General features: G+C 54.1%; 2 protein-coding genes across 2 annotated transcripts; both read right to left on the bottom strand.

Annotated features, from left to right (window-relative positions):
- Positions 1-4,987: 4,987 nt before the first annotated feature.
- LOC119094542 (RNA helicase aquarius) lies at positions 4,988-34,122 on the bottom strand. The gene is made up of 27 exons (XM_037217636.1): positions 34,045-34,122; positions 31,921-32,020; positions 31,418-31,524; positions 30,764-30,920; positions 28,933-29,130; positions 28,410-28,587; positions 27,622-27,800; positions 27,211-27,324; positions 24,792-25,007; positions 24,135-24,348; positions 22,916-23,043; positions 21,700-21,856; positions 17,567-17,784; positions 16,860-17,029; positions 15,945-16,085; positions 15,251-15,382; positions 14,522-14,812; positions 11,985-12,174; positions 11,085-11,209; positions 10,267-10,527; positions 9,491-9,658; positions 8,294-8,465; positions 7,772-7,942; positions 6,969-7,166; positions 6,449-6,625; positions 5,548-5,632; positions 4,988-5,001 (listed from the first exon to the last, which is right to left on the bottom strand). The coding sequence occupies exons 2-27, from the start codon at positions 31,990-31,992 to the stop codon at positions 4,988-4,990; spliced, it is 4,233 nt and encodes a 1,410-aa protein (XP_037073531.1). The 5' UTR covers positions 31,993-32,020; positions 34,045-34,122.
- A 7,440-nt stretch (positions 34,123-41,562) lies between these two features.
- LOC119094626 (transmembrane channel-like protein 7) lies at positions 41,563-50,432 on the bottom strand. The gene is made up of 6 exons (XM_037217734.1): positions 50,397-50,432; positions 49,736-49,764; positions 47,485-47,679; positions 45,686-45,802; positions 45,029-45,126; positions 41,563-44,776 (listed from the first exon to the last, which is right to left on the bottom strand). The coding sequence occupies exons 3-6, from the start codon at positions 47,669-47,671 to the stop codon at positions 42,788-42,790; spliced, it is 2,391 nt and encodes a 796-aa protein (XP_037073629.1). The 5' UTR covers positions 47,672-47,679; positions 49,736-49,764; positions 50,397-50,432; the 3' UTR covers positions 41,563-42,787.
- Between the last annotated feature and the right edge of the window lie 14,628 nt (positions 50,433-65,060).

Below are 65,060 nucleotides of genomic sequence, written 5' to 3'. Positions count from 1 at the left end.
GAATGCGCAGAGTAGAGCAAGCAGGCGCCATGCATTTTTGCTTTTCACCACAAAATACATTTCATCAAGCTCCAAAGAATCATACAAATAACTTCATTTACAAAGAATGACGCTTGGCCCGTTTGCCTTTGGTTAGCATTATCCCAACTACCACACGTCACAAACATCGCCAGCCTCCGACCGCACCACCAACCAGGCCCGCCGCGCGCCCGTCCCGCCCGTGCAGGCCCACCGGGCCGGCGCCGCCGACCGACCTTGTCGAGGGTCGGGGCGGCGACGGGTAAGCGCGCGCGGCAGACGGTGCCCGGCCAGCTGCACTTTGATGACCGCTTGCCGATGACCACATCGCTGCTGGTGGTAACGCGGACGTCTCCGGACCGTAGCTGGGCGGCCCAGACGGCGGCCAGCACGACCCTGTGCAGCAGACTGGGCAGCTCGCGCTCCGGCGCCGGTCGCGTCTCGACGGCGCCGCCGGCCAGCGGGCTCGCAGTCGGGTACGCACCCGGCACGGCGCGTTGGTGTGGCGGCCGGCCGGCGCCGCCGACCGGCCGTGGCATGGCGTGTCACACTCCTGTGTCTGGGCGCTGCTCTGGTCGCTGTAGCCGCTGTCCGGCGCCTGCGAGACAACATTCACTGTGGTCAGTGCTGACTGGGCAACAGCCACTGTTGGCTGTGGCGATCAGATAACAATCGCTGCGGCCGCCAGGGGCGTGGGAGCGACCAACAATAGTCACTGTAGTTACCTGCAGGAGCATGGCAGCGAGAGCAAACGACTACCACTAGTACCAACATCCGCCACGGAAATCCCTGGGGCCAACGCCGACCAGAAGCCATGTTTCAAATCGGTGCCCCGGGAGTGACCAGACGGCGGATGGCGTGGTCTGCGTTGCCATGACAACAGTCGCTGGCAGCCGTCGTCTGGTGCCAATCAGTGACCAAACGTCTGATAAGCCGTTCGGTCTGCCGCAGCGCGTCACCACCAGCGAACACCGGCATTGGACGTTGAACTCTGCACGTCCCATGGTACACACACTGTCTGATTGCCAATTGGTGACCGGGCGCCCGCGACGCATTCGCGGCGGCGTTTAATTCCCCTGGCAGCAGTGCCAGAACAGTGATGTCCGGGACACTGGTGGCCCGGACGAAAACGGACAACAGCGCCCAGGACAAGTAGCTGGGATGGAATACCCAGGACAACAGTGCCTGGGATAGCAGTGACTGGGACAACAGTGACTGGGAAAGCAAGGCCTATGACAACAGAGCCTGGGAAAGCAGTGACTGGGACAGCAAGGCCTAGGACAACAGTGCCTGGGACAACAGTGACTGGGACAGCTGCAGCGTCCTGACCAGCAATACCAGTCCATCAGTGCCCAGGTGGGCAGTGCGCACCTGACCAAGGCCGTTGTGGACGGGCACGGCGTCGCTGACGGTGGAGACCGGGTCAGAGTCGGGCTGCGAAGGGACCGGCCAGTCCGGCTGGCCAGCCTCCTCCTCTTCACAGGCCGACCAGCTGCCGGCCTCATCCAGTAGGTTGTTGATGCTGATCTCGTCGGCGAATGGGCCGCGACCGACGGCCGCGTCCTCTGACGACTCAGAGTACCAGCTGTGCAGCCGCTGCGGCGCCCGGCATACCGGCAGCGCCCGCTGCTGTGCCACACACGGTGATGAACGTGAGAGTGGCAAGCAGGGCTCTCCAGGGCACGCATGTCACTGTCAGCAGCTGGTGCCAGCTCAGACATATACCACAGGCTGAGAGAGCACCAGGAAAGCTAACCACACAGGTAAAAATGCAGCTGCAGGGGAAAACAAGTCTGTTCTCAGGACACAATGCTGACAGTGCTGACAAACTGACCAAGCTGAACATCATTAGCAACTGAAACCTGAAAGTGGTGCTGGCTTTTCCTATCTGGCTTTGACCCAGGCAGTTCAGGTAGCAGATGTGCTTGCTTGCTATTTCACACACAAATATGTACAAGCAAACTTCTATATGTGATGGTCAAATGCATGTATACATGGCTCCACTGATTGCCTAGAGAACACTTATGAACCCACATTACCTGTGAGGACTCATCTGGCACCTGTTCATCAATGTATGGGAAGGTCCATCATACTGTGCATGCAGCTCCATTCTTCAGAAACATCTGGAACATTGAGAACATGTTGTCCATGCTTTCAATTGTGCAGTGATACATGTCAAGGACAAATCAATCCAAACACATTTTTGGCATCCCCAGGCAGGCCACATTGTATGTCTTAGTATGTTGTTTTTGTCTTTGTTTTCTAGATCTAGTGTGTTTTTCATGGTCATGACCAAAAACTCACCATGATGACTTTCCCTGATGACCTTTGTGAGACCTTTATGAGCCTAGCATGTTTTTTCATGGTTATGACCAAAACTCACTTGATGGAAATATATCACACAAATCATAACACAAATTTCCAGTATGCCAACCATCCTGCCACTATGCAAAAGCCACCCTATTTTCCAAACTCAACAAATTGCAGAAGGAAGATGATTGTGCTACATGCATTAGCAAAAAATCAGATGAAAGTGAATAAAAGTGAATTATTTCATTAAATGCTGGTAGTGAAGTTCCAAGTGAAAAGCTGACCATACTGACAAGATACATGGTTACATATATTGTATAATATGTATATTATATATATATATATATATAGATATATCTATATATATATCAAAATTTGACTTTTGTTTACCTTCAGCAGTTTGGTTTCATCACTTGGTTCCAGTTTTGTCAACAGCACATTCAAAATGCATCAATTATGTAACTGAGACAGGGCAATTAAAAACATATTTGAAGGCAAAATGCCTACTTTTATGAACAAAATATTTCAATCAGGAGCATAGAGATGACCACACATGTAACTTCAATACTAAAACCACACACTCCTTCCCTGCTTACCCATGGTGGAATGGGTGGATTCAACTAACTGTGACACTCACTATTTCTCCTGGCTGAGATGGCTTACTGTGAGACACAGCACCACTCAAAGTCAGATAATGCTGGAGAGCACAGACATTGCCCATCCGTGCAGAATATAAACATTTTGCCATGAAGTTCAGTACTTGAACAATGCTTTCCCAACTCCATGGTGGGGCCATTGTAACAAGCCCAACCCAAGGCAGGCTCAATTCCTCGGAACTAATTTATCAAAATGCTTGGAATAAATTTAGAACTTAAAATTAGCTTTGGATAACAAATATTCATAAAAATGCTCACATCTGATTACTGCTTTACCTATCCTAAAAACAATAAATGATAACATCCACTACATTATTCACATAGCAGTAGCAGAGGTGAGACTTTACTTCTGCTATTGTTTCGATAGCAGATTTTGATACCTGCCGAAATATCAATCCAACTATATCTACATTCTCCGGGTTTTTCTTTGAGGAATAAGGCTATTACTATCGTCGTAACTATGTCACCTTGTACTTCTCGCACTGCAGCAGAAAACATGATCATATTGCCATCTCCGGGACACCCTAATGCAGATGCCACCTGAAACTCACGTAACACATCCCCCTTAGACTCAGCCTGGATAGAAGAAACGCCGCGATTCCCACAGTACCGCCCACGGTATCTGCCGAAAGTGACGTGCACGGCCCAGCCTCTCCCGCCCCCCCAACACAACGCGACGCGCCTTCACGGCAAGGTGTGTTCGGTAACTACGTTCGTCAGTCTAGCACGTCCGTCAATCTAGCAGCAGATTGATGTCCAGTTGCCAGTTAGATATTCCCGGGGCCGTCACCGATCGCCCTCAAATTTGTTGTGCATTGATCTTTCCGACGCGCTGGTTCCGAAAATCACCGTCTTTGGGGTGGGATCTTGCGTAATTCTGAGTTAGAAGGCGCGTAACATCGCCAGATCGACGTTTGCAGGGTGTTTCGATTGCCCCAAATTTGGTGTACAGGGACTCCTTTACACGCTGATTCGAAAATCGCCTGTCTTTGGGGTTGGATTCCGGTGGTAACTTCCGAGTTATACGGCGCGTAACACCCCAGTTGGATTACTGCGGGGCGTCTCGAACTCGGAAGTTGCGTAAATCGGAAGTTGCGCGAAATCCCACCCCTAAGACTGTGATTTTCAGAATCAGCTTGTTCAGAAGGCCCTGCACACCAAATTTGGAGGCAATCGAGACACCCCGCAATATCCAACTGGGGTGTTACGCGCCTTGTAACTCGGAAGTTGCGCAAAATCCCACCCCAAACAGTGATTTTCGGAATCAGCGTTTCGAGAAGGTCGACGGACGTTCGGCAACTACAGAACGCCAGGGAAAGTACGTAACGTCATCTGACGTAAATGATTGTCATTGAGTTGACGCATACTGAGCGGTGCCGGCGAGACACACGGGTTTAGTGTCCTGTCTTTTCCACTTCTGCTACGTTCAATACAACACTGGAATCCATGCAGTCACGTTAAATAACTCTTCTGCGGGCCAATGCGAATCCTCTATTCTCCCTCGGCGGCCTACAGGCACTTCCAAGTGGAAAACTACTTCCGGCTGTAGGCCCGGCGAGAACTACGCTAAGCCAGCTCATGCATTACGGTGCAAAATCAAGGAGAGGGTATTTTAGAAGTCACGTTACGTTAAGCTGGCTCATTTTGTCCAGATAGATCATGGCAAGTAGAGTAAACCACAGCGGTGGATACCTTAATTTCACCACCACACAGCACGCATTCAGTACCTTTGAACAATTGAACCTCCTCACCGGCCCTTCCGCCAAACTCCTCAGGTGCTGCGAGTCCTGTGCATGGTGTCCGTGACAGCGGTGGCCCTAACGAGTTGATTCTGAATTCACGACATATATCACATGAACCGTACCGTATATTCAAAAGAGCGTCCGCGCAACAGCGACCGACTTTTTCTTCTTTTCGACGGACTATATCCAGAAGCGGGGAGGGGGGGGGGGGGGTGAATTACCTCCGGCCACTTTCGGCTTGTCATGCCAAAAAAGTTGCGCTTAACCGTCTGATGCTGATGGCGCGAGGTAAGAGAGGGATTAATTGACGTTAGGCTACGTTAACCTGTCCTAGAAGACTTTAGCAAGAAGAGTCTGCGTCTATCTAATCCGGATAATCCCGCGCTTTTCTGGTAAATCATGCAGAAAACTTTTTAAATTGAACAATGCAATGCTACGAAGTGTAAATATTCAAAGAGGAAAGCGAGCAAACAGAGATATGCAAGAAGAGAATGGAGATTGAGCGAAAGACTATCGGGATTTGTGTAATCGTTGAGCGGTTATCTTGGTCTTCAGGACGCACGGCCGTTGCTGTTCCAGACAAAAGGACACGACTGGTGGAGCCGTTTATTACAAATCATGTCGATGAACGCGCGGGGCGGATGATACTGCGATGCGGTGGCACTGCCGGGTGCGGCCACACCTCCGCCTTCGCCCGGTCACATCCAGGCCGGCCCGGCCGTGACGTCACACGCCGGCTGGCTGGTCGGCGGCGGCGCCTCCGTCTTCACCGACTTCCATGGCCTGGTGGCCGGCCGCCGCGGACGGTGCCTCGTCGTCGCTGCTGTCCCGGTCGCCGCCCGGGTGCTGGGGTACGTGTCGGTCCGGCGCCGCCGCCCGGCCCGCCGCGCCCGGCGAGCGCCACGCCTGGCGACGGACACGGCCTCGTTAGGACGACGACCGACCAGGGCCAGGCCGGTCCGTCCCGTCCATCGGTCACGTGCGCGCCCGACCAGGGCCAGGCCGGTCCGTCCCGTCCATCGGTCACGTGCGCGCCCGACCAGGGCCAGGGCCGGTCCGTCCCGTCCATCGGTCACGTGCGCGCCCGACCAGGGCCAGGCCGGTCCCGTCCCGTCCATCGGTCACGTGCGCCGGCGCGCACGTACGGCACGACATGCCGTCACTGTTTCCAAGCACGTTTACTACCAATGGTTCGCAGGAGCCAGCCGCTGGCCCTCCCATGCCCTTCATGCTACGTGCAGTCTGGCCACTCCTCACGGCGATCATTCGAGAGAGATCACGCGGGCACACGCCGTCGCACTCCCTCTCCATCCTCTGAACTCCCCCGGTGCCTGTCCCCTCAGACTCCACACACCCTCACATCTCCTTGTAGCCCCGACCTGCTGCTGATGATTCACATCCCCACGCCTCCCAGTATTCATGACTCTGACACGCTATTTCCCCCTTGAGAAGTCCACACCCTCCTACACCTGTAAGTAGTCTTGACCCGCTACTGTTGTGTCACGGGGAGTCGTCTACACGCCCACCTGCGCCTCCAGGCACCCCTGACGTGCTGCTATCCTCCTGAGCTGAGGAGTCGATACCTTCCCACGTCCACCAGTACCCCTGACCCGTTGATATCCCCCTGAGGAGTCGATACTCTCCCACGTCCACCAGTACCCCCTGAGTCGCTGCTATCCCCTGAAAGGTCGATACCCTCCCACGTCCGCCAGAAACCCTGACCTGTTGCTGCGCCTCTCCAGAGCCCATGCGTTGCATGTAGAGGTCATACACGAACTGCGCCATGTGGGGCATGTCGGTGGCGACGAAGGGCGGCGACTGCAGCGAAGCGTCCACCGGCCGCACCGTCGGGTACCGCTCAGCCGGACACAGCTGCAGCTGGGCCGGACGCTCGGCCAGCTGCGCATGCACACATGGTCAGACAGCACACTGCAGAAGGCGCAGCGTCCGGAGCAAAGAATACACTGCTTGCTAGCTTACAAGTTGTGCCAATGTAAATACTGAACTTGATATCCAATGCCTTTGTTTGCCAATGCAAGTTGTCTCAGCTGAGCTCACTAACGTCTTTCACGGCCCATGCTCGCGACAGCTGCAAACATATGCTTGCCGGCAAATACCCTCGTCATAGCGAGCGCTACCACCTGTTCGCGAGACGAAACCGTCGGTTAGAGCTCGGCTGGAACTGACAGCCCGCGACCCCCCTCCCCCCCCCCGTCCCTCTATAGGAGCGGGCGGAGCTCACCAGACTGAAGGCCGGAGTCAGCTCGAAGCAGTTCTGGAAGAGCGCCAGTCGGGCGAACACGTAGAGGCCGAGTCGGGCGCGCGACATGGCCACCACCAGCCGGCGCACGTCTCGCAGGTGGCCCACCGCCTTGGTGCGCACCAGCGACAGCAGGATGTAGTCGTTCTGCTGGCCCTGGTACTTGTCCACAGTGTCCACCTACGTGGCGAACACGCGGCCTGCGTCAGCTCGAACGAGCGGGCCACACCGCCGACGCGCAGACGGCCGCGGAAGGCGGGAGGGCCACGCGCCAACAACCGCGGAAGGGACAAGCGCCGATAGCCTCACAGGCGGGAGAGAGGAGCGCAGACGGCCGCGGAAGGCGGGAGAGAGGAGCGCAGACGGCCGCGAAAGGCGGGGGGGGGGGGGGGCGCGCGCCAACAACCGCGGAAGGGACAAGCACCGGTAGCCTCGGAGGCGGGAGAGAGGCGCGCAGACAGCCGCGGACGAGGCAGGTCGGCCCAACCGTCCACGTGGATCTTCACATAGAAAGCCTTTTTGGCTAAAACATTTATGAGCATGTCATGGAAGAAGAAATTTGCTGCCCGAATGATGAAACGTCACTGAAATCATGAAACTCTGAGATCGACGAGCGGCAAATTGTCACAATAAATGCGTGATTGTACCAAAATCTCACGCAGGATGATGCATTGCAAACGAGTGCATTATTACGCACAATCGCACGGCACACGCAAGCCCCACATTTCGGAGGTACAACCGTTGTTACGGTAATAATAATGCTCTGTCAACGGGACGATCGTCACCTTGCAGGGCTGGCCCATGACGGGGTTGTTGGCGCAGCGCTGGTTGATGACGTCACGGATCAGCATCTTCTGGCCGTTGTAGGTGGTCAAGATGGAGATCTTGTCGGCCGGGTAGCCCAGCAGGCGCATGTACATGTACACGGCCACCACATACTCGGCCTCGGCCAGGTTCTGTCGACGGCCGACAAGATGGCGGCGTCAGAACGGTGGCCGTGACGTCACCGACCACAGACGTGACCGGGTGGAGGGCGACCGGATGGTGAGCCGAGCCAGGCGTGCGCGGGTCAGGTACCCCTCCCCCTCCACACACACGCAGACAGAGCAGCACGCGCAGGGGCGGGCAGCGAGGGTCGCCGCGCATGTCCGGTAGCCATCGCAGTACCCCACATCCATACAGAGCCAACAGACAGCACGGGACGCCGGCCGACGCCGCTCCGCCGCGCTGGCCGTCCGTGGCGCGGTATCCCCCACGCCGAGCTGGGAGGGAGCGCGCGACGCCCGACCCCACACCAGCAGCCGCACCTGGAAGAAGTACGGGTTGGGCTCGCTCTCGCCCACGCCGTTGAAGTCGTCCACGTTGACCACCTGGTAGTCGAAGCGGAAGCCGGCGTTGGCGCGCTGGTATTCGGCCCGTTGCTGGACGTGCGGCAGGTCGCCCAGCACCGTGTACCGCCACTTGTAGAGCGCGCAGATGCTGCAACAGGGCGCGACGGTCCCAGGCGGTGACGGCAGAGCAGCGGAGGCAGCGAGGGGGAGGGGGCATCGCCAGGAGATAACGCCACTGATGCTGCAGCCCGTAAATACAATGCCCCACTAATGCCTCTGGCAGTGGGAAACACCATATGAAAGTAAGAGGTGGTCACAGACGTAATCTTCGTGCTTTCAGCGTCACGTGCAGCTGCTAAGCACACACTGCTTGTCAATTCTTCACAAAAACAGAGCTTGGCAGACACACACACACACACACACACACACACACACACACACACACACACACACACACACGCACACACGCACACACGCACACACGCACACACGCACGCACGCACGCACGCACGCACGCACGCACGCACGCACGCACGCACGCACGCACGCACGCACGCACGCACGCACGCACGCACGCACGCACGCACGCACGCACGCACGCACGCACGCACGCACGCACGCACGCACGCACGCACGCACGCACGCACGCAATCGCCCACGCAAACGCACACCAGTGTCAGGTCACAATGGTCACCTCAGCCGCCACCCGGACCCAAGCTGCTGGGTCACGCTGCCGACCGTTCCGCACGAGGCTGACCACGGACCGTTCCGCGCGAGGCTGACCACGGACCGTTTCGTGTGTGGCTGACCACGGACCGTTATGCGCGTGGCTGACCACGGACCGTTCCGTGCGAGGCTGACCACGGACCGTTTCGTGTGTGGCTGACCACGGACCGTTCCGTGCGAGGCTGACCACGGACCGTTCCGCACGAGGCTGACCACGGACCGTTCCGTGCGAGGCTGACCACGGACCGTTCCGCGCGAGGCTGACCATGGACCGTTACGTGCGAGGCTGACCACGGACCGTTCCGCGCGTGGCTGACCACAGACCGTTCCGTGCGAGGCTGACCACGGACTGTTATGTGCGTGGCTGACCACGGACCGTTCCGTGCGAAGCTGACCACGGACCGTTCCGTGCGAGGCTGACCACGGACCGTTCCATGCGAGGCTGACCTGGAGCGGGCGCGACCCTGGGCGTCCAGCTGCACGGTTGGCACGCCCAGCCGCACGAAGCGCGTGAAGAGCGACTGCTCCATGTTGGAGTACTTCTGGAAGGCCATGTTCTTGATGACGGGCGGCAGCTGGTGGTGGTCGCCGATCATGATCCACCGCTTCAGTCGGCTGCCAGACGCGGGTCGGATGTCAGCCGGGCGCCGGCGACCGGCGGCGCGCGCACGGCACGCAAGGCCGGGACGCAGCGGACGGAACGCGGGCAGCAAGGTGGACAGCCCCCCGTTGGAGACGGCTAGCCGCAGGACAGGGGCACATCGGCCGTTGCGGAGCTCAGACTAGTAGCAGTACACCGCACATGCGACTGGGGATACGCGAGGATTGGGACAGACTGGTGGCGGGCAGGACAACATGGTGACAACATGAGACCAGAGAATATGGAGTGACAAAGTCGGGGATCTGCACGCGGCGGAACTGGCTTAACTTACATCATCTTAAATGGACACCTCAATGGTGCTCCCTTTGCAAAGGCGGTCATCACCTGGTAGCTACGAGCACATTGGTTTTAGCTTTACCGCGATCGCAGTGCTGTTGCACAGCTGATCACAATAACGTGATCGGCAAGCAGCCAACTACGAATCTGACAAAGATCCCTTTATCATCGCACACAGCCCCTAATGGAGGCACAATGGACCCAAAGTGACCGAATATATCCCGTTCCGTCCCCGTCCCCCGTCCCCGTCCCCGTCCCCGTCTCCATCCCCGTCCCGTCCGCTCACTTGAAGCCGTCCTGAGGGTTCTGCAGCAGCAGCGGGATGAACGTCTCAATCTCGAGGATCTGCGCCGACTCCTCCATCAGGATGTTGTCGTACTTGAAGCCCAGCTGCACGAGCTCCTTGCGCTTGAGCGCCGCGTGCGTACACGTCATGGCGATCACCTTGACCTCCTTGATGAGCAGATAACGCGAGCGGTCCAGCCCGCTGCGCAACAGCTCGAATGCGCGGAACTCGTCCAGCTGCTCGAATATCTTCCGGATGTACCTGCCAGGCACGACTCCGAGTCATGCCCGCGCGACGGATGGCGCAGGGCAATCCGGCACGGCTTCACCAGCGACTCTGAGTCATGCCCGTGCGACGGGTGGCGCAGAGAACCCGCCACGGCTCGATCGATGACTCTGAGTCATGCCGGTGCGGCAGATGACGCAGGGCACCCGGCACGGCTCGACCGGCGACACACATGCACGCTCGACCCATTGCTATAGCATGTGGAACCTCACGGCGAGCTGAAAACTTAGCCTGCCTCATCACCGAAATCGAATGCCACACAGTAATGAAGGATGTATCATGAGCAAGAGGCGAGCGCTTCAAAACAATGCAGTGGTTTTAGAATATATCTTGGGGATAACTGATTGCGATGCGTAAGTCAACAATACAGACGGAAAGGAAAACCCAATGTCCGAGGCGGACGGCAGGAGTTGTGCTCCTCATCGCAGACATACTAGAACACGGTACGGAAGGCAGCAAGCGAGGGGAGGTCTCCTATCGTAGGTTGGGGCGCACTGGCGGTTCCGCCGCGGCAGCTCGTGTACCAAAGTTACCTGAAGCAGCCCTGGGCGATCTCGAAGTCTTCGTCGAAAGAGTTGCCCTTGAAGACGGGCTGCGGCGCGTCCTCGAAGAACCTTGTGAACGGGAAGTTGTTGCGGATGCTGCTGATGGGCAGACTCTGAGGGTGAGGGTGCTCAGTGAGGGGACCACAGCCGCCGTCACACCCGCCTGCGGTGCGGATGCTGCTGATGGGCAGACTGAGGGTGGGGGTGCTCAGTGAGGGGACCACGGCCGTCGTCACACCCGCCTGCGGTGCGGATGTTGCTGATGGGCAGACTGAGGGTGAGGGTGCTCAGTGAGGGGACCACGGCCGCCGTCACACCCGCCTGCGGTGCGGATGCTGCTGGTGGGCAGACTCTAGGGGTGAGGGTGCTCAGTGAGGGGACCACGGACGTCGTCACACCCGCCTGCCTGGCGCCCAGCTCCGATCCACGGATAGTGAACCATGGGTTGACTTAGGCAGAGAGAAACGCACGCGATGCAAACAAGCGGCATATTTACATTACGTATAGGGGATGTGAGGGATTACGAGATGTCACTGGGTGGATCCGTAGCACCCATGAACTGAGGCCCTTTATTTTGAGACGGTTTTGAGTAAATATTTTTACAAAAGCGTGTTAACATATTCTATTGCCGTCAAAACATATGGCCTAAATACAAATAGACCTGCTTGGAGTACACAAACCATGATTCATGTATTTTTTCGTTTAGGAAAACAGTACCTGTGGAAACGATATTACACCTAACGCACAATCATCATTATCGGTCTTTGCAAGCCCCATAGCGAATCCACGTCGTGCCGCAACCAAAGCAGCGGCGCGGCGTGGCCCCCCCCCCCCCCGCGACGGCGCGGCACGACCCACCTCCCCCTGACACGGCGCGGCGTGACCCACCTCTCCCTGCGACGGCGGCACCAGGCTAAGGAAGCGCTCCCAGCGGCTCAGCACGTGCTGCATGAAGAAGTGCCCGGCCGTCTCGCAGGTGTAGGCGGCATCGCCGACCACCTGCAGACTCTGCTGCAGCCGCTGCACGGCGTCCAGCAGCGCCAGGCGCTGGGACAGCACGTAGTTGACTCGTCCGTACCTGGCCGACACCGCGTACACGTCATGGTTCCAGTTCAACCAAACTGTGCTATTTGCGCAACAATGATGGAAGAATAAGGCATGGATCGGTATTCGGTACCTATGGTCATGCCGATGCACCTCTGCCTCTGCCATCTACCGGCCAACAGCAGTGGCTGTCCGCCCGCCCTGCACCGGTCCCGGCCGGACAAGGCAGGCAGCGCAGCCACTGGTGGGACATGACACCACCAGAACTGTCCGCCCGCCCTGCACCGGTCCCGGCCGAACAAGGCAGGCAGCGCAGCCACTGGTGGGACGTGACACCACCAGAATCGTCTCACCCCAATAATAATAACATTTGGAAGGCGACAGCAACGTTACACACTTCACGGATGCAGTTTTCTATCCAGTTGGGCGGTGAAGGGGGAAGGGGAGGCTTCAGCTTGCTCCAACTTGCTTGCTTGCTTCGGCTCCAGCTTGGGCTCCTGTTCCCCAGCCTTGAAAAAGTAAGCCAAATCCGGGGCCACCCACGTTCTAGCTATTTTACGGATAGGTTGAGCCATTTTCACTGCACCCCTCTCTCTCGAACTCATTTTGCGAATATGCGCCCCTGAGATACTTCATGGGTTGAGAGCAGATTACATCTCAGTAAGTGTTTAACTTGATGGCAACAGGAAATTCTGGGCATTCTGGCAGGATAACAGTGTCTTCCAGTTTAGTAAAAAGTAAAACCCCCATCTGAGCAGATTTGGGAAATACCAAAAGAAGCGAGCTGTTCTTCAATTCTCCAGCTACAGCTGCTTTGAGGCAACTCAAAGCAGTCAAATTTGAAGAAACCTTCGTGATGATCCAATGACATCAAATGGAACCTAACGCATGTCAGAATGCTAAGTTTTGGGCGTTGAGATGAATGCCATTGGCTATTCCACCTCAAAGTACTTTGCGGTTACATTTCTAAGCACTTCTGTTTAGATAACCAAACATATGCCTGGATCCCAAGGATGGATCCAGGATCTCCTGAAGAACAGACATCGGGACATTGGTGTATTACGGCAGAAGTTATTTAAGATGATCATCAGTAGCACGGGACACGAATTTTTCTGCAAAACGGAAGAAAACAGAAAGAGACAATTTGTTGTGACTAAGACATTCATTAAAACATGATCACTTGTAGGTAGCTTAATGGTTTTGTCATACAATCTAGAAACAATTTTGGCTAACCATCCTCCAATGTTTAGTTTAATCAAGTAGTTGGCTTGCTGCTTTATCAGAGAGCGTCCGTCTCAATAGATCCGTTTGCCCCGCTTAATAGGTCAGTTGGTTGGAGCGACTGCCTTCTGATCCGCCCACCCTTGGCGGGGTGGCGCTTCATGCGCCTGGCATTTGCCCTTAATTGGTATTGCCTGCGGCCAGTGGCAGCGCCCGTGGTTACGGTCAGGTGAGTTCATAGGGGACGACCTGACCGAGCACTGCAACACGTTTGAATTGCTCCTCTAAATCCTGACGCTGGCCTGGGATCTTGCGATCGGATGGCGGGGACAGGGCTCACAAAGCCGGCGCCATCTAGCGTTGGCTTTCATCCAAGAAACACATTCATTCAAAAGGTTCAGACTACATCTGGAAAAGTATTTTGCACAGTTTTGTCGTGTTGAAAGCACCCTTTCACAACCCATGCAAGTCGATAGTGTTGCTAAGATTGGACTGCAGATGCGACGTTCCTTCGAGCTGCAGCAAGCAATGGGTGTGCCAGAAATGATATCGTTATGTCGCCGGCAAGCCAAAACATGGGCCTTGACGCAGCCGTCCCCATGCCATGCAAGTTCATTAAGACCAATAGTTGTCTCGGCACGGATCTCAGGGGAAATCATGGGTTCATTCTTTGTACGTCGAATGATTGGCCTTCTGCTGCTGCCTTCTGACTCAGCCCTTAAATACTGGACCGGACGTCATCAACCAACGACTTCCACGAAATTCCAAGCAGGCCTCTCATTACGGCCTACCGTGAAATTGTGTCAGATACTGGGAAACGGTCAAGGCCAGACTGGTCATGAAATAAAAACTGGCGGGGTCCGGCAGCATTCTGGCGACGCGTACCGGCCGCCCGTGGAAGCGTGAACGGCGTGACGCAGCGCGCGTAGCGAGCTGCCCCAGCTATGCGGTGGCTCCGAGCTACAGGACAGCATGAGCAGCGTGACGCAGCGCACCTGAGCTGTCCCAGCCATGCGGTGGCTCCGAGCTACAGGGGGACGAACAGCGGATGCTCACCTCAATGTGCGGAAGGCAAATGGTAAACAGCAGTGAAACTGAGGCCGGTGTCCTACACGGCCTTAACGCCACGCCTCGGGCTCGTGCGCCGCCCGCACACGCACCTGCTGAAGTCCTTCTCGGTCTCGAGCGCCTCCTCGCCGTGGCCCAGTCGCAGCAGGTGGCGCTCGTCCATGTCCAGTGCCATGATCTTCTCGAACAGCTGGTTGAGCGCCTGGTTGCTGTGCGTGACGATGAGCGTACGCTGTTCGGGGAAGTTGTGGTAGATGTTGGAAATGATCTGGACGGCCACGTCCGTCTTGCCGGTGCCGGGCGGGCCGACCACCAGCGTGAGGCCCGGCTGCGTGCCGGCCCGGATCGCCTCCACCTGCGTCGGCGTGAATCGCACCGTGTTCCTGGGCACAGGTCAGGGCAGGACAGGTCAGATCAGGTCATGTCGAGTCAGGACCAAAAAACATGATTCGAACTAATGTGGTCCATTGATCAAAAACCTGGAAATAATTTTAAAAACACACACATACGCGCACACGCACGCGCACACGCACGAGCACAAGCACAAGCACAAGCACAAGCACACGCACGCGCAAACACACACACACAGATACTTACAGACATATATATATATATATATATATATATATATATATATATATATATATAACATATATCGAATGAACCAAGAAGATATTCTTTAAATTATACTGAAACATACTCAGGGAAATAAATAACAAAAACATGCAACGGTAAAACAAAAATGTCCACCGGCGAGCTCAGTACGTAAATTCCGCACCCGTAACGACCAGACCAGATCGGGCAGCCGGCCGGCGCCGTACCGTTTGGGCTGGACGTAGGGGTACGGTCCTCTGTTGGGCATGACGTGCGGCTCGACCAGCACCAGCTTGGAGAGCTCCTCCGGCGCGGCGTCCGGCCGGCTCTTCTTCTCCTCCACACCGACAAACGTCAGCCTGCGGCCGAACGGCGGCCGTCAGCGGAGGGGACAGTCATCATCATCAGTGGACGGGACAGTCATCATCATCAGCGGAGGGGACAGTCATCACCATCAGCGGACGGGACAGTCATCACCATCAGCGGACGGGACAGTCATCATCATCAGCGGAGGGGACAGTCATCACCATCAGCGGACGGGACAGTCATCACCATCAGCGGACGAGACAGTCATCACCATCAGCGGACGGAACAGTCATCACCATCAGCGGACGGAACAGCCATCACCATCAGCCGACGGGACAGTTATCACCATCAGCGGGAGGGACAGTCATCACCATCAGCGGGAGGGACAGTCATCACCATCAGCGGGAGGGACAGTCATCACCATCAGCGGACGGGACAGTCATCACCATCAGCGGACGGGACAGTCATCACCATCAGCGGACGGGACAGTCATCACCATCAGTGGGCGGGACAATCATCACCATCAGCGGACGGTGGCGGTAATGACTGAGCGGGAGCCGACAGAGCGAGACACAGCAGAGCGGGACCGTCAGGGCGGCCGCGGCCGGACCTTACCTGTAGGGCGGCCGTGGCTTGGCGGCGCCGGCACCAGCGCCTTCCTTCAGCTGCACCGTGTGGTGGGGGAAGCTGTGCCGCAGGTGCTCCATGTCCAGGAACGTATCATTCCAGTCCAGCGTGGCGATCTCATCCGGCATTCTGCGGGGCGGATCCGGGGTCAGGGCTCGGCCGGACCGGGGTCACGGCTCGGTTGGACCGGGGTCACGGCTCGGTCGGACCGGGGGTCACGGCTCGGCCGGACGGGGGGTCAGGGCTCGGCCGGACGGGGGGTCAGGGCTCGGCCGGACCGGGGTTCACGGCTCGGCCGCATCGGGAGTCAGGGCTCAGTTGGACAGGGGATCAAAGCTCTACCGGAGCGGGGGTCACGGCTAGGCCGGACCGGGGATCAGGGCTCAGCCGGACCGGGGTCAGGGCTCAGCCGGACCGGGGGTCAGGACTCGGCCGGACCGGGGGTCACGGTTCGGCCGGACCGGGGGTCAGGGCTCAGCCGGACCGGGGTCAGGGCTCCACTGTGGAGGCGGACGCGTTCCGGCCCCAGTCGATCACTGGCAAGCAAAACATTAATGATAAAACTCGACACGGCCAGGCTGTTAGTTTTATTAGACAGATTTACCAAGTACGGGGCACACTCACCAGACGGCACAGCCTGTGGACGACATGACATGCTCTTGCACACGTCAAGCGGGGCACGCCAGATAACACACAAAAGCCCCGGGGAAAAGGAATCCAATATCCACGCTACGCCACTACAGCTTCCATACGCGTTTCATTACGGCTGCCGGTTATCTCCATGCGGCCTGTCGCGGGCCCGACGCCCAGCCAACACCCGGTCCCAGCCGAGGACGCTGCCTCCCCTCCGGCGGGCGGGATGGAGGTGCCCCGGCCCCGTGGACCGGGCCCGACACCACTCACTTGGTGTAGTGGGCAGCGCCCGGGTCTCCGTAGCCAAGCACGATGTCGTGCAGCCAGTCAGGCACCACGCACTCGTTATTCATCAGATCCCGGATCGTCTCCAGCACCGCTTTGAAGTTGTTTTCCTTCGGCTTGCGGCGCATGATAATGTTGAACGTCTCGTACACGTCCTGAGCCAGATATCAGCGGGTTTATATGGGTGACTTCTGCGTTAGCTGGACATCCCGACGAAAGCACTGTTTGAAAACGGCCCGAGGCGGTCTGAAACCGGGCCGGCTGGTGCACAGCAGTGGAACAGACCCTGGCGTGTGGCAGCCGGCCGGCCAACACAAACAGAATGGCAGACCTAACGCGTTTGATGCGTAACGAACGCCGAACTAACTGCAAAACAGAACACACCACTAGTAAAGCCAACGCAGCTTATCAGCTTCGAACAAACCGAACAGCCCTGCACACTTAATCCACCAATCCAATCCAGTCACTCATGCAAAAGTTGCAGATTCACTGACCACGCTTGCAGGCATGCTACGAGCCGTCACATGACTGGCACAAGGGTCTTGCCACCTGATATCAACCGCTGTTTTTTTTGCGTGACATTGGGCGCCTCCGCCGCCCAAGACCGCCCAGCTGACGCCGCTCGAGACCTCGGACGCCTACCCGTACTTAAGACCGTCTAGCTGTCGCCAATCATTACGAGCCTGGCTGACCTCCTTGCCGGCGGCGTTGTTGTCCAGGTCCTGGCGGTACTGGTTGCAGTCGAGCCAGACACGGAACGTGCGCCGGTCTCCCGGCAGCTGGGGGCGCGGGTCGGGCCCCTCCTCGATGACGCGGCCGCTCTCGTCCAGCATGCCTTCCACCTCGCAGCCGCGCACGTACGTGAGCCCCACCTGGGGCACGAACGGCGCCGCCGCGTCGTAGCGGGCACCTGCCGCACCGGGTCACCGTCAATCAGGCGGACAGTATCGGTTAGACGGCATCGGCCCGTCGGGCGGACAACAGTCACGCAGCATCGGTCTGTCAGGCGCAACGCATCGGTCAGACAGCATCGGCCGGTCAGGCAAACAGTATCGGGATCAAGCGGCGCCGGCCGGTCGGGCGGTTAGTGCCGAACGGTCATGTGAATAACCGGCCAGGCGGCCGAGGGGTAACATGGAACTTTGCTATACGTAAGGGAGATTACTGTGGCACAACACGTGACTGCACTCGTGCCGGCAAGCTGTCGACAGGTGGCTGGGTTCAATTGCAGTTAGTGGAGCGAAGACGTCACCAATTATGCTTTGATGCTGCAGCAACAATCGATGGCACCGCGTTGTCAGTGGCATTTCTGTTGTTGTTTATTGGTGTTTTTGGGCGCGCCGACTGCAGTGATCATTTGGCGCCCATAACGAGTCTTGTTTTACCTAACTAATGAACCGTGTAGAGTCCCGAAGTTTATATGTTTAAGGAATAAAAGACTTGTTTAGATCCTAGAAAGCGAGAGTTTTCTCCTAAAATGTCACAGAGCGTCAAGGGCGAGTCACGCTGACCAAAATAACGTCGACGTTCTTCCACGAGCCGCGGACATGATATGAGCACATGACGAACGGTGAGAACAGCACAACATCGATGGCAGATAGGTCTTTCTGCTCCTTGCGACAAATAACCGCGAGTTGCATACGTGTGCCCAATACGTAATCTGCAGAGCACCACCTCTTCTTACCTGACATTGTGGGAACATGATAACCACTGAGCCAGCTTGGGTTTTATTGCTCTGAGCTTATCTTTGTTTGTCCCATCCCAGCAACGCTGTCATTAGTTTTGCAGAAAGGTTTTTATTGCATGGTAATAATCTGTAGCAGGGATAGAAAGAGAACGAACACATGGAGCCAGCGCTGCTCGCCTTGCAGCCGCACCAGCCACCTCGTTGCCGGCGATTCAAACGTGACTGGGGATCCAACACAAGATGGGTTTCTTTCGGGCCTGATTCAGTTGAGTCAGACGTCCTAAAATATCCTGTACAAGGGGATACGATGGATAAAAAGACTTCAGACTAAGAACACTGCTCAAAGAGTTTGTCAAAATCAGATGTGAAGGTTCGTCACTGACTTCAATGAAACACAACGCCTTGGTGATCGCTACCAACTACGATGTGAACACTGACGTTTGTGGAGGCAAAGGAAACGACCGGATGACGCCGCCGCTCACAAACGCACAATCCACACCGCCAGAGGCTTTAGATCCGTCCGTGTAAGTAAGTGTGTAATCGTCACATAACGCCACACGCTCAAGTGCCCTTGATCTCATTATATCTGACAAGACCGCATTATTTTTCATTTCGGCCAAAGACGTATCTATCGATGGCGAGGTCAAACGCCAGGGAGCAGTGGACAGATGATTTATCCGCTTCAACCTTCGAATGGGAATTTCGCTTTCCGCCGCAAGGCTTGCATTCGGAGGCCAAAGGTTACAGCATGTACCCGAGGTACACTGCGACGAAAATCCACAGCAGGCCGTGAAAAACTGCGTTAAATGCCGGACGCGAGGGGAACTGTCGCAGGTGATGTGCGAAGCGCCCCTGTGATTACACGTAAAGCGGTGTGATGGACAGTGTCCAGGATGCGCTTGGTGGACTCACACGCGCTGTCATAAATAAAACATGCGCAGTCCACCTTACAACGTATGATTGAGCGATACAATAGCAAAAGCGTACTTTTATCTGCCCCATACGATGTGCGTGAAACGTACTTTAGTATGTTCAAAAATTTAAAACAGCTTTCGCGTAGCGTTTCAGGATGGACTTGACGGGTTAGTCGGCGGTCAAGGTATACCCAAAGGTATCTAGCTACAGGCTCAGTTGGAATGTGTTGGCCACACAGACGGATAGACATATTGCCGCATTGCCGACTACGACAAAAATGCAGGGCTACAGTCTTGTTGCTAGAAAACCTGAGCCCGTTTATCGTGCCCCACTTCTCGATACGATCCACAGCCAACTGAAGACGCCGCTCCATCGATGAAGCTCTTGCTGCGCTAGTCCAGATGGTAAAATCATCAACAAAAAGGGTACGACCTACAGACTGTGGCAGTTCAACCCCGATGTCGTATCATAACCGTGAACAGTGACACGCTCAGGACACCGCCCTGGGGCACACCATTGACTTGATGGTGCCTCTCAGCGAGCGCGCTCCCAACACGGACACGGAAATAACGGTCAACTCAAAAGTTTTGAAGAAAAGTGCCCATATTGCCGCGTATACCATACCTATATAGCTTGACAAGAATACCATGACGCCATGTGGTATCATGGGCGCCCTCTATGTATAAGAAGACAGCGCCAGTGTGTCGATTTGCCTCAAATCCCTCACGAATCGCAGTGTGAAGAACTAAAAGATTATCCGCCGTGCTGCGATTCTTTCTAAAACCACAGTGCGTTTGTAAAATGACGTGATGCTCCAAAAACCAGGTTAAACGGACATTAAGCATATTCTCCATCAACTTACAGTGCGATGACGTAAGAGAAATGGGTCTATAATGTAAAGGATCTAGCCCACCTTTTCCCGGCTTCAAGAGAGGCACGAGAGTAGCTTCTCGCCAAGAAGCTGGGAATTCACCTCTGGTCCAAAGCGAATTAAAGACCACTAATACGCGAAGCACGCGACGCGGCAGATGTTTAAGCATATCGTTGTGACCAGTGTCCGGGCCTTCTGACACGCTGCGAAGCCTAGCGATCGCCGATTCCAACTCGACCAGCGTGAAAGGGTCATTATATGAATGCAGCTCACTCGTTGAAAAATCCACTGCAGATTGCTCACATCGCATTCTATGCCGCACAACTGTGTGTTTGTGTTACCACTTACGCTGCGTTGGACCAGGGCCCGGGCAACCTCATTCGCAAAATCCAACGGGCGCGTCACAGCCTGGCCATTAACACGCAGCATCGGCAGAGCTATGGGTGAGAACTGACCCGAAATACGCTTGGCTCAGGCCCAAATCTGCGATGTCGGCGTAAATCGGTTTAGCGTGCTCACGTGCGCCCGTCAGGAAGCACGCTTTGCCTCCCTTAGTGCGCCGGGCAAAAGCTCTCGCTTTCTTAAAGGCTATCAGGTTTTCTACACTGCTCCTGGCGTCAAAAGCCCGAAACGCACGCTTACGCACCCGGATGGAGCTCCGACATTCCTCCGTCCACCACGGAACAGGAGTACGTCGCGGAGCGCCAGACGTGCGTGGGATACAACTGTTGGCACACTCTAAAAGTCTGTGAGTAAAACCCTCAATGGAGGGTGGCGCGCTCTCAGGCCCAGTTACAAACGATTCTTAGAGCCGATTCTCGAATTCGCACCGGCCCACTTTCTTAAAATTCCAGCGTTGTGGTCTAAACTCAACGCTCCACCTCTGTTAAACCGGACCCACACTGGGAAGTGGTCACTTCCCATGGGGTCATCTCCGACACTCCACTCGAGATGTTGGACAAGCTGGGGAATAGAGAGGCTTAAGTCTAGCGCTGACGTCTGACCGGATAACATTGTAAAATGTGTACGAGTTCCTGTGTTTAAAATGCAAAGTGAAGCACCGTGGACATAATTTTCACACAGCCTCCCACAAGCAATGGTGACGTCACACCCCGAAGCGGTGTGATGCGCACTATGCCCCGGTCACTTCACAGTTCAACAGCACCACGATACTGTGTAAGCCGGCAGGCGCCGGCTTCGGTCACCAGCGGCCCGGCCACAGCCCACGCCGGCCAAGCCAGAGCCGGCCGCCGCCCCCCATAACGACGCGCCGCCTGAATACTGCAGGCGGAACGGCCACTACCCAGTACCGCCGCGGCTGGCGGTCGGCGCCGTCCCGCTGCGCGTCTCACCGAACGTCAGCTGAGGTCGCACCGTCACCAGGAAGCAGACGTCGTGCTTGCGCAGGCCCTCCCATTCGGCCTTCACCTCGTGGCGTACGCTCAGATTGACCGTGACGTCGGCCCGTACGCGCGCCGGCCGCCGCTCGCCGATGTTGGGCTTAGCCACCTGGCGGTGCGCGCCGAAAACAGCGCTGGCTTTACACGGACCTGACAGCGGGGGCGGGGGAGGGGCTGCAAACGGTACTAGGACAGGAGGAAGGCAGCGGTCCAAAGCAACACAGTCAAGTGAAGTAGTCTTTCTGAAGATCAGTATAAAGCGATGGGAGGGCATTCAAACAAGATGATGACATCCTAAACACACCACCAAAAAACAACAGCAAAAATCAAAGAACCTGCGCACTTGCGGAGTTGTACAGGCTAGCCGAGGCTATGTTGGGGGATAGGGGGAGAGGTGTGTTGCGATCCTCTCCTTCCCCTTCACGGGGATACTGTGGTTACCAGAGACACCGTTACATGGATGAATCAAACGTTCTGATGATACAAATACTTTTTGAAGAAAGCCAAAGGTTGTCATTCTTACACATAGCTCGGTCTCGCTTTCCGGTGTGGTGGGCAGCCCTGAGGGATGCCACTGGTCGGCCCACCCAGCACTCGACTGCTGACCGCCCTCTCGGGGCTCTACTGACGGACTGCAGGGACGTCACACCACAGCCCCAGCTGCAGGGACGTCACACCACATCTCCGGCTGCAGGGACGTCACACCACAGTCCCGACTGCAGGGACGTCACACCACATCTCCGGCTGCAGGGACGTCACACCACAGCCCAGACTGCAGGGACGTCACACCACATCTCCGGCTGCAGGGACGTCACACCACAGTCCCGACTGCAGGGACGTCACACCACATCTCCGGCTGCAGGGACGTCGCACCACAGCCCCAGCTGCAGGGACGTCACGCCACATCTCCGGCTGCAGGGACGTCACACCACAGCCCAGACTGCAGGGACGTCACACCACATCTCCGACTGGAGAGACGACACACCACATCTCCGACTGCAGGCACGTCACACCACAGCCCCGACTGCAGGCACGTCACACCACATCTCCGACTGCAGGCACGTCACACCCCAGCCCCGACTGCAGGCACGCCACGCCACAGTTGGGCTATCCTGTGACGCGGCCCGCCAGTGGCGGGGTCACCAGGTCACCACTCGCGCCCGCTCACCTCCACGATGGCGAAGCTGACGACAGGCTGCGCCATGCGCGCCCAGCCGCCGAACATGGTGTCCCCGATCTCGTCCTTCCATGGCTGGAGCCGCAGCACGATGTCCTCGATGTCCTGCCGTATCTCGTCTGCCGCGGAACCCGGGGGGTCAGGTCAGGTCAGGAGCCCGTGTAGATCACCGCTGACGGTCCGCTGGATGGACAGATTCCTGGACAATCCTAACAAGCTGAGAAGCCAGAGACAAAGGGCCTAGATATATGGTCCAACACTGAAGTGGTACGACCGAGCAAATATCCACATCTCAGTTCACGACAAAGCACCAGTTATGGGAGGGGGAGCTGGACAGCTCATGGGGGTCATCCTTTGACAGAAAACAGTTTTCATAAGTAACGGGCGAAAGGAAAACAGCAAACCATTCACCTTAAAGGAATTATTCATGTGGTCTTGACACGACATCAGTTTAATGACGGCATACCAAATGTCAATGAAATTGCTCTCAGATAGTCATCCCAGGTAACATATACTGCACACAGATGGTCACATCGAACAGGACAATATGTGCCTAGTGAACCGCCAGATGCGATCACTCCGTTGACAGTTTGTACTTTCGGGCCCCCCGACTCGTAAGAGCTCAGTCGTCCAGAGCTCCCCACGGCTGGACCACTCGTTTCATGCAATGTGTTTCTTTTTGTACATAGCTAAGTCACAGCTCTCTGATTCGTCCGAGCCATGCCTGCCCGCCGGACAGACGGCGGGTCTGCGCCACACCCACCGGTCAGACAGCGAGTCTGCACCACACCCGCCGGCCAGACAGCGGGTCTGCGCCACACCCACCGGTCAAACGGCGGGTCTGCGCCACACCCACCGGTCAGACAGCGGGTCTACGCCACACCCGCCGGCCAGACAGCGGGTCTGCGCCACACCCTCCGGCCAGACAATGGGTCTGCACCACACCCGCCGGCCAGACAGCGGGCCTGCGCCACACCCACCGGCCAGACAGCGGGTTTGCGCCACACCCGCCGGCCAGACAGCGGGTCTACGCCACACCCACCAGCCAAACAGTGGGTCTACGCCACATCCACCGGTCAGCCCGGGTCTGCGCCACCCCCGCCGGCCAGGCAGCGTGTCTGCGCCACACCCTCCGGCCAGACGATGGGTCTGCACCACACCTGCCAGCCAGACAGCGGGTCTGCGCCATGCCTGCCAGCCCCTCACTCACATGTTGATTCCAGCCGAAACAGGTTGAAGTTGCGGAGCAGGTAGTCGTGCAGTGTGAGGAACTGCAGATTGAGCTTGGGCAGCGCCAGGCAGCCTTCGCCCGAGAAGTACTCGCTCGGCACCACGTTGCTGTCCCAGATGATGGCCTCGGTCGGGTACAGTGGCATCTCGTTGAGCGCCTGCAGCTGCGAGGTACGCCGCTCGTGGCGGGAGACCTGGCCGTCGGAGGCACCGCCCGATCAGGGGAGAGCACGGCAGGACCGGGGGCGCCCCACAGACCGGGGTCACCGGCACGCCGCGCCCAGACCATGCGACGCTGGCGCTCTGTCACGGACGGTTCACGGCTGATCAGACGCCAGGGAACCAACCATTGCATGAAGGAGCCAACCAGCCGCGAGCACCGAGCCATGCTGCAGATCGTGCTCAATGAGAGCAAAATGCAAAGCGATTAGGATTACTGCTGCGCTGCAACCGGCCTCTTAATTCTGATCTCACTTTGCGTGACGCACCTCACGTCCATAGCTCAAGCGCGTGCGATTTGTGTTTAAGTGCGTTCACGCTCCCTCGTGCCAGTGTCCCCCCTCCCCCTTGTCCTCGACAGCACGCCGTTCCGCCCTTCTGTACACCACTGCGTGTGCGGCAGCGGCGGCACGCTCACCAGCATCTCCAGCAGCAATTCCGTCTCGTACTGTGGCTTCTCGGCGTCCGCCTGGGCCGGCGGGTCGGGCAGCAGCGCCAGGAACGCCGCCACCTCGTGCAGCTGCCGGTTGGTCAGCCCGCCGAACTGTTTGGTCAGCTGCTCGCGCGTGTCCACCGATGCCACGTTGGAGAGACTGAACTGACGCAGCCCCGGGAACTTAGAGAAGGACGCCACCTGGTGGGGGCGACAGGCGGCGGTCAGCTGGAGAAGGACGCCACCTGGTGGGGGCGACAGGCGGCGGTCAGCTGGAGAAGGACGCCACCTGGTGGGGGCGGCACGTGGCGGTCAGCTGGAGAAGGACGCCACCTGGTGGGCGCGGCACGTGGCGGTCAGCTGGAGAAGGACGCCACCTGGTGGGGGCGGCACGTGGCGGTCAGCTAGAGAAGGACGCCACCTGGTGGGGGCGGCACGTGGCGGTCAGCTGGAGAAGGACGCCACCTGGTGGGGGCGGCACGTGGCGGTCAGCTAGAGAAGGACGCCACCTGGTGGGGGCGGCACGTGGCGGTCAGCTGGAGAAGGACGCCACCTGGTGGGGGCGGCACGTGGCGGTCAGCTAGAGAAGGACGCCACCTGGTGGGGGCGGCACGTGGCGGTCAGCTGGAGAAGGACGCCACCTGGTGGGGGCGGCACGTGGCGGTCAGCTAGAGAAGGACGCCACCTGGTGGGGGCGGCACGTGGCGGTCAGCTGGAGAAGGACGCCACCTGGTGGGGGCGGCACGTGGCGGTCAGCTAGAGAAGGACGCCACCTGGTGGGGGCGGCACGTGGCGGTCAGCTAGAGAAGGACGCCACCTGGTGGGGGCGGCACGTGGTGGTCAGCTGGAGAAGGACGCCACCTGGTGGGGGCGGCACGTGGCGGTCAGCTGGAGAAGGACGCCACCTGGTGGGGGCGACACGTGGCGGTCAGCTAGAGAAGGACGCCACCTGGTGGGGGCGGCACGTGGCGGTCAGCTGGAGAAGGACGCCACCTGGTGGGGGCGGCACGTGGCGGTCAGCTGGAGAAGGACGCCACCTGGTGGGGGCGACAGGAGGCGGTCAGCTAGAGAAGGACGCCACCTGGTGGGGGCGGCACGTGGCGGTCAGCTAGAGAAGGACGCCACCTGGTGGGGGCGGCACGTGGCGGTCAGCTAGAGAAGGACGCCACCTGGTGGGGGCGGCACGTGGCGGTCAGCTAGAGAAGGACGCCACCTGGTGGGGGCGGCACGTGGCGGTCAGCTGGAGAAGGACGCCACCTGGTGGGGGCGGCACGTGGCGGTCAGCTGGAGAAGGACGCCACCTGGTGGGGGCGACAGGAGGCGGTCAGCTGGAGAAGGACGCCACCTGGTGGGGGCGACAGGAGGCGGTCAGCTGGAGAAGGACGCCACCTGGTGGGGGCGACAGGAGGCGGTCAGCTGGAGAAGGACGCCACCTGGTGGGGGCGACAGGAGGCGGTCAGCTGGAGAAGGACGCCACCTGGTGGGGGCGACAGGAGGCGGTCAGCTAGAGAAGGACGCCACCTGGTGGGGGCGGCACGTGGCGGTCAGCTGGAGAAGGACGCCACCTGGTGGGGGCGACAGGAGGCGGTCAGCTGGAGAAGGACGCCACCTGGTGGGGGCGACAGGAGGCGGTCAGCTGGAGAAGGACGCCACCTGGTGGGGGCGACACGTGGCGGTCAGCTGGAGAAGGACGCCACCTGGTGGGGGCGGCACGTGGCGGTCAGCTGGAGAAGGACGCCACCTGGTGGGGGCGACAGGAGGCGGTCAGCTGGAGAAGGACGCCACCTGGTGGGGGCGGCACGTGGCGGTCAGCTGGAGAAGGACGCCACCTGGTGGGGGCGGCACGTGGCGGTCAGCTGGAGAAGGACGCCACCTGGTGGGCGCGGCACGTGGCGGTCAGCTGGAGAAGGACGCCACCTGGTGGGGGCGGCACGCGGCGGTCAGCTGGAGAAGGACGCCACCTGGTGGGAGCGGCACGTGGCGGTAAGCGCCACGCCGTGTCACCGACGGCTGGGACGCGGCACGCAAGCCCACAAGGGCCACATTCAATAGCACAGCCAGACACGCAATCAACAAGCACGCCTGCAAACATCGCCGCATCTGAAGCAACCGTCCACTCATGTGTTCTGAATGATTGTAGGTAACATCTCGCACGCCCAGGGATAGTACAAGGAACTAACTATATTAATGACAGATAATTAACTTCAATACCTCTGACAACAGAAACTATTGGATCGGTTCGGATCGGTAGCCGGTGCTTGGTCGCACCTGACCAGCATAGACTGTGACCTTGCACGGCCCCATCTCAGCGCCGATGAGGAAACAAAGCCGCTGCCGCCCGGTTGATCTAGAGCAGCCCCGAGCTTCCGGCTCGCCTGGAGGCGGCGGCGGGGGCGGCGCTCACCTGCAGGGAAGTGATGCGGCTGTAGTGGAGCTGCATCATGTCGCGGTCCGACAGCGGGTCGCCCGTCTGATCGTTGATCTCGAACCGGGAGTAGAACGCCAGCATGTCCAGCAGCTGAAACCACGGGTGACGGACGCTCAACCATCGCGACAGCCTAACGCTACCACACTCACCATACGCTGCTAAACGCCATCAAATCTAGCATACACATACTGGGCTCCCATCACTTCAGTGGGGTTTAGGTTCACCAGCTATGGTTCCTAGTCAATTCAGGTAACGACACACACATACACAATTAATGACGTCAGGTAAGGTAAGCGCAATCTCGCAGACGTGCCGTTCCCAAACGGCGGCCCTGCTCTGAGCCCGGCGGGCCGAGCCGCCCTGCCTGGGCCCGAGGCGGCGACCCACCTGCACGAACAGCTTGCCCTCCTCGCGCTCGGCCAGGCCCGACAGCCGGCAGCGCACCACTAGGTGCGCGTCGTCCAGCAGCGTGTTGAAGAAGCGGCGCGTTGGCAACAATGCCTCCAGGTCGATCATCAGCTGCACCATTTGTTCGCAGTAGGCCACGCGCCGCCGGTCCACGTAGCCTGCCGCCGGCGGTCCAGGTCAGCGCTGACGTTACTCGGCCGGTATAGACACACAGCCACGTCATGTCACGGGCGGGATCTGTTCTCCGTCATTCGGCCCGTACAGACACACAGCCACGTCATGTCACGGGCGGGATCTGTTCTCCGTCATTCGGCCCGTACAGACACACAGCCACGTCATGCCACGGGCGGGATCTGTTCTTCAGTCCTTCGCTCTGACGTTTTCCACTCCTATTGATGTCAGCTGCCACACCATGCTAGTTTGAGAACTAACGCGATTTCGGGTGACAGCTGTCGCCTGCAATGACGCATGCAATTTGAGGCGTATATAGTGAATGCGACATATTTTTAACACTTTCAGAATCCCCACTTTTCACCTGCGCGTCCCGACCCCACAATATTTGAGCTGCGCAGTTGCGGAGCCTTAACCTCAGATACAACTCTGTCCAAACACGAAGGCCCACAATGTGTGACAGCGCAAGCGGAGCGACCAATCGCGCGCCATTTCCGTGCTGCGGCTGTCTTCGCGTCACGTGAGCCGCTGTCGTAAAGCGCTCAAACCTTCGTGGTGCACTGGAAGCTGCTGTGTTTGCCCAGGGCCCGACATACCTTCGTCGGGCGTACTCTCCAATATCTTCAGAAACTTCTGGATCAGATTGTACAGAAACCTCCGCTGAAAGTCCAGCTTGGTCTTCTCCTTTTCGTCCAGCTGGGCATCCTTCTTCTGGAGGATTTTCCAGAACTTCCTCCATTTGGGGATGCGCCGCAGTTCGGCCTCGCGCCGCTTCTGCAAAACGGTGCGCATATTGAACACCAAAGCAAATGGGACAATATCCATGCTTGCTATATGGCGGAGACGCGCGGCATCATCTGTTCCTTACCCGCACGTGCACCACATAAGAACACGCTGCTCCGAGTTTCGACCCAAATGGAACCCATGGTAGTTGGGATAAGGCTGTTAGGCTGGGAATTGGTAACACAAGGCCAACTCTGTTCTACAGTGCAACCAAACCATGAGCATACACCACTTCTTTCACAATCGACACCCGACCGAACACGGCACCGGCTCTGCGGCCGGCCGGTTCTGCGTGAACGCGGCGCCTGGCGTGCCCGCTGGAGCAGTGATACACACCTCGAGCAGGCAAATCCACATGGGCAGCGAGACGAGCCGCTGCACCTGGGCGCGCACCAGCTCCACCTCCATGCTGTTGAAGCAGTAGTCGAGGAAGACCAGCAGCGCCGTCATCTCCCGGAACGACACGCGCTCCAGACAGGTGGTGGTTACTTGGTGGAAGAACTCGGCGAAGTGCTGCGGCGCCTTGACAAACGGCTGCCAGAGCGGACCGAGCGGGGTCAAACGGCGATCTGGGCTCGCAGAGCTGACGAACTCCGCGTCGATCACACCATCGTGACACCACAGCCTTTCATTGAGATCACAGTTCGCTGAAACGGCACACTCCATCAAGACAGCAGGCTTGCGTCAAGTGTCACCGTACAACTTTGTCATGTACGAAAAACCAACTGTGACTCAAGACACGGTTTTGCCTGATTTTCCATGTTGGAAAAACAATGAAATACCGAGTCACGAGTTCGTTAGACACCATCACAGAGCCATGCGTACTGACGCACCGCCAAAACCTGTTGCAGCCACCCCCTGCATCCGCGCTGCCACGACGCCCGTGGTCAGCACGGTAGCGCCCAGCCCCGGCCTCGCTCTACGTCTTTCTGCAGCCCTCAGCTTTGCCCTCCGTCAGCAGCCCCAGCCTCGCCCCCCGTCTGCAGCCCCAGCCTCGTCCTCCGTCTGCAGCTTCCAGCCTCGCCCTCCGTCTGCAGCTCCCAGCCTCGCCCTCTGTCTGCAGCTCCCAGCCTCGCCCTCTGTCTGCAGCTCCCAGCCCCGCCCTCTGTCAGCAGCCCCACCCCAGCCTCACCCTCCGTCAGCAGCCCCCAGCCTCGCCCTCTGTCTGCAGCCCCCTGCCTCACCCTCCGTCTGCAGCCCCCAGCCTCGCTCTCCGTCTGTCTGTCTGCAGCTCCCAGCCTCGCCCTCCGTCTGCAGCTCCCAGCCTCGCCTTCTGTCAGCAGCCCCCTGCCTCACCCTCTGTCTGCAGCTCCCAGCCTCACCCTCTGTCTGCAGCTCCCAGCCTCACCCTCTGTCTGCAGCTCCCAGCCTCACCCTCCGTCTGCAGCTCCCAGCCTCACCCTCTGTCTGCAGCTCCCAGCCTCACCCTCCGTATGCAGCTCCCTGCCTCACCCTCCGTCTGCAGCTCCCAGCCTCGCCCTCCGTCTGCAGCTCCCAGCCTCGCCCTATGTCTGCAGCCCCCAGCCTCGCCCTCCGTCTGTCTGTCTGCAGCCCCCAGCCTCGCCCGATGTCTGCAGCCCCCAGCCTCGCCCTCTGTCCGCAGCTCCCAGCCTCGCCCTCTGTCTGCAGCTCCCAGCCTCACCCTCCGTCTGCAGCTCCCTGCCTCACCCTCCGTCTGCAGCTCCCAGCCTCGCCCTCCGTCTGCAGCTCCCTGCCTCACCCTCCGTCTGCAGCTCCCAGCCTCGCCCTCCGTCTGCAGCCCCCAGCCTCGCCCTATGTCTGCAGCCCCCAGCCTCGCCCTATGTCTGCAGCTCCCAGCCTCGCCCTCCGTCTGCAGCTCCCTGCCTCACCCTCCGTCTGCAGCTCCCAGCCTCGCCCTCCGTCTGCAGCCCCCAGCCTCGCCCTATGTCTGCAGCCCCCAGCCTCGCCCTATGTCTGCAGCCCCCAGCCTCGCCCTCTGTCTGCAGCCCCCAGCCTCGCCCTCCGTCTGCAGCTCCCTGCCTCACCCTCCGTCTGCAGCTCCCTGCCTCACCCTCCGTCTGCAGTTCCCAGCCTCGCCCTCTGTCTGCAGCTCCCTGCCTCGCCCTCCGTCTGCAGTTCCCAGCCTCGCCCTCTGTCAGCAGCCCCCTGCCTCACCCTCCGTCAGCTGCGCGGCACATTCACTCACGTGCCAGGCGGGGACGCGCTCGCGGACCTTCTCGTTGACGGTGACCACGATCGACATGAGGTGAGCGTGCGTGGCCAGGCGCGGCTGGTAGTTGGGCCACAGGTAGTTCTCCAAGTACTGCGAGAACTCGAGCAGCATGACACGGCGTACGGCGAAACTGCGGGCGGCCATGACACAGATTAGAGGTGTATCAGCTCCAATGAGGCCGAACACCGTGGAACACTGCGGCGACGACGTTTCCTATTTTCTTTATATGAAAGCAGTCGCGATGATTTCTTTCTCGAAATCCGATGACAGAAATAAACTGGGCTCAGGCCGACGGCAAATACCGCTAGTCGCCAGCCAGCAGTATACTGCTTACTTGACGGCATATTCCCGCATAGTACACAGGGTGGAAATAACATGGGTTTAAACTGTCGGACACCAGCTGAGAACCGGTAACGTAAGCTAAAAACACATGAACTAAAAACGCATGTGCACAAGACAAAAGAAAATGATAAGACAGATAAATGGATGGAAGTAAGCATACCATGGAATAAGTAAGAGAAAGTGAGAGATCCAGGACAGGACAGTAAAAAACAAAACAAAACAAAAACCAAACCAAACCAAACAACACAAAACAAGAGAAGGACACAGACAGCAGGCATTACTCACTTTGAGCCAATGAGCTCCTGCTGGTAGATTTCTTCAATGATAGCTGGGTTGAACGGAGCCTGCTGACCCACGCTGATAATGTATGGGGACCAGTATTGATTGGCCAGCTGTGAAAGTTATTGATGCATCTTCAGGTCCCATCCTGCACCAATGAACTCAAGAAATGGGTTCAGCTACAGCAACAGAGGAGTAAGCCAAACTAATATTTTAGGACAATTCTCAAAAGAAACTGGCATGAAGTCTGGAAGCCAACAATGACCAGAGAGGTTCAACCAAACATACTGAGCATCTACACTTGTCACACCTGGTGATGCCAAACATGTTTGACATCATCAGCAGAACCTGCTGACCACTTGCAATCAAGCATACACAGAGTTGTGAAATGAAGCTACCCATGCAAGGCAGAGTGTGATGCGGACATGGCATTTGAACACATATTGGCACAAGCTGTAGCCACAGAGGAGGCTGCTTCAAAAGTTGTGTGTTCCTTGTGTGGTACTAACCTGTGTGACACGGTCTGCATTGATCTGCTGCACTGTGGGTGCCGCCCCCTTGCTCCTGCCAGTGTCTTTCATGATGGCTCTTGCTGAACTTCACTCACGCCTGGAAATGATGTAGACGCATGACAAAACAAATAAGTTCATGTGAACTGCGTGGTTTGAAGCATGCATCTGAATATGATAAAAAATAGCAGAATTTAGGAGAAATAAGGCCTGATGCTATGAGCTAACATGCCCCAATGCTATGGGCTAACATTGTAAGAATAGTTCCACCATTATCCTATACTGAACTGGAACATGCTGTTAGCAAAAATGAGAGCCCTCTATGATGACTGCCATTCTCACACATGGGGCAAGTTTGGAGTTAATTAGTGCACTGGTAAGTTGTTGATGTTGCCATTGGTACTTAAAAACACACTACTGCTGAGGCTTTATGGAACTTCCTGCTGCCTCTCACCCTGGCAGGCAGGGCACATATAGTGAGGAATCAAACACCATACGCACTGCTAAATCCACATGCTATTCATTGGAGTTGTTGATAGTGATATCAATATGACCATCAATCTAATGGGTCAATAAGACTACCAATTGTCTCATAAAAAATATGAAAAGCAGAGGCAATCTATACATGTTCTGCCCATACATTCTGAAGAAATATTGTCTTTTAGATAAGATACACTTTCAAAAAAAGGGTTTACAGGTCATTTGCCAAGCAACACATTAGTGACCACTGAGACACCTTCTTAATTAATGAGTATGCAAGCCACATGCTTTTGTCACAAAATATGTATTAGGCTGCAAATATGCAGGTATCAAATGAAATGCATGTATCAGTCAGAAATGTCTGGGCTTGTGCAACTGTGAAGAGAACCTATATCTCAGTCACAGGTATTAATGCTGCTCCAGGCATATCTTGTATGATAGGTGGGCACTTAACATTTATTTTGATAGGATCCTGTCATGTAGCAGTTGCACATGCATGTTAGATACACATGTTGTGAAATATCAGCATCTTATGATAAAAGGGTGATTTATCTGAGAGATGAGCAGCCTCAATACTATTATTCCCTTAGACTTTCATGCACCCTTGCAATCTTAATCAGCAATGCAGTAAATACTGCTCTGTCAGCCCAGTGTGTTACAAGTGACCTCAGGATACCTTGTAATTATATTAACTGATCTTTACTAACTTAACATCTGCCAGAGGCCTGAATCTTGATCATGTTTTGGATAGTCTCTAAGCAGCTAACCACCTGAGTTCATTCTGCTGAGTTCATGAAGCTTAATATACCAGGAGACTGGTATATTCAAGTTTATCATTACACCGTGATTATATTGAGCCCCCAACAGAATATGGTTCCTTACACCAGAAGACAAGACTTGTCACAATACCAAACAGATCATTGTGACCAAAACATGTTATGCAATACATGAACATGTCCTGTGTAGCAGCAATAGCACAGCAACAATTTCAATAACAGGATGCATACATGATAAATTTGACCACTCAGAGCTTGGCAAATGGTTGGCACCAATCTTAGTACATAACAAGCCATGTGTGATAATGCAAAGGTATGTCAGACAAACCCCAAAAATCTCTCCCCTAGAAACAATGTAAAAACTGAACATTTTTGTCTGACCTGAAATGCCAGAAGTGAGCATAAGGTACAGTGCACAAATGTCATGTAGGTATCCAGCATAGCTGATTAATTTTAGTTCCAGATGGATAAATTGAGAATGGACACACTCTGAAAAGCATGCAATTTTATGGTCTAGCCTGGAAATGCATAAGTGTGTGAAACAAACCAAAAACAATATGATAGAATACAAAAATAAAAATACCCAACCTCTCATAAAATTCAACACATCTGTATCAAGCATTATTGGGTGTGTGTGTACACATTCACCTTAATTTGTCACAAAGAGACATCTTTTCAACCTGAATTCCTTAAATCAAATGTTTGAGCCCAGAACCACGGGTAAAACAGCATTCAGTAACACTCTGCACTCCGACCATACCATATCAGGCACCGCTCATTTGATTATCACTTTTATACCATTCATAGAACCCCATTTCGTCCCTCATACAGTACAAAAAATCCTCTTCACCATTCATCCAATTATTACAGGGCTAATCCGAGTTGCCGCGTCTCACCCCCGCTCGGCGACACATCGCCCTCCGAAACACATTAGTGGAGCGATTCGCGTGCGCGGAAATGTTGAACGTTTACTCGTTAATCAGATTGACACATCTGCGCCAAAATAGCCCAGAAAATAAAAGGTATAGTGCAGCTAAATTTAATGCAACGCGGTGATTGCCCGTCCCCCCCTCGTTAACATGCCAACTGATGATCAAAAACTTGCAGGAGTATTCGAATCCAGGATCAGCCAAATTTGTTTTCAGCCAAAACTGCAACTTTGCTTTTAGTCGGCGTTTGTGTCACCATGGGCGGATCCAAGATTGCATCAAGGGGGGGGAATGCACTTAACATTGTGGGGCCCCCTGGAGTGTGTGGCCCCCTCGAGAAAATATCCTTGAATTTCGGTCATTACATTTTAAGACAAGTTTTCTGTAGCATATATACACGTGTATAATATATCCATATTAAGGCACGTATATATGCATGTATGTAATTACCTATTTATCTATTTCATAAATACGGAAACCCATCTTACTGTGCACGGCCTTATAAAGTTAGGTATGCTACGCATGCATACACATAGAATTCACTCACTTTCTGCAGATCATTTTAAATGCTGTGATTTTGAGGCTAAGTTTTCGGGACAACAGGCAAACTAAACTTGAGATAACTGTTAACAACCATCAAAACCAAGCATTAACTTGATTTCTAGCTTATGTTTTTTACAGCTAGCCGGTTGGGCGATGCCATCAATTGATGGCTGATGACTAGTACAGAGTTTTTGCTCTGTTATAAAGGAGTACAACATATCCTAGCGCTCGAAATATGCTAAGAACATAATGCATTAGTGTAATAAGTGTCACACCTTCAATAGCTAATGAAAATGACACATAGGACGTCGGCGGCATATAAACTTACGTTCGGCAATTGCACGTAAAAATTCATCGGCGCATGTTCGACCCCTGCTCCGAGGCGAAAGTACCAAGGCCAATAGGGACGAAACCTGAGCGATCATGGGTGCCACAGGAAGTCAAGAAAGTGACTTCCGTCAACAAATATAGGGTCCGCAGAGCAAGCAAAAAGAACCCAAGCCAACGTAGGGGCCCACGAACGACCGGTAGTGCCCCGGCAGGCTGTTATATAAGGCCCCGGGCAGAACACAGAAACTTCCGAGCCAAGGGGAATTATCCAAGACCATGAATTCATACCCCTGTCCGGTCAAGAGTGCGTGAGCAGGTAAACAACACGAGCCTTGATAGGAGTGAGGAGTCCTCCGCAAATGAGTCCAAAGGGGGAGAGACATCGATCAAAGTAGATGACCCCTCGTAGTGTCTATGTATCGCCGCAATGAAATGGACGTTGGATGGGATAAATCGGCTTCAAGCACCGCAGGATCACCCCGTTGTGGCCAAGAGCTAGTGGAGAAGCAGAACGTTTCATGAGAACGCTATCAAAAGCCGTGAAAGCTGCTGTCGTCGAGCAACGCCCGATCAAGCAGGAAATGAACAAGTTTCTACGAAACTACCGACCAACACCGCACACCACTACTCAGAAGAGCTGACACCTCGGTTCTGCCCAGTGCCATAAGAAGGGACCGGAATCCAAGGCACCATGGTCACCGCATCACGTGGATGTCACTAGGTGACGAGAAACGCGTCGCTATTAAAAAAAATGCCCGCACCTCCGTGGACAGGACGCTGATCGCTCCGAAGAAGAGGACGAAGAACAGGCGATGGATGGCATCCTCGAGACCATGCGGCGCCACACCCCTACTTTCCGCGCCGCTACTGCGGCCTCCCACGCCACGACCTCGTCCCCGGCGCCAGTGTGTTCCCCGACCATGCGTCACCGCGCGCGGCGCCAGACCGAGTGGATGAAGGACTATGTGTAAGCTATCATCTGAAGAAGGGGAGGGATGTAGTGTCTATGTCTCGTTGCAATGAAAATCATTCACATTCCCCTGTATTGTCATACCCTCCCGGGATACCATATGAAACAAACCCCTATTGACCTTGGAATGATAGACAACTTCCCCACCGACCGTTACCACGCGTTTTATTGCTCGCACCGAGCCAGACAATACGCGAGCTGATCCAGCTCCATAAACGCCACACCCCTGAGCATGGAGCGTGCCTTACCTTATACAAGCCCTAGCAACAGTACCAGGCCTTTCGAGCAAGTAGGAAGAGCTCGAGACATAAATGAAGGGCCCGCGAGCAACTGAGTGTACCCTGGCACATGGGTCGTGGAAAAAAGCGTACAGAGCCTTTCGGGCGAACGGGGAGAATTCGCGGAGAAAAACCTGATCGATCGTCAGCGCTCAGGCATGGAGGCAGATAGCATCCCAACAGCACATTAGGCCCTACGAGAAAAAGCAGAGATATCAAGGGCAGTGCGGAAAGCTCCCTGGCGATCAGATTGTCCCGGCAAGTTGGACATATGCGGCCAGGAAACCAACAGCACAATGGCTCTAGACAACGTGATGAGCTCCAAAATTTTCCCCCAGCGACACTTCCTCAATCAGCAAAAAAATGATCTCGGTATGCTTATGAACTCATTACTTTTACTAGCAACTGTTTTTGGCCGTCTGGATGCCCAAAGGCTTCCAACTTTGTTGTCTATGTTGTAAAAAAAACTGCGTCCGTCCGGCCTCTTATGGCCCCTTCGGAGCCCTTAGGTCCCCTCGGCATGGTCCTGTGCTTCCCCTCCACCCCCCCCCCCCCCCCTCTGAATCCGCCACCGGCTCGAGCAGCTTAACAGATGGGGTCCACAACGAACATAGGGCCATCTATTCCAAAAATAAATACTCACGACACCATGTGTAGGACTCTGAGCGATCGAGTGCGCCCGAATAGGTTAACATATAGGGGCCCGATCAGCAGCGTAGGGTCCTTCATTGAAATAGGAACTGCCCAAGACCCAATGTAGGGGGCCCCCGAATATTCGAGTGTGCCCGAGCAGGTTGACAGATAAGCTCCCCAAAAAGAGCGCATGGCACTCCTTTCAAATAAGAAGTATTCAAGACCCAATGCAGAGGACCACCCCCCCCCCCCCCCCCCCCCCCGATTGATCCAGTGCATCAGAGCCGGTTCACACATAGGGCCGGCGTCAGGAGCGCAGGGAGGGAGCCATTCAAAAAGGAAGTATCCCAAACCCAATGAAGAGCGCCTCTGAATGGTCGAGTGTGCCCGAGCAGATTAAAAAATAGGGCTCCCAACAAGAGCGCAAGACCCTCCATTCGAATGGAGCGCACCGACGATCTTATGTGAATGACCCCAGAATGACAGAATGTGCTCGAGCAGCTTATCAGAAGGGCCCGAGAAGAACGTAGGGCCCTCCATTCAAATCAGAAGTACCCAAAACCCGGAGCAGAGGGCTCCCGAAAGATGGAGTATAACCAAGCAGATTATCAGGTGGCCCAGACAGGAGTGTAGAGCCCTAAATACAAACGCCAGTATCCAATAAGCAAGGCCCCCGGACAATTCAGTGTGGCCGAAGCGGCGAACATATGGGGCCTCCGTCAGGCACGTACGACCCTCAATTCAGATATAAAGTGTCCAAGACACTATGTGGAAAGCCCCCGGATATTCGAGTGTGTCCGAGCAGGTTAACAGACGGGGTCCCGGCGTACGGCCTTCTGTTCAAATATGAAATATCCATAACACGATGTAGAGGGCCCAAATAATCGAATGCGCCAGAGCAGGTTACCAGATAGGGTCCCCGAAAAGCGCGGAGGGCCCTCCATTCAAAAAGTATGTACCCAAAAACCACATGTAGAGGTCCCCACGATTGAATCGGCCCGAGCATCTTATCAGAAGAGGCCCCGACAGGGGCGTAAGATCCTCCATTCAAATAAGAAGTATCCAAAGCCCGATGCCGAGGGCCGCCGAAAGATGGAGTGTACCCAAACGGGTTATCGGATGACCCCGATAGGAGCAGAGGGCCCTAAATTCAAACACCAAGAACCAATGTGCAGGGCCCCGAGCAATCCAGTGTGGCCGAGGAGCGAACAGAGAGGCCCTGACAAGTGCGTGGGACCCATTCAAATAGCACGTGCCCTAGGCCCAATGTAGAGGACCCCCGAACGCTATCAGATAGCCCCTCCCCCCCCCAAAAAGCGTAAAATCCCCATTAAGAAAAGACCCAGTGTGAAGGGTTCCCGAACGACTGTTGTGCCCAAGCAGGCTATCAGATGGGCCTCCGACAAGAGTGCAGAGCCATAAATTGGAACCGCCCTAGACCAATGAAGAGGGCCCGTGAGCATATCGCAAGTGTGTCGGTAGGTTAACTGAGACCCACGTAAATGGCCCCTGGGCAACAGAGAATACCCCGGCAGGTTAAGATATGGGGCCCCGGCTATAGCTCACACAGCCTTTCTGGCGAATGGAAAGAACACACGGAAGGGCCCGTGGTTGAGTGTCCCGGCACGCTGGCAGGAAGGGCCTCAACGACAGCGCGGAGTCCCTCGAGCAAATGCAGAGAAATGAAGGGCCACGTGGAATGCCCCTTGGCTATTGAAATGACCACGCAAGTGGGCATATGGGTCTCGCAGTGACAGCATCGGCCCGAAGACAGTGAAATGAGGCCTGAAGTTTCCAGTTCCCAATTTTTCCAATCAATGAATTCTTTTTGACTTATCATAGGCCCTTCACTTTCGCTTACAATTGTTCTCGGTCGTCTGGGAGTTCAGAGATATCTAGTTTTTTGCGTTTTGTATTAAAAAACTGCATGGGCCCCTTCGGAGACAATGGGCCCATTCGGGACCAAGGGGGGGCATGGTCCCGTGCCCCCCCCCTCTGGAACCGCCCCTGTGTGTCACAAGTCACCAAACGTCAGTGACAAAATATGTTTACAATGCATAAACTTATATGCGGATCAAATGGAATGATACAAAGTACTAAGCATGAATAACGGTATTATTGCCAAAACGGATCCTCCCTGTTAAGCCTGTGTGGAGCGATCTATGTCATTAACCGTTGGTGATCGGAATCGACCACCTCAGCAATAAGTGCCGTGTTTGATACAGAGTCGCATCGACGTTGTGTTATGGGCCCATGCGCTGAGCCGGAGTCAGATTCGGCTCCGCTGGAACAGTATCAAGCCGAGTGCGGATGGCATCTCGCCACCTTTGCACGATCCTGCGTACCTACGAGGGCCTGCTTGAGACAAATTTGTGTCCCCAATGGTTACTCCAGGGTTTGTTAAATTCCAGTCAGTGGCGAATGGGGTGACCAATCTTTGCAAAACAGGCAGCACCCCACCAATTTCGATCCTATCTGTCGCTATCTGACCTTAACCTGCTGCCACCAGCGTGTCCAGGTGACCCTTCGCCCTGCGGACAGATCTACGTCATTCATACCTGGCTCGCCGTCGCCTGAACTTCTCTTTTTAGGATATACATTTCAATTTGCACGTTAAGCCATCACTGTAATTGAGATGACGTCATGTTGTGTCCAGGCGGCAGTCAACGGCAGACATGGCGTTATGATAGGTTCAAACGGCCGTGGGGGGAACTGATCTGCCGCCAAGGTACTACGCTGAAATCAACCTCGAATTATCATTATCAGTGAAAACGCTACAGTATGCTCACCAGTGCGGTCGGTTCAGTTTAGCCAGCGGCGGGTGGCGAACGTCACAGGAAAGCGCCTTCCTCGCTCCAGCTGGTCAACCGATTATGCCCAGCTGACTCCTCAGCATGTGACCCACAAAGCGTTGTCTTATTTATTTACGAGCATCTTGTATTTTTTCGCCACCAAGTTCCGTCACAATGTTTCCCGTTGGGCCTAGTTGGGTTGGTTTGATGCTGCGCCTGGGTCGGCCGCTGCTTTTCATATCCCATTTCAAGGACGCACAAAATGCTCGTTGGCGGTACGAAGTGTCATCGCGCGACGGAAGTTTCGATTACGTTCGCGACAAGCATAGGAGGAAGGGAGCCCAGAACCAGACACGTATGATTAATATGAAACACTCATAGCTCTAAGGATTAAGCAGTATGCTGCTGCTACTGCTACTGCTTTTGAGCGCATCACAGCTGTGAGATGTTACCGAGGTGTTACTGAGCGTCTCACAGCTATAAGGTGTTACCGAGATGTTACTGAGCGTATCGCAGCTGTCAGATGTTACCGAAATGTTATTGAGCGTCCACAGCTATAAGGTGTTACCGAGATGTTACTGAGTGTCTCACAGTTGTGAAATGTTACCGAAATGTTACTGAGCGTCTCACAGCTGTAAGATGTTACCGAGATGTTGCTGAGCGATCGGAGCTGTGAGATGTTACCGAGATGTTACATAGCGTATCACAGCTGTGATGTAAACGAGATGCTACCGAGCGTGACACAGCTGTGAGATGTTGCCGAGATGTTACCGAGCGTATCACAGCTGTGAGATGTTACCGAGATGCTACCGAGCGTGACACAGCTGCGAGATGTTACCGAACCGTTACCGAGCGTCTCACAGTTGTGAGATGTTACCGAGATGTTACCGGGCGTGACACAGCTGCGAGATGTTATCGAACTGTTACCGAGCGTGACACAGCTGTGAGATGTCACCGAACCGTTACCGAGCGTCTCACAGTTGTGAGATGTTACCGAGATGTTACCGAGCGTGACACAGCTGCGAGATGTTACCGAACTGTTACCGAGCGTGACACAGCTGTGAGATGTCACCGAACCGTTACCGAGCGTCTCACAGTTGTGAGATGTTACCGAGATGTTACCGAGCGTGACACAGCTGTGAGATGTTACCGAGCTGTTGCCGAGCGTCTCACAGCTGCGAGATGTTACCGAGCTGTTACCGAGCGTGACACAGCTGTGATGTCACCGAACCGTTACCGAGCGTCTCACAGTTGTGAGATGTTACCGAGATGTTACCGAGCGTGACACGGCTGCGAGATGTTACCGAACTGTTACCGAGCGTCTCACAGTTGTGAGATGTTACCGAGATGTTACCGAGCGTGACACAGCTGTGATGTCACCGAACCGTTACCGAGCGCCTCACAGTTGTGAGATGTTACCGAGCTGTTACCGAGCGTGACACAGCTGTGAGATGTCACCGAACCGTTACCGAGCGTCTCACAGTTGTGAGATGTTACAGAGATGTTACCGAGCGTGACACAGCTGCGAGATGTTACCGAACTGTTACCGAGCGTCTCACAACTGTCATCGGCGCCGTGACCAGCCGGTTGCATTAATTTAGCTAATATCTGACAAATACAAATGAACAGCAGTTGGTCTCCCTATGCAATGGGGCCTAAGATCGAGTACGTGCAATCACTCGGTTGCCATTACCTGAGTGTCAGCACGACCGAAACGAGATCAAGGAGTGGCCGACTGCGCATCTGATCATGACATTTTCAACCTTCAGTGTAAAACTATACCGATTTTCACAGCCGTTCCCATCGCAGAATGCTTTTCAGCGCTCCGGTGCTCTGATACATCCGGGCGTTGGTCAGACGCGCAGCGTATATTCGACGCCCACTGTTCACACACAGCTGTTCATATCTCCACTTTTTACTACAGTAAATGCCACCAAGGAATGCATTTGCAGCAGTACAATGGCACGCTTTCCGGGATCGAAAACTAGCGCGGTGACTCGAAAGCTTCGGTCCTGCACATCACCACCAGGTTGCAGCACCTCTCACCAGTGCCAACGCAACTCCACCTCGCGCCTTTGAAAGACATGAGCGGCAGGCGAATCGAATGCGTCAAGGTCAGGCGCCTTTCAACTGAGTAAATATGGTGACACACGATGAGTGGAAGCTTGGCACAATACGTAGGTACGTAAAAATATGGTAGAAACGTCAACACTGACGCCTTTGAAAACCTTGCGCTGGCCTAACACGCCCGTGTTCACTCAGCAAATGTACACCTTAATGGAATTCACGGATGTGGAAATAGCTATCATACTTGGGTGGTCTTGCATAAGCAAACTTAGACTAGGTGCAGTTGAACCATAAATAGTGACTCAAGTTTAACTCATACCATAACATAAATAGACGGCGTGGCTTGGGCATTGCGTCACAGCGCTCGCGTAACAATACGTCTGAGACCACGTAGGTACGGAATCGAGCCACACCGATATAAATACTTGATGCTTAACAGTACACGTAAGCAAATCAGCCGCCCCGTCCTACGCAGGGCACTCACGTGACAACGCAATACGTAAAATTCAACAAATCATCACATCGAAGACTAGACACGCGGCTGCGCTCGGGAGGAGACGCAAACCTGCGATTTACGCTGCCGCTGGGCGTGTCACACCTCCGCTGCTCGGGCCGCGTGGCGGCGCGCTCCGTGTCGCGCCCGCGTCCTGAGCCCCGCGCTATACACTCGCCCCACCGTCGGCGAGCGAGGCTGCAGCGAGCGGCTGGTGCGTCACCACCGTCTCACCGCCGAAGGGTGGAGCCGGGAGCCACAACTCCTGGCGTGTCACCACCGTCTCACTGTCGGAGGGTGGAGCCGGGAGCTACAACTCCTGGTGTCACCACCGTCTCACTGTCGGAGGGTGGAGCCGGGAGCTACAACTCCTGGTGTCGCCACCGTCTCACTGTCGGAGGGTGGAGCCGGGAGCTACAACTCCTGGTGTGTCACCACCGTCCCATTGTCGGAGGGTGGAGTCGAGAGCCACAACTCCTGGTGTGTCGCCACCGTCTCACTGTCGGAGGGCGGAGTCGAGAGCCACAACTCCTGGTGTGCCGCCACCGTCTCACTGTCGGAGAGCGGAGTCAAGAGCTACAACTCCTGGTGTGTCACCACCGTCTCGCTGCCGGCGCCAGATGACCGGGCACCCATCTCGGCGAAATGGACACCCTCCATCAGACGCTCGCCAATGACGTTGCGCCGCCTCTCGGTAAGCCGGTGCCGAGTCAGCGACGTCAGCTCGTTCAGCTTGCTCAGCAGGAACTGCTTGTCATGGCCCTCCAACACCAGCTGCTCCTTTAGCACCTCGATCATGTGCTTGTTGGCCGCGGCGATGGCCGAGTAGTAGTACATGGCCAGCAGCAGAGCCACCACCAGCGGCACGGCGAACCCAGCCGAGCCGAAGAAGTGAATGAAGGTGCGCAACCAGCCGGGCAGCGCGTTCACTGTGTCCTGGATCTCCATCCACATCGTATGGAGGCCTCGGAATGGGCCGCATGAGCGCGACGGCTGGACCTCGGCCATCGAGAAGATGATGATGGTCAGCGCCGCGAAGAAGGAGAACAGCGACACAAGCATGTAGAAGGCCGACGAGCGGATGGTGTGCAGCGACAGCTTCGGTGGCTCGCAGATGCGTGTACAGGTGAAACGCTTGAGGTAGAAGTAGAGGAAACAGATGAGCGCGGCGATGCCGGGAAGCAGCGGCGAGTAGAAGACACCCAGCCAGCACAGCGCCTGGTTGTAGACGACGTCCAGCACGTGGCGCGGAATCTCGAACTCCTGCAGGAAGATTTTGCGCATCCACGGCACCTGGAAGTGGTCGATCACCACCTTCAGCGGGAAGTAGACGAACAGGTTTAAACCGGCGATGCAGGCGAAGTCGGTCAGCATCAGCTTGTAGCAGGTCTGGCCGATGATGGTCTCCCAGCAGGCGTTGGCGCGGCAGCCCGGCAGGAAACACTCGAAGCCTGTCAGTTGGCCTTCGCACTGGGCCTTGTACTTAACGAAAAACGAGTACATGAGCACGGCGATGGAGGCGACGCGCAAGAACACGGTGCGCACCAGCGTCAGGATGACGTTCACCTGCGCCGTGTAGCGCTCCAGCGTCACGATGTGGTACATGAAGAGCGTGACCACAATGTTCATCACGGACACGGTCATGGCTGGTAAGTACTGGTAAATGGTCAGCAGCGTCGACCGGTTCTCGCCGCTGGCCTCCATCTCGACGTGCAACAGCGAGTACTGCACCACGTAGAAGATGATGACGCCGCAGATGATGAGGATGACGGTGACGATGATGTTGGTGACGGTGCGGACCACGTACAGCTGAATGACGTCCATCTGGCTACGGTTGCGCCGCTCCGCCTCGTACTGGTCCGTCTCCAGGTAGCCCTTCAGCTCGTTGTACACCGCCATCTGCTTGTACTCGCGGGCGCTCACGTTGTCGATGCAGAAGTCCCAGGCGCTGAAGATCACGTTACAGTACTGATAGAACTTGCCCCGCGACAGGATGGCGTCCTGGAAGCCGTGCGCCGTGTGGATGACCACGAACGCCAGACAGAGCAGCAGACAGCTGATGGACACGAGCACGTACGCCAGCGGTAGGTTGTAGTACAGCCCTGACGTGGCGCCAATCAGCACCACGTTCTCGTAGTAGCCGTAGAAGAGCGGCGTTAGCTCCATGTAGCCGGTGCCCTGCAGGAAGTCCATGAAGCCCTTGGTGACGCCGCCCCAGCTGTTGTTGTGCACGTACTCGGTGTAGTTCTGGTTGCAGCAGGCAGTGACCGTACTGTTGTCGGTGAGGTCGCAGTGCAGGGGCTCCGTCCGCTTCAGCAGCAGGTTTGGCAGCACCACGAACGACAGCATGGCCGCGAACACCGCAATGTTCATGTACATCACCTTCTTGATGTAGCGGAAATAGGACAGCACGCCCGTGCCGAAGTTGCCCTCGATGAGGCGGAGAGAGTCGTGCCACAGCTCGAACGCGAAGATGTCCACCATAGCGTCCTTAAAGTGTGACCAGAACTTCTGCCGATGCAAATGAAACCGCTGCATGCCCTGTACTCGGAAGGCCGAAGAGGTCTGGAACAAAGACGAATAGCACGGCGATACCCACTGTGAAACATAAAATAGTAGTCGGATACTCGATTGGTACCTGTTTACACACGTCCGCACCAGTGCGGCGGTTTGATCACTGCCGCTGGCGGCCGTACGCTCAGATACGTGACGTGACGACTTCAGCACATCACTCGATGTTTTTCCAGCCGCACGTGTATTTTGTTACTGGCAGTTCCATGAACAAATTTACAAATGCTGTGTTCCGATTGTACGTACAAGGAGCTTGTTCTTGCGTTCCCTCTTCTTCTCCATCGGAATCGGCATAGCCTTGATGGCCTGAATCTGGTCCCAGACCTGCTGTTCGTCAGGAATGTCTGCGGCAGACCACACGGCCGGCCGTCAGCGGCCAGCATGCCGCGTGGCCACGCTCGGCCAGACCAGCCGCCACCGCCGGCGACCGCCCGCGTAGCCGACGCCGCGCCCAGCACACAGTCCCGGTGGGCCCAAACAACACACCGGACGCCGTCTGACGTCACAGGCAGACGCTGCACCAGTCGGGACCGATCTCAGCCAGCGGTGGCATGGTCCAGCAATTACGGGCGACCACGAAGCACTTCTCGTAGTCAACGATATCTTCAGGCTGTGTTCGATATCATACGTACGATAACTACATGCAGCATATGCAATATATGATGCATGTACGATATCAAACTGTGTGGCACAGGTTAAATGCACCGTACAGCAATATGTGATAAGAGCGAGGGGTACACAGCTGCAGAGAGCTCCTGTCATAACCTACCGTCTTATCAACCAAGCATTCTGCCGTGAAGCAGCGTGTTTTTATGACGCGCCATAAAACCCCGCCGCACAGATCTTGAGGCCCGCTCAGGTGTGCACTGACCCGCCGCGGCCGCGGCGTCGGCACGCGCATACCTTGGTCGGGCAGCATCTCATCGTCGGCGTCAGCCTGCACCTGGCTGGGCCGCAGGGTCAGCGTTGAGCGTCGCTTGCCGAGAGTGCGGGTCATCTGGCCGCGACTCATGGTGACACCTGTCAGCCGGGGCACAAACCCGTCAGCCGGGGCACACACTGGTCAGCCGGGGCACACACCCGTCAGCCGGGGCACACACCCGTCAGCCGGGGCACACACCCGTCAGCCGGGGCACACACCCGTCAGCTGGGGCACACACCGGTCAGCCGGGGAACACACCCGTCAGCTGGGGCACACACCCGTCAGCCGGGGCACACACCCGTCAGCTGGGGAACACACTGGTCAGCCGGGGCACACACCCGACAGCGGGGCACACACCCGTCAGCCGGGGCACACACCCGTCAGCCGGGGCACACACCCGTCAGCTGGGGCACACACGGCGGAACACACCGGTCAGCCGGGGAACACACCGGTCAGCCGGGGCACACACCCGTCAGCCGGGGCACACACCCGTCAGCCGGGGCACACACCCGTCAGCTGGGGCACACACCCGTCAGCCGGGGAACACACCCGTCAGCTGGGGCACACACCCGTCAGCCGGGGCACACACCCGTCAGCTGGGGAACACACTGGTCAGCCGGGGCACACACCCGTCAGCCGGGGCACACACCCGTCAGCTGGGGCACACACCCGTCAGCCGGGGCACACACCCGTCAGCCGGGGAACACACAGGTCAGCCGGGGCACACACCGGTCAGCCGGGACACACACCCGTCAGCCGGGGCACACACCAGTCAGCTGGGTGGCGGTTCCACCGCCGTCACTTCACCGCTGTCGGGGCTAATCTGGCCGGAGCGTATTTCCCCCGCCATCAGATGACTGTCGATTATCACTCAACGTAATCATCTGTGACTCCCACCAACAAGAACTCGCGATAAGATATCATCGAACGAGCATTACCGTCCCCACCCGGAATCAGATAGAAGTCGCAGGGCCTTCTTCACAGGTGATATCCCGGGGTAACCCTGCGCCAAAACAACCGGCCAAATCAGGGCCCCATGCCGGCGTTCGAGCTGGGTGCTGCGGCCCGCATTTCATAGTCGCGTCAAAGAAATTACAGGACAAACAGGCGGACGGAACTGTGCCGGGTCCTGCAGAGGTACCGGCCGGCCAGCGAGCATGGCCGGGGCGGGCAGCGTTAGCTCTGGCGGGCGTCGGTGGGCCGGCGGGCCGTCTAAACCCACCCCACGGATGAGTTTACAGGAGTAACTTGATCCCGGCTCAGCCGAATCGCGGTCGTCGAAAAACAGAGCTCTATCACAACAGGAAATTTAAAGAACCAACTAGAATAAAGTTAAGAAATACTAGGCACATGAGTACGGGAAAGACAAAAAGGAAAAATCAACTGCGCATAAACCGAAGCCACACGACACATTGCAACATGGAAACCATGAGGTACAGACAGGTAAACATATTCACAAAAGATGACCAAATGAACAAGCCAGGTAAAAAAAAGCAGAAGGTTGGTGGGAACATATCAGTGTTCGCATTCACGGAGTATTCCTCGTAACTGTGACACATGAATCGTGGCATGGGTGTAAGCCTCCCTCGAAGACGCATTCTTCGTAATTTCAACAACAGCCCTCGTGCCTTGTCGCATGTCCAGTTGGCATGCGGCGTGAGCGGCGCCAGTTGTGCCGATTGTGGCACGGCGTGAGCGGCGACAGCTGTGCCGATTGTGGCACGGCGTGAGCGGCGCCAGTTGTGCCGATTATGGCACGGCGTGAGCGGCGCCAGCTCACCGTCGACTGTGTGCAGCAGCTGGCGGCTGGGCAGGATGTGCAGCAGCTGGGCCTGGGAGGACGAGGCGCCGCCCGACAGCGAGTCGTCCGCCTCCAGGCCCGCCTGCGACGACGGGAAGTGCTCCTGGTAGAACTCGCCGCGCGCCTCCTCCCACGTGGAGGGCTGCGGCCGTGACCGGCGCGCCATCCCCAATGCTGTCGGCACCGAACGCCGCGTCAACGGAGCACTGGGCCTTGTTTACGGACATGCGCCTTGATCGAAGGCCGTCTCGCGCCGTCCTCGCAAGAACTGTTTCCCATTAGCTGGCTGCCTGGTGCCCCTGGCACAACAAAGCCGACCCTCAGCAACATCGCAGTCGTTCGAAAAAACAACGAAATTGTGTATCTAACAGGTCATAATAGGCCTGGTGAGCATTTAAGGGGGTATTTTAGTGCAGCAACAGCAGGGGGTGAGACTTTTCACAAAAGATCAAAGGGTGGAGGAGGTATGGGAACTTATGGCATGGTTGCCCATGGTAATTGACCATTGGGGGGAGGGGAATGATGTTGCAATGGGTGAGAACATGACTAAACAATCAACAACTAAACAAATTGCATACAAATGCTTTGAAATCATGACAGCATAACTTTGTAGTATATGTGCTAGCTTTCTTTTAGTCTCTGGGGCACTGATTGTGCTTGTTCGGCAATAGAAAACATGTCTAAAAAAATTCTGGTTTCTGAATACCACTGTTTCAGGAACACTGCACAGCAATTCATGGCTGGCATGGGTGGTGGTAGACAAATCTGCCGACTGTGTGTGGCGTGGGTGATACTGTTATATCAACAGGGCCCTACACTATAAAAACACACACAACTGTGTGATGATGTATTCCAAATGAAATGAAGAATAAACCTGTGAATTTTAAGTTTATTCATGAGATGGTTTTGGAAAATGTTGCACATAAAGCTGAAATATTCCCATTTTGGGGCAATTAATGTTTGACTTGACCCACTGGGGTCAATACCTGGCCCAGTAACATCTCATTCCTCGTTGCAAGGACCAATGCAATGCCATTTTTTATTTGAGACCCTTTTTAAGGTTGAAAATGGCAGGAGGCACCAGCCCATTTTCAGCATGGAGATCAAATAGATCCCAAATGGTTTGTGTTATGAAAATGTTGAATCAGGGTGAGGGTTAAACATGATATCATGAGTGCTTGAAAGAACACCATCTCATGGATTAACATACATCATGAGTCCCACTGTCTCGACAATGACAGAGTTAGGGAGAAACTGGTTACACAGAGCAACTATAGTTGGAATTCCTTTGCTCCAACATGGCAGCCAGCTGCAAAAGGTGAACAAATGATCTAAGTAAAGGTTGTGGGTCATATATTGGTGTATCACACCAGCACCATTTTCAAAATTGGCATGCTGAGTGTGCCAGTAACAATGGGAGTCACTTTGCAATGCTCAGGAAGAAGACTAGACTGACCAGACTGATTAAAATTCATGTTCTATTTCAGGAAATGTGCTCACATGATACCCACCTCTTGTAGGGTCTGTTTGCCTGTCATCACACAAATGTTAATAATGTTTAGGACAGCCTGAATCCTATGGCATTTGGAAAGCTTCAAACAGCTTAGCCTATTCCAATAGAAAATTTGCCACCTTTACACATTAAAGCCCCAAGGTCATTAAGTGCCCTTTTCAAGAACATCTACCTTTAAAGTAAAAAAAAACAAGTAAAGAATTTCATTGTTTGACCAAACTCTCACCCATAAAGATCTTATCAGCAATTTTACACTTGGCACACTGGTCTGCAAACTGTTGACCATGACAAATTACCTTCACCAGTCATTTTTCTTGAGACATTGACTCTATCAGCTGAAAGTGGTGGTACTCATACACCAAACTCTGCACACTCAGATTTAAGGTGTACCTACTTTAACTTTTTTGCTGTAATACTGCTGCCACCACAACATGTTTAGTGCAAAGGTTTTTAGATCATGGTATGGGTGGCCTATTTCCAACTCCAAAAATGAAATTGGTTCAAACTGTCTGGAAGCATGAGGGTGTACCTTAGTTATTGAGCCAACTTTTCCCTGGAATGAGCTTGTGCATGACAACTGGATATATTTTGCAGCATAGAAATCTTATCCTGAAAAATTAAACCAATGATGCTGGGTGGCAGAACACAAAAATAGGTGGTGTATTCAAAACCCAAATGATCTCTTAGTAAATACACACTGTAACCTTTCACACTCACATGTTTGTTTAACCAGTGTTGGCAGCCACCTGCAATGGAAAGGACAAAACATGTGAAAAGACACTGCAGCTCCTCTGGGGTGAAAGCAAATCTCTGTATCCAGCAAGTCTTTGTGCTAAAAACCTCAGTTATGTCCCAGTTTTGGGAAACACTGAGAACCATGGTCTCCCTAAAATGTGACCATGGTAGCAGCCAATTTGTGGCCAAAGTCTAACTTGTATGTACAATGTCTGATGCCAACAAAATGGACATCATCCAATATAAAATAGCAAGTTTGCTAATTGCTGTGATTATGAGTGCAAAGAATGCATACATTGCCAAGATATTCATGGATAACCTTTAAAAAAAACCGAGGAGCCGAGGGCACAGTCGTGACCACACTTGTGGCCAAACTCTAACTTTCAAACAACTCCATAGAATTGAACGAAAGTGACACCAGTAGAGTTGTCTGCACACTAGTATCAATCGAGGATATTTTCGGGTCAATAAAGCAAGACGTGTTATTTATAGCTACTTTAAGCTTAGGCACCTGTGGCCAAAGTCAACTCCTAAACATGCCGTCTGATTGACATGAATTAGACACCACTCGATGGGAAATCTCCAAACTCATTATCGTGGAAAATTTGGGTGTAAACTATGCACTGCTTGCAGAAATATTCACGGGCAGCCGCAGAGTCTCCCCCGCCCACGGCCCGAAGGTGCGAAACCGCCAGTAATTGCAAGTACCCGCACAATTTTGCTGGTAGACGCGAAAAAGCAGGATCTAACGGAAACGAGGCGAATCTAGCGATATGTGAACAATTGGGATATTGCGTGAGATTCTGGTGCAATGAGGAGTAAAGAATATAGTGATTTGCACACCTTACGTAGGCATATCTGAGAACGGAATTGCGAAATACATGACATGACTATAATTATGACTACGCTGAGATGCGCACCCACGACTTCATGAAGTGAGGGGGAGCTCGGTATACGCATCACCATGGGTGTAGAAACAGGGAGGGGGGCAGTGGGCCATTCCCAGTCCCCACTCTTCAAGGTGTGTGTGTGGGGGGGGGGGGGGGCAGCAGTGTTAATTGCCCGCCCCCCAGTTTTCAGGTTAAGGTTGTGTTTAGATTACTTTTTTTTCTTTTTTTATAAATTTGGTCCGAATCCTTTGAATGGATGGATTTCTGGGATCAGCGCTCACGCTAAGCAGTGCTTGTGTGAGCCCTGACCCCCACCATCCGATCGCGCAGTTCCAGGCAACGGCAGAATTTAGTTGCGAAAGCTTTACGTGCCGCAATGCTCGGCACGGTCCGTCCTGCCCTCTGACGTCAACTGACTTTTAGCGCGACCGCTGCCACCGGCCGCGGGCCATACCTGCCAAGGGCAAATAGCGAGCGCCCTAAAGCGACTCGAACTCATCCCGCCACAGATGGGTGGGTCGGAATGCAGGCGCTCTAACCAACTGAGCCACCGGGACGGAATAAACCGAGAGCCACCGGGACGGACTACGTTTGCACCACATTTAAATAAATGTATATATGCCGATTTACCTAGTTCAGCAGCCATCTTCCTCAAGATGCGTCACATTTTTCGATTACTTATTGGCCGTCGCTTAGCGCCATAGCCGTACGCCGACGCTACGCGGCCTATGGAGACTGCTTTTTGTTGTTGTTTATTGGAGTTTAGGGGCGTGCCGACTGCGGTGGTCATTTGGCACCCATAACGAGTTTTTTTTACCTATCTAATGAGCAGCATAAATGGTTCCAAAGTTGATGTGTTTGAGAAATAAAACGATTTGTTGAGCTCCAAAAAATTTTGAGTCGTCTCGCGCCCAATACGTAGTCTGCGGAGCACCACCTCTTCTTGCCTAACTTTGTGAGAACATGATAACTACTGACCCAGCTTGGGTTTCGTTGCTCTGAGCTTATCTTCGTTTGCCCCATCCCAATAACGCCGGCATTAGTTCTGTAGAAAGTTTTTTATTGCAGGGTAATAATCTGTAGCAGGGATGGAAACAGAGCGTACACATGGAGCCAGCGCTGCTCGCCTTGCAGCCGCGTCAGCCACCTCGTTGCCCGCGACTCCAACGTGACTAGGAACCCAACACAGCATGACTTTCTTTCCGGCCTGATCCAATTGAGTCAATCGTATTAAAATGTCCTGTATAAGGGAAAATGATGGATACAAAAACTTCAAACTCAGATCACTGCTCAGAGAGTCCGTCAAAATGAGATGTAAAGGTTCGTCGCCGACTTCAATAAAACATAGTACCTTAGTGATTGCTATGAGCTGCAATGTGAAAACCGAAGCGTTTGGGGGTAATTGAAACGACCGGGTGACGCTACCGCTCACAAACGCACAGCCTACACCATCAGGAGTTTTAGAGCCGTCCGTGTAAGTGTGTGTGTAGCCCTCATATAACGCTATACGCTCAAGCGCTCTGGACCTCATTATATCTGGCAGCGAGACACTTTTTCATTTCAGTCAGAGATGTGTCTGTGAAGGGTGAGATCAAATGCCAGGGAGGAGTGCACAAGTGACCCGATCGCTTGACCTTTCGAATGGGAATTTCGTTTTCCCGCAGTAAGGCTTGTATCCGAGAGCCAAAGGTCACAACATGCGCCCGAGGTGAATTGCGAACAAACGGGACAGCGGGTCGCGCAAAGACTGCGTGATATGCGGGATGTCACGGGAACTGTCGCAGCTGAAGTGCGTAACGCATGCCGAGCATTTTCCTCCTCGCTGACAACGGCGGCTCGTGTGATTCTGCCAAGAGGCTTCGGGTTGGAGATGTACGGAACGCCCCTGTGATGGCACGTATAGCGGTGTGATCGATGGTGTCAATGATGCGTTTGGTGGATTCACACGCGCTGTCATAAATAAGACATGCATAGTCCAGTTTAGAGCGTATGATGGCCTGATACAGCAGCAAAAGCGTGCTCCGACCTCCGCCATACGATGTGCGCGAAACACATTTCAATACGTTCAGAGATTTAAAACAGCGGTCACGTAGCTTCGTAAGATGTGCCTTATGTGTAAGTTGGCGATCAAAGTATACCCCAAGACATTTAGCCACAGGCTCGGTTGGAATGCATTGCTCACACAGACGGATAGACAGGTCACCGCATTGCCGGCTACGGCAAAAATGCATGGCTACAGTCTTGCTACTTGAAAACCTGAACCCGTTCATGGTACCCCACTTCCCAACACGGTCCACAGCCAACTGGAGTTGGCGCTCCATCGATGGTGCTCTTGCTGCGCTGGTCCAAATGGTAAAATCATTAACAAAAAGGGCACGACCTACAGACTGCGGCAGCCCAATCTCGATGTCGTTAATCATAACGGCGAACAAGGCTACGCTGAGAACGCCGCCTTGGGGCACACCGTTAGCTTGAACATGCCTCTCAGAGAGCGCGTTTCCAACACGGACACGGAAAGAACGGTCAACTAGAAAGTTTTGGAGAAAGGTGCCCATATTGCCGCGTATACCATACCTGTGTAGCTTGAGAAGGATGCCTTGACGCCATGTGGTGGCATAGGCGCCCTCTATGTCAAAGAATACTGCGCCTATGTGTCGGCTTGCTTTAAATCCCATACGGATCGCAGTGTCAAGAACTAAAAGACTGTCCACTGTGCTGCGATTCTTTCTAAAACCACACTGGGCGTTTGTAAAAACGCCGCGATGTTCTAAAAACCAAGTTAAACGGACATTAACCATCTTTTCCATCAACTTAGAGGGCGATTAAGTGAGAGAAGTAGGTCTATAGTGTAAAGGATCCAGTCCAATTTTACCCGGTTTCAAAATAGGAACGACTACAGGTTCTCGCCAAGAGGCTGGAAGGTCCCCACTGGCCCAAACCGCATTAAATACCGCTGAAAGAGCACGAAGCACGCAAGGCGGCAAGTGCTTGAGCATGTCGTTGTGTACAGTGTCCGGACCTTCTGACACGCTGCGAAGCTTGGAATTCGCCCATTCCAACTCGACCAGGGTGAATGGACCATTATAGGAGTGCAGCTCACTCGTTGAAAAATCCACTGCGAATTGCTCACATTGCGCTCGGTGCCGCACAAACTGTGGGTTAGTGTTGCCACCTTCGCTGCGGTAGGCCAGCGCCCGGGCAATTTCGTTCTCAACTTCCAACGGGCGCGTCACGGCCTGTCCGTTCACACATAGTACCGGAAGAGCCATGGATGTAAACTGTCCAGATATACGCTTAATTCGAGACCAAACCTGCGATGTTGGCGTGAATCGGTTCAGCGTACTCACGTAAGCATGCCAGGAAGCATGCTTCGCCTCCCTTACGGTGCGCCGAGCAAAAGCTCTCACCTTAAAAGCTATGAAGTTTTCTGTACTGCTCCTGGCGTCAAAAGCCCGAAATGCACGTTTACGCGCCCGGATGGCGCTCCGACACTCCTCCGTCCACCACGGAACAGGAGTACGTCGGGGAACGCCAGACGTGCGTGGGATACAACTGTTGGCACATTCTAAAAGTCTGTGGGTAAAATCTTCAATAGAGGGCACAGTCCTCACAGCCTCAGTTACGAACGATTCGTCGAGCCGAGTCTCAAATTCGCACCAGTCCGCTTTCTTAAAATTCCAGCGTTGTGGTCTAAGACTCAGCGCTCCACCTTTCTTAAACCGGACCCACACTGGGGAGTGGTCACTTCCCATTGGGTCATCTCCGACACTCCACTCGAGGTGTTGGACGAGCTGGGGACTGGAGAGGCTTAAGTCTAGCGCTGTCGTCTGACCGGACGGCATTGTAAAATGCGTACGAGTTCCTGTGTTTAAAATACGTAGCGAAGCACCGTGGATAAGATTCTCACACAGCCTCCTACGAGCACTGCTGACGTCACACCCCCATGCGGTGTGATGCGCATTAAAATCGCCTAGAAGAAGAAGTGGTGAAGGCAGTTCAGCCAGCAGACATCTAAGGTGCGCCAACGGAAAAGCGATGCCTAGTGGAAGGTAAAGTGAGCAAACAATGATGTGACGATGGTTGAAATAAAGCCGCACGGCCACAGCCTGAAGTGTGGACCGCAAGCCTAACCTCCTCGCTGGCACGCCATGGAAAACTACCAGGAGGACGCCACCGTGAGCAATGCTCTCCGTCAACACCTCGTTGCGAAACATCGCATATCCTTTCAAAAAGCCGAAATGCTCAGACGCTAGCTTGGTCTCCTGCAGCGCCACGGCTGCAGAAGAGACCCTGCTGACGACAGCCTAGAGATCGAGGGCGTTCGCCCTTACTCCTCTACAGTTCCACTGTAAAAACGCCTGTAAAAGAGCGCATTAAAAAAGCGGTAAGACGTGAAAAGCTAAAACAATTCTCGGCTTAAAGAAACTCGGCTGCGCCAGCTGTATGTCCAGACGCCTCAGGCCGAGAGATTCGGCTTAACTCCGGGGGGCCGTGCCCCACCCTAGGACGAATCCTTGGGCTACCTCCGTCAGATGGAGAGGGGGCCGGCTGGGCACGCTTTACGCCAGCGTACGCAGCCCGGGGTGGAGGCGGGGGAGGGCCCATCGGTGGGCCTCTACCGGGGTTCGAGGCACCAGCGGAGGCCTCCACCGGCTTTCGTGGCGATGGAGTGCTGTTTCGGGACGGGGTCTTTGTCTACCCCGGACAGGCGGCTTGCCGCCTTAGCGCGCTCCAGTTCAGCCAAGCGCGCTCGCTTGGCCTCGCGGGCGCGCCTGTCAGCTTCCTGACGTTCCAGCGTCTCTGCCACACGCTCACAGGCACTGGCAAGAGGTGTCTGTGGCAAAGGGACTGATTAGGTAGCAGACGAAGGCAAGGCCGGCGGCGCCCGGGGACTCCGACCACGCCGAGCCGTCGTCCAACCGTCGCCCGCTGGTGATCCGGCGCGCGCCGAGGAGGCCAGCGGTGCGACGTCCACCGACTGCTCGATCGGCGGAGAGGGAGCTTGGGGTGCCGACTGGGAGTCGGGCGTTCGGACCGAGGGAACAACCGACAGGCCAAACGACCTCAGAAGTCCCACGAACTGAACCGCCGTCATGCGCTCGATGGCATTACTTTGTGGGAACGAAGTTTTCATTTTGGACGCATACGATGTTTTTGGATGACTGTCGTAAAGTTCACGAGCTTCACGAAAAGAGACATTCCTAGAGGTTTTGATCGATGTAATCTCTTTTTCTTTCGCGTAGGCCGGACATGTACGGTCATACGTCGTGTGCGGGATTTGGTCCTTACCGCAGTTGACGCAATGGAGTTCAGCAGAGGTGCAAACCTTGCTCGTGTGCTCGAATGATGCACATTTACCACATGCTGGGCGGTTACGACAGTGGAGCTTGGTATGGCCGAATCGCTGGCACTGGTAGCACCGCATGGGTTTAAGAACATAAGGGCGAACCTTCACCCGAGCGTATCCAACGCGTATCTCGGCCGGCAAATCGGTGAAACTAAACATCAGAATGAGGTTGTTGGTGGGCGGCAGCTCTCCTCCCCGTCTGACGAGAATCCTGCGAGCGCTCGTCACGCCAAACTCTGAGAGTTCTTCGATTATCTCGTCCTCGGTGAGGTCACAGAGACCGAAACAATTGACTACGCCCATGGATGAATTTTTGGTTTTATGTGGTGTTGCTGATATTGAAACTGTCTTTTCGTGCTTGCCAGTCTCATCCCGAACATTATACGTAAACTCCTTTGCTGCCATGGCCCTACTCGCCTCCAGACCACTCGCGAACTCTACTTCAATTTTTCCATACCTAAGCTTGTCGCATCTGATGATTTTGGCAAACCCGTCGCGGCCGTTCCGTCTCTGGAACGGTGAGAGGGAAGCCAGCTTCATCTCTTCACTACCGAAGATCAGGATCCGTGGACCGGGGGGCACAGATACTTCTCTGCACGCTGGGGTTATCGAGGTCCGTCCCCCTTTCGGAGGACGGGTGTTTTTAATGTTAGAAGAGCCATAAAAGGTGATTTTCATTTCGGCACCTGGACTCCCCACCCACCGCGGAGCCCAACTGAGGGAAAGAGTTGTTGGCCCAAAGAGTTGGGCCAACAACTGGCCCAACTCTCCCTCGGGAGGTGGTCACCGCCAGGGCTACCCCGGTGCTGTACGGGGCGGACGACGCCTCCCACACGGCCAGGTGTAACCGGGGAGACCCCTCCCCGTCCTGACCGTGGCTCAGCGCCGCCGCCCCTTGACCCCTGAAGCCGCTGCGCGCGGCCAGGCGCCCCAAGCGGAAACCCGCAAAGAGCACCCAACCACAACGCAAGCGACAAGCCGCTAGACCCGTGTGGGGCTCCACGGGCCCCCCACGCCCCCGGATATCCTGGCCAAAGTGGCGTGTTGGGACGCGCCGTGACTGACCCGCACGACGCGCCCCTCAGCCACCAGGATCCGATCAACCCGGGGACGTGGGCGAGGGGGCACGGCGACCCCGATAAAACGCGGATGAGGAGCGGTGATAGGGCCGGATGCGGGAGTGCGGGTAATGTGGAGGGAGCGGGCGGGACAAGGAGCAGGAGCTCACGTACCGGAAGGGTCGCTACGCCCTGAGAGGACCAGCTTGCGCTGTCCACCCGTTACCGGAGCTGAGACCCGAGGGGGCGCTAGTCCCCTACACCGACCGAAGCCGGTGCCCCTGCGGGGAGCCTACGGAGACTGCAACGCCAGGCGTTCAAGCTGCTGTTGCTATGACTTGCGAGCGCTTATGTTCAAAACCATACTACATAGTGTTTTTTTTTTACCTGTGATCAGTTCTGAATGAATCTTGAACATTTTAAGATAAACATGGATTGGCAATTTTAATACAAGCTTAGGACCCCATTTCATCTACAATCTACGTTCAGGGGTTCCCCATTATCCCTGAGGAAAATAGAAAAGCACGGAACTGGAGCCCGTGTGACAATTATTGGACCACCTTTGGCGGTCAGAGACGTTGTTGCGTCAATGGGCGTTCCTGTGCTGATACGGGGCCAACTGCGCGGTTCAGAAGGCCCCCCGTGTCAGGGAGGGGAACAATGTGTTATAATGCATACTTCCAATGACCTCCGGATTGACCGGGAGATACCGCCCCGTATCGCTAGAATGACAGCCAGAAGACGTTTCGCGATGAGACGGAGTGGCTTTTCAGCTCTTGACCGGAACCGGTAATGTGCCCTTGTTCTAATCAAGCGGCCCCTTTCTCAGAAAGAAAGAAGGGGCCTCATTTTTGTTGAGTGGGGTAGAGGTCTCATTTTTGTTTAATAGAGCAGGTGGGCATGAATTAAAAAAAAACGAACAAGGCCATCCCATGTTTATCTGAGAATGTTCATTTTTTCAGAATGGAATAGTGAAAAAGTGCATTAACAGGTTTGAACATGATCGCCCGCAACCTCGAGAGCAAGGGCAGCGATGGCCTAGGTTGCAGCTTTCGTAAAACCAAACGGCGTCGGCCACTGTAAGTGCCACCAGACGGCGGTCGCCCTGTTAATCTTTCTTCTGGACAGACGAAAATCTGCCAAAACACGGAAAATAGAGAATCTACCTTTACTCTTCCAGTTCCATCATCAGATTGCAGCTCCACTTGGCGGTGCTTTATGGGTCAATCTATTCTGCCATCAGCCTAAAAATCGCACGCCTGAAATGCGTGCCCAACTGCCTTGTAGGTGTAAGGTTTGATGTCCTGAAGCGTTCCAAGATACTCCTTTCAGAGGCGTCATCATTTTTGTCCACCCGTTGGCCACGGCTCAATATGAACTGTCAAGGCGACACTGTGCGGCCTACGGAGACTGCAACGCCTGGCGTCAACGTTTTTAAACTGAGATTTGCGAGCATGCATGCTCAAAATTATGTCACAGAACTTTAATTACTAACCGATTCAAGTGTTGAAAGGTAATTTTCACAACCGCTATCATTTTCGTCCACCGGTGGGCCATGACGAAACACCAACCACTGAGCTAGCGCTCCGCCGACTATGGAGACTGCAACGCCGGGTGTCGAGGTTTTGGTAGGTAAGATTTGCGAGCGCGCATGTTAAAAACCACGTTATATAAATTGCATCACTAATCGATTCTGACTGAATGTTAAACATTTCCATACAAGCGTGGCCTGGCGATGTTAATACACATTGTTGACCACTCGATTTACAATACAAAATCTCACCCTCAAATTTCTATGAAACATATCGCTCTAGCGCGTCGAACGACGCGGCGCGGCCGCTTCATATTTTGACTAGCTGTAGAAAATTGAATGGCGGATCACTCAGCGTCAAAAATTTAGATGTAATTTACAAGGTCGCTGACCTATGGCAGGTCCAAGTTAGGCCATGGTTTCAGCAAGTCAGCTTCTAGGCAATCGTTCAATCTGGTGAACAATGGGGTGTTATACGAAGCCATACATCTCTGAGGTGCTTTCTTAGGCAACGAAAATATTGAATGATCAAATTACGTTGAACTTAGATCAAGTATAAAGGTCAAAACAAGGTCAAAACCAACCTGTTTTTTTTGCTCTAGGCTTGCTGTATGGGATAGCTTCTGGTGCTCATTTCGCATTTATTGATAGCAGGAACCGCATTATACGCCTTCCATGGGCTTCTTAGAGGTCAGAATAGGCCATTGACCTAAAATGACCCAGGTCAACATTTTGTTTTTAGAAAGATCCTTTCTAGCGTGATTTTTGTCGCGTATCCAAGTGCAAAACTCAAAGCAGTCTTGTATGATTTTGGTCACGTTGACCTTCAGAGGTCAAAAAAGGTCACTGTACTTAAATCAACATGATAACTTTTGCTTAGAACAGTTATCTAGGTTCTGGGGGCAATTTAGAGACCAAGCTGGAATTTGGCCTCGTTTGACCTGGTTTGACTCAAAGCTCTTGACCTAGGAACCCCAAACTTTGACCTAAGTGAGGTCACGTACACGTTAACAAACCCTGTGAATTTGGTGTCTCTAGCTTTCTTAGTTCCCGAGATCTCAGGGTGGTCAAATTGACCCCTCACCCGAGCGAAGAGCATCTAGCCGGCCGCCCGGGCACGTGTTAAAAATGTAAACAGAATTGATTTCACGGTAGCTTCTGGTTTCTGCTCCGGTTGCAACGTAAAAATACCAATGAAATGAAGAAAACCGTATCCCTTGTTAACAAGTAGACTATATTCGGGGATATTTTTGTGGGTGGGGGAGGGGATTACCATAAGGGGCTTTCGTCAACCCCAAGGCTCTGGCTATCCCTGCCTACACAAAAAAGCAGATCAAGTCATCCACGCTGCATGACGAGCAATTCAACGCCCGTTGGGTTGATTCATACCTAAAGTAGGTAGCTTCCCGGCGGCGGTATTTTTCTGTGGTGCTGTGGTATAAGGGAAGATGATTCGGAAAAAGGTACTGTTGCAGGTGTCCAACACACGTTTTACATCCAACACGTGTTTTACATCCCAACTAGTAGCAATGCTGATCTAGAAATGAACAGCAAAGCAGCCATACCGTCAGTTCGCCGTCAGTCGTTCGGTGACAGCCCGGCCAGGACAGTGGGCACCGACGGCGGACGGAAGTAGGGCTCAGACAAGGAAGATATGACAGAAGGGCCGTTATTCTGTGGCTTGGTTTTCAAAGCAGAATCTCCATTTCTATGGCTTTTGTCACATAAGCCCAGTTCACAACGCACGATTTGTTTAAGCCACCCCACGTGACCTTTGGTAGGTAGCTTATTTTGTCTATTTTTTTTTTAGCTCCTATTGGATCTTACACATGATTAGATTAAGTGATCACAGCAAAAGAACTCCAGGTCAATTGAAACAACATATAGCTCTTTACCAATAATTATAGCTAATATACCTTCCACAAGTTGCATCTCGAGAAGTTTCAAATACTTGTTGTTCAAGGACAAGATGCTGTTCTGAGTGCGCACACTGTTGGGTTATTATCTCCCGGTTATTACCCAAATATATTTTATCTCTAAACCGGCTGTTGTCCAGTTGTCAGGTTCGGAGTACGTGGGTGCGCTGCTTCCGAGGGGATTGTGAGGTGGGTGAGCAGAGGGTCGGTGATGCAGGGTATGTGTGCGGAGTTTGAATTTCCACCTGAATAATTATTCCGTGCGGTATGTCTAGGGAACGAAGTGGATGTTTAAAAGGTGTGAGAAAGCGCCAGGCAAACTATGGGAGTTTCCCCGAGACTCCATACAAGGTCTCAACAGAAAATCCTATAAAACTGCAAATTCTCTGTTAAGCTGAGGTTTCAGAAATGTCCTCCTAATTTCCACAGAAATTTCGCCTTTGAGCACCACCTAACTGCTATCTGAGCACCAAGGAAGGTGCATACCACATAAAAAGCCAGCCGCCATCCTCCGTTTATGTGACCACAGTCTGAGAGCAATATCATAATGATCAAGTTTAAGTACAATCCCTCTTCACGTGGCTTTTATCCACGTGTGCATTACGTTATCTATGCTACGAACATTTGTTAAGTATTATAGAGACCTTCAAAGTTCGGACTTTGTCCAGCGCAGCTCTGGGGAGTATTGTACATGCATAAGTCAGTGCTGATAGCGTTATTCCTCGTCGAATGACCAGGAGAAAGGAAAAAGATGCGTGTAAATTTCGTAGTGCATTCATTACTAATAAAGCACACCCTGTGGCTGAAATCCAGAAAGGTGCGGACCCTATAACCTTTTTAGAACTCAGTCATACACAGAACACAGAATAATCCAGAAAGGAAAATTAGTGAACTCATTCTTAAAAAAGTCAGCGACCAGACCTTAACGTACAGGGCTCATCATGGGCATTCATGCGAATGTGATTAGTGCCTTCATGTGTGATCGTGCTAGCTTTAAATTGTTGTAATGTATCATATGTGTGAATATCTGCGTACAAACACATTACTATCATTACAACTTTACATGACAAGGTGTGGATGCTTACAACGATGTTTTACCGCTGAAGGGATCGGCCATCAAACAACTCATACGGCTCTTCTCATGAACTTTTCTGCCCAGATTATGTTGCATGCGTAGAGACTGCCAAGATAAGTACGTATACGGCATCAGTTTCGTAATGTGAAAAGATCCTAACGATGTACGGAAGAATGACGTTATCGCGTAGCCGCCAAGCAATATTCACTACTAAACACATCGACATCATTGAGAAGGTAACGTTAGTTCTAGCCAATTGTTTTTTGAGGATGTCGCTTGTCAGCGCTGATAACAGTTCGCGAACGCGGCGGTGGCGGCGGCCACGATGTTGATGTTTTTTGGTTACATTGAGCTGAGGGCTGCGAGCGTATGGGTTTGGACGCATGGTAGTGCTGGTCGGTTGATACGCACCAATTCATGTCGGCCTACTTTACGCTGAGATGAGGAATAAGTATTGAGTCATGTCAGTTGGCTGCACCAGGCTATAGGGAAATGCGTTTGTTCTAAGTCACCTAACAACCAAAATGTCTACGTTACCTAGCAAACAAAATAATGGCCATGTCTAGCGCGCAGCTGCTCGACACATATAGGTCAGTACGTCCGTTCTTTCCTGCCCGCTAATTGGTTTATCTTTTAGGATTGCATTTGTTCACACACAGCCATCGATGGGATCGTTATAAATACATAAATCAAAACTGTTGCAAAACCCAAATGCACATTTAGCAACCAGAATCAACCATAGATAATTGCCAAATTTCCCTCAGGAGTGTAATGAGAAGCCGAAGACATTAGACACACGAAATTACTCGAGCGGGTAGGCATTTGGGTCATTGAGGAGGCACCTGTGATCACAGGGTGGATGCCAAAATACGTCCTGGACATAGGTTGGTGAGAATTTTGAAAGTGAATCGATGGCTCACGGTGCGACAGATCTTTCATGCACCTTCATTTCGCTTGCTGGTTTTCAAGAGGTCAGGCTTGTCACAGTATTTTAGGAGAAAATCAATTCGGAGGCTTGAAAGTGCCAAAAACAAAGTGACAAAACCACAAGACTGGAGGTCCTCCTTTAAGGACCAAGCCGCATAATGAAGGCCCTTCCATCATATCTTCCTTATCTGAGTCCTGCTCCCGTCCGCCGTCGGTGGCCACTGCCCTGGCCCGGATGTCTCCCGCATGGCTGACTGCGAATGGATCGTATGTCTACTTTGTTGCATACTTTGGGACTAGCGTTACTACTACATGGTGTGTGAAACAAGCGTTGGACACCTGCATCAGTATTTTTTCCGAATTATCTTCCCTCACACCACCACCATCGCAGAAAAATAGCCTCCGGTAAGCTGTCTGCCTTAGGTATGAATTGGCCCAACGGACACTTCATTGCCCATCATGCAACGTATACGACTTGATCCGTTTTGTTTGTGCTCAGGGGCGTAGCCAGAGCCTTGCCAAGGAAGAACACAAGGTTGACAAACGCCCATCTTATGGTGATCCCCTCAAAAAAGATCTTACTTGTTAACAAGTAAGATTTTTAGTAACAAGGATATAGCTTACTTGTTAACAAGTGACACGGTTTACTTCATTTTATTGTTACTTTTACTTTGTAACCAGGACAGAAACCAGGAGCTACCGTGAGCTCGACTCTGTTTGTATTTTGGGGTCAATAAACTGCAGAAATCAGGCGTTGAACGACTGCATGGAAGAAATCACCGTCACTCTTTATTTACAATGGTTAGTTGACTTTCTAAACCAATAGAATTCAGAGCTTTCCCAGTTTTTACCTTGGTTCTACAGACATTGAGGACATCGCGAAGGTAGATTGTAGATCGATATGTTTGATCCAAATTTGAAGAGGAAAATTTGATTGTAGATCGAGCGGGAGAACAATGTGTATTAGCATGGCCAAAGCCATGTTTTTCCGAAAAATGTTCAGCATTCAGTCAGAATCGATTAGTGATTCAATTTATGCACGTGTTTTTAACATGCACGCAGGCGAATCTTAGCAACAAAAACCTTGACACCGGGCGTTGCAGTCTCCGTAGTCAGCGGGGCTGTGGTCCAGTAGCTAATATGCAGCCTTGGCTCACCGATGGAAGAAAATGGTGACGCTGTCTGAAATGGTTACCTTTAAACACTTTAATCAACTAGTAATACAAGTCATGCGACGCAATTTTGAGCATGCGCACTCGAAATTTTAGAAACACGAGCCGTGACCCAGGCGTTGCAGTCTCCGTAGGCTGCGCAATGTCGGCGTAACAGCTAATATTAAATTGTGGCCAACGGGCGGACGAAAATGACGACGCTTGTGAAAAAGTATTCTTGGACGCTTCATGACATCATATGTTGTATTTAGAAAGGCAGCCTGAGCACATATTTCACGTGTGCGATTTTTATACTGATTAAAAGAACGGATGGGCCCCTAAAGCACCGCGAAGTGGGGCTGGAATCTGGTGGTTGAACTAGAAGAGTGAAGGTAATATATCTATTTTCGTGTTTCGCAGCTAGTTATCTCCAGAAGGCACATAACCATCGGCGCCCGCTGTCTGGTGGCACTTTCAGTAGCCGAAACTTTTAGGTTTTACGGAAGTTGGAGCCCAGACCATCCTTGTCCTTGCTCTCGAGGTTGCGGGCGAGCATGTTTAAGCATTTGGATGTAATTTGTCTCAATAATGCATTTTGAAAAAGTGAACGTCGTCAGGTAAACATGGCATGACCTTGCTCGTTTTTAAAAAAAAAAATCATTTCGACCCGCGCCATTCAACAGTAATGAGAGCCCCACTCTACTCAACAATAATGAGACCCCTTATTTCCTTCCGAGCAAGGGCTCCTTGAGTAGAACACCAGGGGTACATTATTGTTTCCTGTCAAGGGCTGGATAGCCAGTCCGTCCCATCGCAAAGTGTCTTCTGGCTATCATTCTGGTGGCACGGGGCGGGATCTCCTGCTCGATCCGGAGGCCATTAGAAGGATATATCATAGCACATTGTTCCCATCCCTGACACGGAGGCAATCTGCCCCCGTAGTTAGCCCCGGATCAGCACAGGGACCCTCAGTGACGCAGCAAACATCCCTGATCACCGCAGGTAGTCCGATAGTTGCCACATAGACTCCAGTTCCGTGTTTTTCTGTGTTCTTCAGAGATATTGGGTTTTCCCTGACTGTAGATTTAGATGAAATCGGGTTTCTAATTTGTATTAACATAGCTAGCCCATGTTTGTCTTAAAATGCTCAAGATCCTGTCAGAACTAACTACCGATAAGAAAACTACGTAATGTGGTGTTGAACACTGCGCCCGCAAGTCACAACAGCCTCGACACCCGACGTTGCAGTCTCCAGGCCGTGCGGCGTCGGCTTTGCGGCTGTAACACAAAGCGATGGGCAAATGAGCAAACGAAAAAGATGACGCATCTTCAGATGGCTTGGTGAACTAGGTACATCAACATGCAGTTTAATGTGGTACAAAAGTAAGCCAGCTGCAAACCTCAGTCTGAAA

This window comes from Pollicipes pollicipes, unplaced genomic scaffold (assembly GCF_011947565.3).
Source record: "Pollicipes pollicipes isolate AB1234 unplaced genomic scaffold, Ppol_2.1 Scaffold_1349;HRSCAF=1579_pilon_pilon_pilon, whole genome shotgun sequence".
NCBI lineage: Eukaryota > Metazoa > Arthropoda > Thecostraca > Pollicipedomorpha > Pollicipedidae > Pollicipes > Pollicipes pollicipes.
This window is presented reverse-complemented; position numbering and strand designations above follow the sequence as displayed.

What these genes read in the sequence shown, in the direction of transcription:
- LOC119094542 (XM_037217636.1), bottom strand. Translation starts at nt 31,992, where the DNA reads ATGAAAGACACTGGCAGGAGCAAGGGGGCGGCACCCACAGTGCAGCAG. An exon ending in GCCGCATCACTTCCCTGCAG is followed by an intron (nt 25,008 to 27,210) that starts GTGAGCGCCGCC and finishes CGCCCCCACCAG; the next exon opens with GTGGCGTCCTTCTCTAAGTT. An exon ending in TCAGCTTCGCCATCGTGGAG is followed by an intron (nt 21,857 to 22,915) that starts GTGAGCGGGCGC and finishes GCGCACCGCCAG; the next exon opens with GTGGCTAAGCCCAACATCGG.
- LOC119094626 (XM_037217734.1), bottom strand. Translation starts at nt 47,671, where the DNA reads ATGGCGCGCCGGTCACGGCCGCAGCCCTCCACGTGGGAGGAGGCGCGC. An exon ending in TGAGATGCTGCCCGACCAAG is followed by an intron (nt 45,127 to 45,685) that starts GTATGCGCGTGC and finishes GGTCTGCCGCAG; the next exon opens with ACATTCCTGACGAACAGCAG. An exon ending in AACGCAAGAACAAGCTCCTT is followed by an intron (nt 44,777 to 45,028) that starts GTACGTACAATC and finishes TCTTTGTTCCAG; the next exon opens with ACCTCTTCGGCCTTCCGAGT.